Source organism: Camellia sinensis, unplaced genomic scaffold, assembly GCF_055761805.1.
Source record: "Camellia sinensis isolate YWXY unplaced genomic scaffold, ASM5576180v1 Unanchor3, whole genome shotgun sequence".
Lineage (NCBI taxonomy): Eukaryota > Viridiplantae > Streptophyta > Magnoliopsida > Ericales > Theaceae > Camellia > Camellia sinensis.
The window spans coordinates 19,923,897-19,995,985 of record NW_028129178.1 but is presented as its reverse complement, the minus strand read 5'-3'; the positions used below and the strand labels follow the sequence as shown (position 1 = coordinate 19,995,985).

The 72,089-nt window shown below is 38.7% G+C and overlaps 1 protein-coding gene across 2 annotated transcripts; it reads left to right on the top strand.

Annotated features, from left to right (window-relative positions):
* The first annotated feature begins 36,718 nt into the window (after positions 1–36,718).
* On the top strand, positions 36,719–64,958 carry LOC114293193 (putative protein phosphatase 2C 12). Of its 2 annotated transcripts, none has more exons than XM_082912262.1 (10): positions 36,719–37,010; positions 37,348–37,601; positions 40,713–40,884; positions 45,417–45,570; positions 45,651–45,714; positions 48,713–48,820; positions 62,772–62,897; positions 63,017–63,252; positions 64,010–64,212; positions 64,301–64,958. In XM_082912262.1, the coding sequence occupies exons 2-10, from the start codon at positions 37,401–37,403 to the stop codon at positions 64,327–64,329; spliced, it is 1,293 nt and encodes a 430-aa protein (XP_082768388.1). In that variant the 5' UTR covers positions 36,719–37,010; positions 37,348–37,400; the 3' UTR covers positions 64,330–64,958. The 2 variants fall into 2 exon arrangements, with proteins under 2 accessions (XP_082768388.1, XP_082768389.1); XM_082912263.1 differs by lacking the exon at positions 36,719–37,010 and adding an exon at positions 37,042–37,155.
* Positions 64,959–72,089: the final 7,131 nt, after the last annotated feature.

Here is a 72,089-nt window from a genome sequence, read left to right as displayed (position 1 = left end):
CGAGTGTACAAGACAGTACGATTGATTTGAAATGCACAAGACAGTGCGATGGACATGTGATGCACATGGGGCAACTTTTGAGTTTTGTAAAAGCCAAAAGGATACGGAAAGGATACACCTCGCACGAATTCGAGTGCCACGCACAGAAGACACGATCCGAGGTCAAAACGGAGGCCGATTGAGCATCGGAGATGCACGTTTCTTGCACCGTCTTGAGCAATGAAGGCCCTGAACCACACATATAACCCAAAAAAGGATGTAGGAGGCTCCAAAACCACTGTAAGAGACCACCGGATACCCACCGGCCAACAAAATGCATCACCGGCCGTCCATCGGCCATCACAAAATTCCATCGGCACAATATTTTACCGACCAGCCAACAGTGTGGCCGACCGGCAAAATGTTCCTGTATCGGGGCAGTTCAGTCATTTGGCCACGGGTCTTTTAAAATAGGGCTTCTAGCCCTATTTTCTTCACTTCCTCTTGCTCGAAATTTCTCCCCCTCTCTCTCTAGATCATTTTCCTCCTTTGATTTCCTCGTTTTCTTGCGTTCTAGCCTCCATTTCGTCGTCCGATTCGCGAATACCTTCGCGTTTCGAACGTTTTGAACCGAACGAAACTTCGTTTCGGTGTCTCGTTTTTGATTTCCGCCACTCGGGGCTTGTTTCCCTTGCGTTTTTCTCGATATCTGTGCCTTTTTCGCACTTCGGCTTTTCCGGCCCTCTCAGGGTTGACTTTTTGTTGACTCTTCACGTTCTCGCCCGGTTTTTCGTCTTCCGGCCATTTTCACATTCTCTTCGAGATGGCGGATGATCTTCCACAGGGCGGGACCCCTCCAGAGCACGAGATGGATCCCGAGGCCGAGCCCTTGCCACTTCACATCCGGCCGTTCGATCCGGAGACCTACAGGCCAGTGGTTCATGTGATGCTCCCCGATGGACTGCGCCAGTTCAGGGGCTTTGAGAGGGGCGTGGCACCCGAGCTATTACTACGTGTGCCTACCTCTCATCTGTCTTTCGGCACTTCCGAGGTAACATTCTTTCCTCTGCTTTACTTTCCGCAGTGTAGAATATAAAACTGCCGTAGCTGGTTATATTCTGTAACTGCTTAATTCTAATACACTGATGCACTATACACCGTAGTTGATCGCAAACAAACTTACAACCGGTATTTGTTTGAAACTTACACGTGCACACACACTGCACTGACCCCGAATCACCTAAACGCACGGCACACACTGTATTTCATTGCATACACACTGGTACCCGGTATCTGCTTGAATCTGAAAACATGCACACATGTTGTATATCTGTATGCTTCTAAAAACTGCATTTTGAATATTGCCTCGCAATTGTTGTTTTTTATTACAGGGGGATTCCCATACCATCCGCGGGTATGGGAACGTCATTGCTCGAGACTGGTACATAGAGCTGCCAGACGCGGTTCGCCATATCGTCGACGAGGTCGGTTTCGGCATCTTCTGCAGGGGGCTCTCCCGGCTTACGACCTGCAGGCCCTTGCTTGCTGCTTTAGTGGAGAGGTGGTGGGATACCACCAACTCCTTCCACTTCTCTGCTGCGGGGGACATGACGATGACTCCCTACGATTTCTCGATGCTCACCGGCATCGGGGTAGGGGGTGATCCGATCCCCTTTGATACCGATATGGATGAGTGGGACGCCGCCCAGCTGTACCTGCTCGGCACTCAGCCACCCTTTGCCCGGACAGGGTTTGTCAGGTACTCGTGGTTCGAGAGCCACTTCCGGATTCAGCCAGCCTTGGCGGAGGAGGCACAAATGACCCCGGAGGAGGTGGATCAGTACGCACGGGGTTTCATCATGTTTCTGCTCGGGACGACCTTTTTCGCCGACCGGGCGAACACCGTGCCTCTATGTCTGTTGAGCGCAGTGGTGGATGTCAGGCGGATCCGCCGTTATGACTGGGGTGGCGCAGGCTTGGCCACATTGTATGGTTACATGAGCTCTTCTTCCCGCCTCAGCGGACAGCTTCTTGGCAGCTACTGGCGAGCTTGGGAGGTACATCTTCTTCCCCTTTTACATTTCTGCTTCACGTTTTCTGTATTCTGTACACTGCACACACCACGGTCTGCCTCTCACTAACTATATATGGCACACGCGGCACACATATACTCTGCTTTACTTTGACTGTATACTGCACACACTATATACTCTGTACAATACACTGCACAACACACGGCTCTACCATTTCTACTTTATTCTGTATTTTGCTTTATCTAATAGTCATACTTATATCTGTTCTGCAGTTGTGGGTGTATGCCTACTTTCCCAGGCTTGCCCCAGTACCTGATGTGGAGACCCCACTCGGCGTCCCCTTTTCTCATCGCTTTGATGTGCGATGCGTGCGGAGACCACGGGAGTCTTTTATTTTCTTCCGCCGCTACTTCGACACCATCACCGCCGCGGAGGTATGTTCAACTTTAGAATTTGCTTAGGCTTTGCTTAGGACTGTATGTTTGATAACAGATAGATAACAAACTGCATATTTACCCGCAGATCACCTGGCAGCCCTGGACTCCGTTGCCGGCCGTGGTGAGGGATCACTACGAGGGCGCAGAGGAGACTGCCCGTTGCCGGATCCTGTTGGAGGGCCCGGTCTGTCGGGCTTGGTACCTGGGGGAGCGTTTCTTGCGTCAGACCCTGGGTTTACCGGAGCAGATAGTTCCGGGTCCACCTCCTACACATATGAGGTATACAGAGGGGTTCTCCTTTGAGCACATGAGGGACTACACCGTCGGCTGGGGTGCAGAGCGTCACAGAGGCGAGGGCAACTACGCAGAGTACGTCCGGACCTACATTATGCGACCCTTGAGCGGTGGTCGCCGAGCTGAGAAGGGGGGACCTGCGGCGCCAGTAGCTGGAGCAGGAACTGGGGCAGGGACGTCGAGGGCGGCTCGTGTCCGTGGCAGGAGCGGAGCTCGGAGGGGTCGGGGGGTTAGCTGGCCAGCGCTACCCACGACGATGACATGCCGAGGGCAGGGTGGGGCGACGTACCAGATTCCCTTTGCTCCTCCTCCGACTGACCATGAGTTGGTTGGGTTCTATGACTTACCTCCGGTATGTACTACTTCATCTTGCATCTTGCATTGTCATTTTATTTCAGTTTATTTGATATTCCGCAGAATACTGATGCCTTTGTTACTTTTGCAGGCGTCCTCCGAGTACACCCGGCAGTCCTTGGAGTTGAATGCCTCCATGATGGGGATGCTACAGCGGACCTTCGACCTCCTGGCCCTCTATAGTATTCCGGTATGTTCTTCTGATCACGGCCTCAAACCATATTCATAAGCTGCTTCACATAATCTGGTGCACAACACAACACTTGATAAGCTGCTCACGTCATTCATACACTGTACTCACATACTGCATTCTGCACTGATAAACTGCTCACGGCATTTGCACACTATACTCATACACTGCATTTTGCACTGATAAACTGTCACAGTATTTACACACTGTACTCATACACTGCATTCTGCATGATAAACTGCTCACAGTATTCACACACTGTACTCATACACTGCATTCTGCACTGATATACTACTCACGGCATACTGATGTGTTTGCCTCTTATACTTTTCAGCCTCCTTTCCAGATTCCCACTGTGGGAGGTGTTCCAGCTAGACCTTCTATTCCTACCAGAGGAGATGGCAGAGCATACCCCCGCACCAAGGCGGGGCGCACTCACGTTCGGAGTTGCTCACGGGCACCCGTCCCTGATGATGATGATGAGGAGTCGGAGGCGGAGGCAGAGTCGTCGGAGGAGGAGACCGGAGACAACTCGGACTCGGACTCGGATGACAGCGCTGATGATGTTCCTGGACCTTCGTCCAGGAAGAGGACGAGGACAGACCCCCAGGCCTGAGATCCTTTGTCATTGATCCAGATTTTTGTTGGTTTTTCTTTTCTTCTTTTTCTTTTGTACTTTTTGTCGGTAGTTAGAGTACCTTGTACTGTCGCAGGCAGATTTTTATTTCCAAAACTATGTACTTGAAAAAGATGATGAAATGAAACAAATCTTTTGTCTGAAAAAAGTGTTGTATTTGTACATTCCATATATTGTATCGCATTGCATCATGTTGCACCTCAATGTAAATGAAATTGATCTGTTGTCTGAAAATTGAACACTTGCATTGTAATAATCAGATAACGAACCAGTCAATAGCAAAAACAAACCATACCAACCACTGCACATTCTGAACATTCGGCTGATACTCTACTGGGGATTAATCTGCATACAGCTCATAACACAGCGCTTGGCTCATTTTGCACACAGCGGATCCTAAACAAACAGCCCACATCTGACAAGACGGACCATGAAGGTTGAATCCACTGAAGTTGAAGCACACTCAGATGCGATCTGAAACCCAGAAGCTTCAAGGAGGCCCAGGTTTTCCTGTTCACACTTATCGGGGGTGGACCCTGCAGTTTGTATGAAAGAACCAAATCATGTTTTTGCACAAATGTGGAGAATGGCACAGCATTCTGAGCACAAAATGATTAATCTTTGAAAATGAGAAAAGGGTCCTCAACCGAGTATTGAGCCTACAACTGAACACAACATACTATGGCTCAACAAAAGGTACACGACCTAAACACATTGAGTAACACTTGAAAAAGACTCAAAACAAAAGTTGAGGTAAACAAAACAAAAGACACGACACACAGAGGTGTTATAAAGGCAAGAGACCTCTCAGTTCGCAAGGAGCCAGTTTCTCCGGGTAGTATCTCCTACCCTTTCTCATTTGTGATTCTCACATCACTCGAGCACTCAAGCTCGGTTTTTTTTTTTTCTCACAAAATCCTTTTGGCTTGCTTTTTCTCTCAACTTACACCTCTCTATTCTTTATTCTCTCATTTTTTATCCCTCCCCGGGGTGTTGAATGAATGAATAGGAAGTTGTGGGTTCATGCCCAACGCCGTTAGCTCACAGGTATTTCTTCTGGCAGGTAGAGTGCCCTCCTGGCAAGTATGTTGATGACGGGGGAAAGACAGAATGCCTGACTCAACTGTGCCCCTAGTTCATCATTTTGACCATTTTTTTTGTTTTGGTTGTCTACTAAAACAATTTTGACCAAAATGAGAGTCGGATTAACACACTTGTTCAATTTTTGATTTGAAAACCATGCAAGTCAGACTATAAGCATTGAAAATTTTCCTTTTTGGGTCCAAGAAAATGGTCCAATTTTGGAAAATGAAATAATTTTCGAGAAAATGGTCAACCTCAGTAAAAATTCTCAAAAACTATTATTTTTTTGGCAAACGGCTGCCGCCCAACGAGCGCGGAACTCATTCTCGAGATGCACAACCTCGGATCGGAGGCAATGGAAAATTGCCCCTTGTTTGAAGGACGCTGCATGGCGACAGAAAGTTGCCCCTGGTTTGAACGGCGACTCATGACAACGGAAAGTTGCCCCTTGTCCGGATGATGCCGCAACATATTGTAAACAGTCCTTACCAGTGATGATCACGATCGAACTTTCTCGGATACAGAGAAGACGAAGATGGTCAAAACCAATATATGGACACAGTCACTTTGAAGGTATTGAGGGCTGGACTTTAGGACGAAGTTGCCTATGTATCCGGTTGTCACAACCGAACTATCGGATTCGGGGAGGGCAAGAATAATCAAAACCATTACATGGACTGAGGCGCTATGAAAGCGTTGAGGGCTGGACTTCAGGATGAAGTTGCCTACGTATCCCAAACATGGGAATCAAGCCTTACGTAGTTCCGGTTAAGGTACACTCAGGTATTTTAACCTTCACTTTTTAGGCTCTAACTTTTGCCAAGGCGCCCGTTGCGGGTTTTCGGCCTTGCGAGCTTTTTTGTATATATATATTTTTTCTTTTTTTTTTTTCTTTTTTTTTTCTTTTTTTTTTCTTTTTTTTATTTTCTTCATTTTTTGTCTTCTTTTTTTTGCATTCTCTCTTTTTTTTGTACTTTTCTCTTGCTCTACTTTTGCCTGGGTCGCCCTTCCAGGTTTTTGGCCCAGCGAGCCTCTCAAAGGGTAAAAGTGTAACAAGTCCATGCCAAATGGTATTGAGATCCCGAAATCATCTGAATCCAGGAGAATGGCTGTTGCGTTGATTTGCAGAAGGATCCATCACGGTTGCTCCACACGCTTTTTCCGGTGAGATCTGATCTTCTTGATCTGATTTTGGTGCCTCTTGTTCGAGGGCTGCTTCTAATCTGGCCACACAGACCTTACATGGCGGTTGACCGTTGAACGTTCTGAACGGGTTCAAGGTTTGAAAATGAACGGGTTGAATCTTGAGGCTGAGAGCGATCCTAGGCTGCACAATCTCAAGAGCGATTCCACACAGGTCTTCGCAAGGCTGCGCAAAACATTTGTTTTTGAAAGTTTTTAAGAAAGCGACAAATCACTCGCATCGAAGATAGTGTGGAACCAATCTGGATCAAGCCAGGGTCCTTCTCAGTACTCACGCTAACAAGCATGGTTTCATTCATTAAAGGCTTAGCATGCCTCTCCTTTTCTCAAATTGATCAAAGTTTTGCAAAACTCGAGGAATTCCTTCCTCTTTGTTTTCACCGCAGTGTTAAAGAGGTTTTGAAAAACATGGGTCAATGTAATGATTTTCAGGGCACAGAGAAGCAGGTGAAATGCACTGTCATTCCATTCGACTCCTTTGGCACAACTAGCTCAAAATTAGCAATAAGCATGGAAACATGGTAGCCGCAGCTACTCCATTCAAATTCCCTGATTGTAACTAGCTCCACAACAGAGACAGACTCAAAACAAAAGGGTATTTACAAAACCAAAACGGTGTTCAAGGCAACAACCCTAGAATCACCTGACACCCTATACAACGGGACTGACTCGGTACCACAAGACAGACCCAAAAACAAAAAGACTGACTCAAAGCAAAGAGGCAGACTCAAAAACAAAATAGAGAACTGACTCAAAACCCAAGCCAGAAGCTACAAAACTGCATTTACAAATGCTCAAAAGTGCGTGCCAGACGCCATATCTGAAATACACCGAGCGCCACCCGCAGGTGGTCCAACCCCTGATCACATACTCGCAGTATCCTCAAAGTCCAACAGCTCGGTGGTAACAGACTTCGCTGAGGTAGGTGGAAGAATGACCTCATTATCGATCAGATCATGTACTTCATGGCGAAGGCGGAAACAGTTGTCGGTGGCGTGACCGGTCTGTTGGTGGTACGCGCAGTACAAAGCAGCATCATGTGTGAGAGGGAGATTCTTCGGGAGAGGCCGAGGTTCAAGGGGTTTGAGGTGCCCCCTTTCGGCAAGAATCTGAAGTGCCTTAGACAGAGGCATGTAGAGAGCATGAAAGATCCTGCGCCCTCGGGGCAGGTACTTTGAAGTCTGAGTATTCTTACTAGACGCACTAGCAAAAGGGTCGGCAGGCACTGCCTTGGTTTTCTGATCTTTCCCAGGTGCAGGGTTGGGAATAGGAGGAACTGTTCTGGCGTGACGGGGCCTATCCCGATTTTCTGACTGACTTGAACTACCCTCAGGTGGAGTGGGGAAAGCATCCTCCATAGTTTTTGCCACAACTGCAGATATCTGTTGCTTGTTCATCCCCCCGGCTTTCAAAGCCTCGACTGCCCGCAGCAATTGTTCAATGGGATCGGCATCTGCCTTCATTTTGTTCTTGCCTCTGGCCTCAGCCTGATCGGGGGTTTGGGTTACTACATCAGAGCGAAGCCCGGCTGTTGCTGACACGTCGTTGCTGTAGCTGGGAGCAACCTCTGGTTGGCTGAGCTCTATCACAATCCGCCCCAGTAGCAGGGGCTCCTGTGGTATGAAATTCCCAATATACGGTGCCGCTGGCGGCAAAGCCGACATTCCATAGGCCAGATCAGCCACGGATCTTTGGAGGTTGCCTATCATTCCCATCAATTCAAATGTGGTGGGCTCACGAGCCTGATACAACTGGGGGGTCCAGACTGGGTGCGCGACAGGCGACCTGGGTGGATGCGGTTCATCGACATTGGTTTCATCCCCCAGGGTGATCCCTTGATCTAGCGTAGCTGTCATAACCACAATCTCTTCTGAATTCTGCGTCATCATAAGTCCTGCCTTAGCAAGGGGGAACACTAGCTATTCTGTATCAATTCTCTGGACACTCTGAACTGAAAGGAAAAACAAACAGCATTTCAGCCCAAATAGATCAATCACAGGTGTAGCCGAACAACTGCACTCTACTACTGATCACTGTTCCCAAAACTGAACTTGATACCCGCAGATAACTGATTTCTCAACAACACTGATACTGGTGCCCTCGGGCCTGATACTCAAACTTGCAAATTGATATGTACATTCCCCCTGCATAGATACACTCCAAAACACATAACAAGTAAAGAGAGCCAAAACACCCCTATAGAGGGGTAGGGTTTCCCTGTCCTATTTTGTCAGGAGCTAGGGTTTCACTATGCACGCAACAGTTTTCAAACAACCTAACATCGGGTAAGCAACCTGTCCTAATTTGGAATGGTCACTATGGATTTCAATATGCACTTGGTCGAATGGTCGAAAAGGGTGCCCTGGTAAAACCGGGGTTTGTGTTCCCATACTGTCAGAGCCCACAACCGGTCAGCCTTATGGCATGCTTTGACAAAGTCAAGCCTCCGACAAACCGTTCAGGAATGGCAGATGGCAAACACAGTGTCCTAGGCGCACCAATGCACATGCAATGCAAAGAGACACATAAGTGAAATCAAAACAGGATATCACGAGTTCGAGTCAAGCTCTCTAAAATCCCCAGCGGAGTTGCCAGAAACTCTAACATGTCCACGAGGGACCCGGCTACAGTTCGGACTCGATTTGTGTCACAGTTCTTAATCTGAACCAAAGAGTCCAAATCCGGCAAATCGTTTTGAGAAAATAGATTTTTAGAAAAGAAGTGCCAAACATGGACTGCTTTGCCAGATACAGAGTCGCCACATAAATATTTTTTAAGGGGAGATTTAGGAAACCCTGACTCGGTGCCAAAGGCCACGTGTCCGTCATCACCAAAGTTGTCTCGGCTCGGGAGCTAGGGTACGATTGGGGAAGGTCAGATATGAGCACCCCCTCTCGTCCGATCCGAAGATCGGCCTCTGCTAACCGTGATATCCGTTTTTGAAAACGTTATGTGTTCTTATCCCGATTATTAGCCTAGAATTACTATGTTATGCGCACAGCACAAAAGTATAGACTAGATCGCCTAATTTGGAAATAAGCATTGCATATCCGTTTGTTTTGAAAAATGTTTTGGAATTTGCTACTCGCAAGTAGGCTGAAACACGGATTTCAATGAGCTATTCCAACTCAGACAATCCAACCTTCATCCACAGGCATTCAAGCAGTTATATCACATAAGCAACTAGCCTCATGGTAATCATGCTATCATGGCAACACTCACACGCATGCAAGGATGCTAAAGCAAAATAACTTACAGAGTACTCCAAGTCAAAACAGAAACTAGTTAGTAATCATATACATGATCCTAGTTCATGTTAAGATGGCTAATGCAACACATGCAAAATGCAACTAAGATAGGCTCGGCTAATCTACAATGACACGTGAAATGCTACAACTTACACGTATTCAATTTGAAATTAAAATACAAATGCAGTTAGAGTGATGCGCCGAGCCCGATGCATGTAAGACAAATGTGTGGATGCACGCATGCATCGCATAAGGTATACTAATTTAAATATGTCCTAGTCTACCATCATAAGCGGGTAAATAAAAGGGAGAAAGAAGTGGGGGTTGGAAGACATGCTCACACGCACCCACACTTATTACACAATTGCCCTCACTCAGAGGGTCCAAATAAATATTACAGTCCGAATAAATAATACTAAATTAATTATTACAAAATTTCTAATCTAATTAACAAATTAAATGCAAAGAGAAGATGGTCGTAGCCCCCACCTCGGGATGCGTGAATGATGCATGCTCGGATTTATCTTGCCCCGAAAGTCCGTACCATACCACTGCTGCCTCTGTTTACACTGTCTTGCTTCTCTGAAAACTGCCAAAATCCAGGGACAGGTTCCTTGAACCCTGTAGGACACCATCGGTTGAAGGGAATACCCACCGGCCATGGAACTTATCCATCGACTAGGGTTTCATATTATCGGCCACCAATCCATGGCCGGTCGGCACTCTACAGTGCCGGTCGGCAAAAACTCCCTGCAGAAACTGGTTTTTGACAGCAACAAGGACAGACAGTGTATGGCATGGAATTTCAAGCAAATGTATGCGCGGGCACACTCCCTATCATGCAAGGGACTCAAGGGAGCATGACCCTCGACCCTCGGGCCATCAATCATGCATTTTGACGCATGATGGCCTAAGGAGCCAAGGTTGCAATTCAATGAAAATGCATGCAACATATAAATGAATACCAAAACCCTATCATGCCAAAGTCAAGGGCCTCAGTGACCGAGAGTTGAGACGCGTTACATTACTTGTAGTATGAACACTTCTCCCCCCTCACACTTGGTTTGACACCCCAAACCAAGCAATGCAATGCATGTTATGCAAACATGGCTCGAAAATGCAACATATCACTAAAAATGCGAAGCATGCCAAATGTAATGCAACATATCATGGCAAGCATGCAATGTTCCTAACATGCAATGCTACAATGCAACTCATCATGCAATGCTAATATGGTACAATGCAAGCATGCGATTAGAGGCAACAAGTCACGCATACAACCATGTCCGAGAAGGGACTTAGACTGAAATGGGAGGCCTCAAACACCCCCCAAAACAGTGGCCAAAAGTGTCTCAAGTGATGGACAAAATGCACTACAAGCATGCAAGTCAAAAGGGGCCCAAGGCTAAGGCATAACAACAGGGCACTCCACTACCACTAACCCAAACAAGCATGGCATGAACTATACAATCCAAAAACAGAATTTTAGCATGCAAAATAACTCCAAAACCCGCTGGTATGGCAGCCCTAAAATGACCCAAACACATAGGCATACACAATGCACATGTCAAGGCATGAAAACACAACACTTCAAGGCATTGAAAGAGACACAAAGGACAATGTAAGACCACATTATATGGACTGGAATATGATCTCAACTAATGCCAAATGATGATAATAGGCCAAGCTAGGCATGTTAATGATCCATACACTCAAGGCTCATGATCCAAAATGCAAAGCAACTATATCAAGCATGCTAAACAAGACCAAATCAGTGGCCAACAGACCTCATGCATGACAAAATATGGTCAAGAACTTCACAAAGTGAAGCCAAAGTATGAGAGCATGGTAGTCAAAAGTCATGATGCATTTCTAGGCACAAACAAGGGAATACAAAGCAAGTATGTTAAGCATGCATGGTGTACCAAAACCAACATACAACAATGCTATATTATGACATAATAGGCATAAAAAACAGCCAAGGCATGGTCAACATGAGCCTAAGCTAGGTGCTCCCTCAAGAGGCTAAAAATGGCCCTTTTCAAGGACAACAAGGAGAGGGGGTGGCCCTCTCCTTCTTGGGACCTCAAGGCACCATCCTCACCTCTGAAATCCCTCAAGATTTCAGCGGTGAGGAGGCCCAAACACCAAGGTCTCGGAGTTCACCCAAAATGGCACAAAATGGAGCCTTACAAGGCTTAAGAGGGGTCAAATAGCCCCAAAGCTTGAAGCAACCTTAAACAACTATTTATAGGGCCTAAAAATAGAACTTTTTTATGTTATACACTAAGCTCAAAAATAGATGCAAGATACGCTAAAAAACTATTCAAAAATGGGGTAAAAAAGGACAAAAGTCTTACCCTTGTAGACCCTCTTCACAAATGGTGGACCAGCAGTCTCCTTAGGTCCAAACCAGCTTTAAAACTTCAAAAACAACCCTCTAGAACCTTAGTTCCAAGAGAAAGGTGTAGTGGTAGGTGTTTGTGTACAAAACTAAGGCTTAAACACACACAATACAAGAGAAGGAGAGATATAGATATAGGATAGATACAAAACCCTAAACCTAGAACCAGAGCTTCTCTAACAATTTTTTCTAACCCTAATGCCAGGAGAGAAAGCCTCTTCTTATAGGCAACTCCCTCTTGTAAGGCTTCCAAAACAAGCCAGCCAAGAGGGAAATCCCTCCATACACGTGTATGGAGGGGAACAGAGTGGGTGCCAGCTATCACAGCTGGCACAAAATATCTACTAAAAGTAAATGAACAGTGATCGGCTATCCAAAATTGCCATTTTGACAAAATAAATGGCCGATCGACAACAAAGAATGCCGACCGGCAATATACATTGCTGATGGCATAAAATCACTGGCCGGTGGCCTCGAGCCATGGCCGATGATGTGTGGGGATGCCTCACAAGGCATTCCCTGCCCCTTCAAGGAAAAACACAAGTGTTTGGTTCAAAACCAGACACAAAACAGTCGAGTTGAGAGATCCTGAGGCAAGGCGCGCAACCGAGACCTCCGGGAACTCAAGACGAACACAAACATGGATGATCACCGAGTGTTCAAGCGGTGACGTCCAAGTCTTAAGGACGGTCAAAAATGGGGTGTCTACACGGAGGAGAGTGGTATTGTGTGAAAGATTAGGAATGCATGGTGACAAAGGCCCCTCTGTTCTAGTGTTCTTCATTGCAAGAACATAGAGAAATTTCGGATCGGTTAGTGATGGAATGAAATGGACATAACTAAATCGAGAAAGTGATCTAACAAATCTAGAGTTTCAATGAATTAGCTATAATCCGAAATCTTGGGTTAAAAAAAATTACTTATACAAGTCTAAACGTCTATTTATTGGTATGGGATATACCACACTAATAAAGCACAATTGTATAGTAGCTCTACTCCATCTGAACTACATCAGCACTTTCTCTCTTAAAAGAACTTGTCCTCAAGAATCACTCACAAATCAAGGTACAAGGTTTTGCACATTGAAAATATTAGAGATAGTCAATGCTATGAACTTGTCCTCAACTTGGTAAGCATTATCATTGATCTTGCAAAAAAAACTTTCACAAGTCTAAACATCTCTTTAATATTGGAATGAGTACTCGATGTTTGGTTGGTAATTTTATTACTCCTTCAATTTATTGAAATACAATGGCTTCATCTTGTTGAAATTGATGGAGCAGATACATTGTTTTTCTAGTAGCAACCGTTGCCTAGCTTGTGACTTCATTTTCATGAACTTAATGTTTGTGTTCGCTTAATGGCTACTTTTCATACACTTGCATTTGATTGCGGCTTTAGATTTAAAGCCAATTTTATTTACCTGTAATTCAAAATAGGGATATCTTTTTTCATTTCAGCATGGAGTTTTTAAATAATATATTGCTTGTGGACAAACTTGTTTTAAATTATTGTATGCTTGACTAAAATATGTATTGAATGTATCAATGTATTGTTGTGCTGATATTTGGTCTTCTGTCCACACATATGGCCCACTTTGATTGTTAAATGATCTTTGACAGGATCTATATATTCATGTTGGTTGGCCTTTGTACCAAAAATATGGTCATGGTTTTCAGGTAATATTGTCCATAGCTTTTTGAATGTATTATTTTCTCTTTAACTACCAATAAGGTCCCTATGCTTGTATATGCTTGTATATGTATTTTTTGGTTTAATAACTCCATATATGTATGTGTATTATAGCGTTTCTGGTTTAGACCCAACCCATTTTGTATTCTAGATTCGAGTTTCATAGCTTCGTATGGTTGTTCATGTCTTTTCCCTTTTATTCTTCCTTAAATTTGGTTATTGAATTGTAGTGGTTATGTTTGGAACAGGTTGGTTGCTTAGTTTTCAAACTTTTGTTGCTTAGGATTTTGGTCCTTCGCTTGAGCGACACTTCTTGCGCTTGAGCGGGCTTTGCAAACTCTTAGTACTTTTGTAGGTTTGCAAACTACTAGAAGAGTGTATTCTACGCTCGAGTGGTATTTTCTACGCTCGAGCGGGTGTACGCTGGAGAGGCCATTCTTGCGCTCGAGCGATGTTCTTCTGTCGACAAAACTACTGGATGTGTGTATTCTGCGCTCGAGCAGAACAACTTATTGTGTCTAATGCTCGAGCATCAACTCTTGCGCTCGAGCGGACTGTGTGTGTATTAGTTCACAGCAGCCTACTTTTTCATCACTTTTTCATCTATTTTCTCTCAAAAACCCTAGATCGGGACTCTCTCTCTCTCTAAAACTCCCCTTCTCTCTACATTTTTATCTAGATCTAGTGATCTCTCTACCCATGTACCTTTGTTAAAAAGGTAAAGTCTCAAGAGCTCCGTCTTGATCCGAGTAGAAGTTGGTTTTGGAGTCTTGGAAGTTCCTCCATTGTTGCTTTGGTTTTCTAAGCTTGAGGTAGGGACTTTCTACACTCTTTGAGTTTTAACGTGGGTTTTGAGTTGATTTTAACAAACCTAGGATTTGGGGTTTAAATTCAAAAGAGAGGTTTTCAAAAGGAGGTCTTGAGAATGGTCATAGGAATGAATATGAACTTGTGTTGCTTCAAAATAGATGAGTTGGTGGTTGGGATGAGATTTGGAAAGAAATAGGGTTTAGCCCTAAAATGTTCAAATAATTATTTGGCATAAATAATGAAATTGGAAATGGGAATATGAAATTAGATGAATGTTTATATAAATGGTGGAGTTGGATGTGTGTCATCTCCCACCTACGAAAATTTGGATAATTTATCTATTTTGAGATTGTATATCTATTTAGAAATATCTGCTTTGGGCCTTCGGTGGAGGATGGTGATGATTGTTATAGAAATTGCATGAGGATTAGGTAAATTAAAACTAATCTTTTATCGGTTGTCATTGAATATGACTATGTTTAATACATTGTATATGTATGATATTTGGGAGGAGAAAGGAGATGGACTCTATATTTAGGAGGAGAAAGGGGATGGACTCAATTAAATTAAGTTAGCCTGTGTGTCCTGGGTGTAAGTACTGAAAATTGTGCGTATACATGGGTGTCAATCTCGCGGACGAAATTTCTATAAAATGGAAAATTAAAGTGTTTGTATGTAATGCTTGTGTAGTAAGAAAATCACTGAGTTGTAATCGAAGTTGAGTTGTCTGAATAACAATGGAGTGACTCACGAATTGAGAAAATATAAAATGACATGAAACGAACTGATATAAAATGGATTGGGATATAATACTTGGCATAATGTAGTTATGGAAGGAGAGTTGTAAATTATTTGATTTTGAACATCGAGCATGCACACCATATTTATAACTTTGTTGAAGTTCATATATTGTGTTAGATTGTTTCTACTGGGCTTTGGCTAACCCTATTTGGAAAAAAAACATTTTCAGGTGCTGGTGATATGCCTCCACCTCGGACTTAGCTTGGGTGGAATGTGGAGCTGAAGGCTTAATCTTTTATTTTTGTACTTAACTTTTGTACAATCAAAGGGCTTTAAATGTATTGGACTAAAAGTCCACTTTTGTTGTAACCGAAAACTACCTTGGAAAGATGTAAGCCTGTAGGGCGTTTGTTTTATTGATCATTAAATTGATATCACATGCTATAGATTCAGGGTAGAGCATATGAATGTATATCGCATGTGCCTTTTTTTGTAAATTAACTTTGATTAATGAAAGGTAACTACTTCGTTTACGTCATTGTGTATATGTTGTTAGAGTTTGATTTATGGCATTTATTTTAGGGCGTTACATGTTTAGATAGGATTTATATTTAATTTTATTCCTTATGTAGATAGTACTCGGAAATACACTTTTGCTTGTCAAGAAAATTGCAAATGTGGCCAACGGTTAAAGGCAAAGTGAGAGTTGGGAACAGTGGCATATATTTTGGAACTGCTTGTTGTCAGCGTCACGCAGAATGAAAAGATAATCTTTTTCTATATTTTGTTTCTGTTTGTAAATTTGGGATAATTTTCGTCCATCCTTTTTGTAACTACTAGCGTATACATTAGCTCTCCCCTTGTTAATATACAAATTTTTAGCACAATTCAGTTCCTCAGGTTTAAGATAAATGTGTTATTTACTCTTTCTACTCATAGTGTGCTCTCATTTTCAAAGTACAAGAATTGTAAGGCATAACTATTAAAATTAATTTTGTATTATTTTCTTACAAAATAAACTATAAAAATAATAAATGAAAACAAAAATATACTTGTTAAAAGGTCATATTTATTTTACAATTGGATTCTGTTAATGTTCCAAACTAAAATAGTCTGCCAAAATATATGTAAAACATTTAATAGCCCTTGAAGACAAAATAAAAATAACAATTAATCTTTCATATCTATTGAGTTAAGTGGGCGAGCGTGGGATTTACAAATTTATTACGATTGATTTGAAGACAAAATAAAAATAACAATTAATCTTTCATATCTATTGGGTTAAGTGGGTGTGTGTGGGATTTACAAATTTATTACAATTGATCTTGGGATGGGTACGTTTGGACCAATGTTCAGTTGATCTTGTAAATGTTTCCCAAAACATTACAAATTGAAGATGCGAAAGTTAATTTTCAAGAAATTGCAAATGAAAAGAAAAATTCAAATAGTCCTGCCTTTAGAGTGAAATTGTCACGCCCCAAACTCGCCCCTAAAAGTTTGGGCATGACCACTTCAGAAACGGACAGATAATACGATATATACAACATATGGGGCCTGAACGGAAGCATTTAATAACATAAAATGATATAAATTAACATCCATCTAGCTCACACCTACATGCCAGGATCTCAATATGCAATTAAACAGTTCCTCATCTGATAGACAGATATACAAGAAGTAGATATTTGCATTCACACAATAACATATATGGGCATATATACATAACCAGCCCCACACGTGGGCATACAACAAAAATATTGGTAAAGAAAATTATACACGACTAATTACATTAGACAAAAGATTAACGACCAAACTAGGGGTTATTAAGGGAACCCCACAAAATGCATAAGCTTCTCTGCATGGCTTGACCAAGAAGGGGTGACCAAAGCTGAACTAAGACCGACCTCCAGGTTGGTTGCCTACAGAAATAGACATAACACAGGATGAGCAAGGCTTAGTGAATGATAGCACTCAAACAATTTAATGATTAAACTTGAATTGTAATATTTATAATGTATATAAGTGCAGAGGTCATATAATTAATCTTATCTTGTAAACATTTTCAGAATGGCCTTGGGCCCAATTTTCATACAGAGAAGCTTCAAGCCCAGTATCATGCAGAATGGCCTCAAGCCCAACAGATCTAACAGATTGGCCTCAGGCCCAGATATTAATAGATTGGCCTCTAGCCCACAAATGATATAGAATGGCCTCCGGCCTAGTATTAGCAAAACAAAATAATCCTTGATTCATAAGAATACCATTACACAGCAGTGCACATAAATTTCCTATGGTTTATTACAAGTTGACATAGTTGTCTTGCGTATAACAGAATAGTAATAATAACTATTAACAGAAGGCACATGTATCATCACAGTACAATTAATAGGGACAGAATAATTCACATCATAACGGCCTCTGGCCCATCATTGACAAAACAGAATGATTCCAGATATGCAAAGATATCATTGTTTCATAATGCACATACGTTCCATTTGTTCATCAGAATTAATATAGTTAACTTGCATATAACAGAACGTTAATATTAACCATTAACAGTAAGCAAAACGTACTACTACAGTACTATTACTCACAGTGATAATAAGTTTCTGACAGCAGTGAGACGATGTCCTCGTCTTAACCTACAAACACAATGCACACAACATCATAAGAATAAGAGAATAAACCAATCATTTTCTTATTCTTTAATCAATAGCCATGGTGGTTCTAAACTCATTAGTTCTCCATAGGTTATAATTTATGCCTCAGGAAATAAGAGGAATCGATAGAAAATGGTTCAGACGAAGAAATAGTACAAAACCGGTAACCAAAAAGTGAATAGCTCCCACTAATTTGGGCATATCTATTTCTGTGCTTAGAATTTGGGAGTGAGACCACCACCATTGGAAACTAGACTTCCAGGGCTTGATTTTAGGCTCAAGAATGAAGTTACCCAGTACATGCTGAAACAGGGATGGTCGCTCGTGCGCCCACTTTGGTTGCTCGTGCGGTGACTAGGCTACTCAAGCAGTGGACTTGGCCGCTCGAGCGGTGGGTTAAGCAGAATGCAATGCTCTGTTTTTTTCATGTTCTACCTGTGCGGTGCCCGTAGCTGCTCGTGTGCCCTGGGCAAAGTCAGACAGTTCGAATTAAGCACAAATTCATCAAATTCCCAACATCACAAGGGAAGAAATGGGATAAACAACACAATATAATGGCATAACAATACCATAAACATGAATCATAAGTTCAATGAAGTTCATTATCTGTAATTTCATATACATAACTCAATTTCTTCAAGTTCGCATATGGATATAGATATATACTATCCAAGTATATGGATGAACTCACATGCAAAATCAAGGAAATAAGATGTGATTTCCTTACACATGGTCTAACTAAACTTAGAATAGCCAAATGATAGAGATATCTTCTTTATTAGTCTATTACCATTCACTTGATCTCACTTACAAATCCTAGGTTACATGAGTGTAAGGAACTTCTTACCAAATTCAAGAGAAAGATTATACAAAGTGAATTGAACCTACCTTGAGTTCAAACCCCTACAATTCAACTTAATCTCCCAATCTTTTCCTTTGTTGAAGCTTCTCTTCTTCCTCTCAAACTCTCTTATTCTCTAACTCTCTCTCTCTCTCTCAGGAGATATTTTTGAGTTAAGAATTCCCAAATCAAATGTGTAAAGATAGCAATATATATATATATATATATATATATATCTAAATGTTGAATAAAACAAAATTTAATCAATTTAATCATTCCAAATCAAATTTTTACAAAAAATCATATTATGATCTAAAAATTATGCTGAACTCAATTATAAAGTCAATTTTGGATTACTAAGCTTCTAAGGCTTCCAATTTCTATTCCAAACATCATAATTGTAACAGATATTTCTCTTATTAGACAGGTATGAACCTATAATCATAAGATTCACTCAATTAAACTTAATTTCACATGGAATTTCACCGCAAGCATATAAATGCACAGAGTAAGGGACTGAAAGCATACCAGAAAACATATACGACGGTCGGGTTATTACAAAAATACAATTAGTTGGTCGTATTACCGAATGATGCATTAATGACTTAACCAAAATAGTGCCCTTTTGATACAAAAGCTTGCTTTTTTCATACAGTGAGTAGTCATTTCGAAGTGATGATATCGTGGTCAAAAAAAGATATTTCCAAGAAATTATAAATTCAATCATAAAATCAAACGGAGAAGGGTAGAAGATAAAATGCGATAATGGTTCCTAACTTGTCAACATGCAGTGACTTGTCAAGTTGTGTAGAGATCCGTCCAAAATAACTCAGGGATACTGTGACTTTTAACGGACTTAATAAATTTATCCCGCTACGAATTGGTCAAGTTCACATAGGCACAGTAAACTTCATACGCATGCGTGCTTTTTTCATACAGTGCCTTTCGAAGTGATGATATCACGGTCAGAAAATTGTGTTTTCAAGAAATTATTAATTCAATAATAAAATCAAACAGAGAAGGGTAGAAGATAAAATGCTATATTGGTTTGTGACTTGTCAACATGCAATGACTTGTCAAGTCGTGCAGTGATCTGTTCAAAATTATTTAGTGATGCAGTGACTTTTAATAGACTTAATAAATTCATCCTGCTACGAATTGGTCAAGTTCACTTGGGCACAATAAACTTCGTACGCATGTTGGCTTTTTTCATACAGTGAGTAGTCACTTCGAAGTGACAATATCACGGTCAGAAAATGGTGTTTCCAAGAAATTATAAATTGAATCATAAAATCAAATAGAGGGTAGAAGATAAAGTGCCATACTGGTTCGTGACTTGTCAACATGTAATGTCTTGTCAAGTCGTGCAATTATATGTCCGCATGACTCAGTAATGCAGTGACTTGAACAGACTTGATAAATAATCGAAATAGTTGTAGTGGCATTTCAGACACCCCTTATCGCACAATGACATGCTCAATTGACATGGCTATTGTAACTTCAGACGCAGTTATGTTTCTTTGTTACAGTGAGTAGTCAGTGAGTAGTCACATCGAACAGCCCTCTCTCTTTTCATTAAATTAAACTTACATTTCTAACACCCCTCTTCCTTTTTATTAAATTCACAAAGTCACATGGCAATAGTGACTTTAGGCAAAGGCGTTAATTTTCTTTGTTTTTTCCTTACAGTGACAACTCGTCTATTGTCGGTATATGCAGATGGATTGTCATGTCATGTGACTTTGCGCAGAGGCTTTTATTTTCTTTGCTTTTTTGTTGCAGTGACAACTTATGTTTTGTTGGTATATGTGGGATTGTCATGTCATGTGACTTTGTGTAGAGGCATTTATTTTCTTTATTTTTTCCTTACAGTGTCTTTCTCATCGTCGTGTTGGAATATGGCATATGTGTCATGTCATCCTTTCTAACTGACATGAATACGAGTACATGGCAATGACGTTCATAAACAACTCTATAAAGGAGTGAAGGTCAAGACACACCCTTACAACTCAGTTCACCCTACGAAACTATAGTTGATTTCTTTTAAAAAAATCACATGGCTACATGATTCACGGCAGGGAGTAGGAATCCCAGAGGTGGTAGAAACTTGCAAAGAGGTGAGAGCTCACGATGAGGAAGGGGACGGGAAAGGAGACGTGGCGATGTTGAAGACGAAACAATAGAACCTTTTTTAGATTATGCGTATGGTTATCGTGACAGGTTTAGGAAGCGACATTTTATGATGGCTGAGTATTATCGAGTTTAAGAAGGTTCATGTATGGATCCATCTGACAATAAAACAAGATATGGTTTAGCAAACACTACTCTTCTCAAGTGGCTCGCACTATTTATAGAGCGAATACAAATAGAAAGATTAAGTCGAGAAAATCGACTGAATGTGCCGAAAGCACGTTCTGTAGAGATCCAAAAGGAAAATCCTGATAATGTTGATCGACTATGTGAAAGACTACGACATGAGATTTCTCAAATGAGCTGCAGGTTAGCCTGTGATATGCAGTTAATATATAGTTAAGAACGATGCCCGGAAGAACGAAACAAAACCAACTGTTGAGGCTATCAAGGCTATCATGGAGGATCCTGCACTTGTCTCTGACCCTGAGCTTTCGAATTATTCGGACTCTAAGATTGCCGATTTAAGCACGAAGTAGGTGTTTATGTATGTACTAAATTATATTAGGTTCTGCATAATTATGTAGTATGTGTTAAACTAAATCTTTTGGTAATGAGTTTGTCACATTTTCTGTCTAATACTTATCTATGTAACTGTTAAAAGTTGTAATCATAGCTTTATGTTTATGTATTGTGTGTGTTAAGTTCAGGGTGTCCACAATTTATTTTTGTGGGAGACTTATGTGTCAACTACCTATATAACTCTAAAGCATTACATTTGCAACTTTAGTTATGTTGTTTTCATGCCTGTAGGAGTAATTAGTAAATTAGTTACTTTGTATATTCTGTATTAAGTTTTATCGGAAAAATGTTGACAACAAATATTTTAGGGAAAAAACACATTTTCTTAACTTGTTCATCTTTTCAACCTTGATAACCCAAAAATGTAACCATTATTCATTGAATATAACAAATAACTTGTTGGGAAATTTTCAAAATGGGTTTGTAAATTATAGTTTATTTTTGGGTGTTTTCAAAACCTTCCATGTTTTTATTTGGAAAGCATGAAATAAGCTTGGGGCTTTGTCCCACATTGGAAATAGAGGAAAACATGGAGAACTTCATAAAGTGCTATATGGAATATTCCTTTAAATATGGTATTATAGGATGAATGCTAGTATCCATGCACACATATCGCGCACGCACACTCGTGCGCGCGTGGCGTAGGTAGTGGACTGTGTGGCATTTGATGGCGCACTTTGCACTTAGCACGGACGCATCCGTGCAAGGCACCATGAGGGCGCTTTCCTATTTGCATCGGACAGGTTGAAGCGATAACGTAGATCCAACGTGGCATGGGTGACGTGGAATACAGTTAGCTCCACGTGGCAGTGACATGGTGTCTGTTGCGAGTTAACCAACCAATCGAATGGTTGTATGTCCAATCTGGAGTGATTTGATCATAGCCGTTGATTAGAGATGCGTGCAATCATACCGATGAGATGGCACCCGATCATGATCAGATGTGATTAGTCAAGGCATCTATTCAGTGTGAGAATGATCTGCACCGTAAATCATCGATCCAACGGTCAGATCTGATCGGATGCAATCAAGGGACATGACCATTCGATCAAGATCATCAAGGCCTATAAATAGGCTGTGAAATTAGCCATTTCATTCCATTTACAAAATTCAGAAGCATTCCTGCAATTATCTCTCTCTCTCTGCCTGTTGATTTTGAGTTTTCGATCAAAAGTTTCTTAAGCAAATTTCTGCTTTTCTTACTAGTAATCAAGTTTTGCAGATTTGATTATCAGTGTCTTGATTTTCTTGATTATATCAAGAGTATTCTGATCTACTGTCGTCAGTGCAAATGTTGGTAGACTTGATTTTTAGATTAGGCTTCATTGTATCCTGGAGGTGAATTTGTCGTAACCCCCTTCACCCCTTTTAGTGGATGCAAATATTGTCTTTAGGAAAGCGACTAAGTAGCGCAACTGGAAGCATCATATTTCTGTTCTACATAGACAAGTTCATCGCCATGTTTTGAAGACCCAAGGACCACCAATTGAACAATTCATGAGGAATTGTCCAACAATCTAAAGACAATATTTGGATATTGCGATGTCTATTCAGAAAATGACTCAAGATTTTATGAAGCTTGACCATTTTGATGGAGGAAATTTCAAATGCTGGCAAAAGAAGATGCATTTTTGCTCACCACTCTCAAAGTGGTCAATGTGTTGACTACCCCCCTAACCGATGAAGCAAGAAGGCGAGACTATGGAGCAAACCCGTACCAAAGCCAAATGGGAGAATGATGACTACATTTACCGACATATTCTGAATGCGCTGTCAGACTCTCTGTTCAATGTGTATCAACATCTGGAAACGAAAAAGCAACTCTGGGACATATTACAGTCAAAGTACCTCGCCGAGGATGCCACCAATAAGAAATTTCTTGTTTGTAATTTTATGCGTTTTACTATGATTGATACAAAGCCCATTATGGAACAATTACATTAGATCCAACATATTCTGAGTCAGTTTCGACAAAAGAGTATGAACATGGATGAATCTATTGTAGTTTCATTTATAATAGAGAAACTGCCATCTTCTTGGAAGGATTTTAAGAAAACTCTGAAACACAAAAAGGAAGATCTTACTTTAGAGGAATTGGCTCAACACCTTCGAGTAGAGGAAGAGTCAAGGCTTCTTGAACGTAAAGATAACTAATTGGCTCAGACTTCCAAGATACACATGGTAGATGATGGCAAGAGGTTTAACAAAAAGAAGTGTAAGCATGAACCCCAACCCGAGAAAGATGCAAAGAAGCCGAAAGGCGCTTGCTGGCATTATGGTAAGCCAGGGCACTTCAGAAATGAATGTCGGTTATACAAGAAGAAGCCAGAAGCATCAAATCCCAAGAACAAGTTCGTGACTGTTATATTCGAGGTGAACGTGCTCAAAGATGCCAATGACTGGTGGATTGACTCAAGAGCAACAAGGCATGTCTGCAACGACAAAAGCCATTTCACTACTTATGAATAAGTGAGTGATGTAATAGTTCTCTACATGGGCAACTCTTCAACTACTGCTATCAAAGGCAAAGGGACGGTGGATTTAGAGTTCACATTTGGAAAAGTCTTAAGTTTTAATGATGTTTATCATGTACCTGATGTCAGGAAAAATCTTATATCTGGAAGCCTGCTTAACAAGCATGGTTTCAAGTTAGTATTTGAGTCGGACAAATTTGTCCTATTTAAGGGTGGGATTTTTGTTAGAAAGGGCTACATGTATCAAGGAATGTTCAAACTCAACGTTTTCAATAATACATTTGTTTCTGCTTATATTGTTAATTCTCTTTCTTTATGGCATGCTCGTTTAGGTCATGTTAATACTAGGAAAATGCATGATATGGTTAATTTAGATTTAATTCCTAAGTATGATAATGATATGTTTGAAAAATGCAAATTTTGTGTGCAATAGAAAATTACTCGCATTCAATTTCCTAAAGTAGATAAAACCACATCTCTGCTTGAACTTGTGTATAGTGATGTATGTGACATGCATAGTACCCCCACTAGAGGTGGTAAGAGATATTTTGTAACATTCATTGACAATTTTTCTAAGTACTGTCATATCTATCTTTTGCATTCAAAAGATGAGGTGTTTGATAAATCAAGATTTTTAAGACAGAAGTGGAAAATCAGTGTAATGTCAAAATAAAGAGACTTAGGTCTGATAGAGGCGGTGAATATCATTTTCCAGAATATTGTGAAAATGTTGGCATTATTCATGAAAAGTCTACACCCTACACACCACAACAAAATGGAGTACCTGAAAGAAACAATAGGACATTAGCAAAAATGATTAATGCTATGCTTTCTTACTCTAGTTTAAGTTCTGGTTTTTGGGGTGAAGCCTTGCTCATTGCTTGTCATATACTCAATAGAATTCCTCTCAAGGGAAGAAATGTTACTCTTTATGAACTTTGGAAAAACAAAAAACCTAATTTTGGTTACTTGAAAACATGGGGCTGTAGAGCAATAGTCAGATTGCCTGAAACTAAAAGGAAGAAATTAGGTGAAAGAGGAATTGAATACATATTCCTTGGCTATGCTATACATAGCAAAGCATATAGGTTTCTCATAGTAAAGCCCAATGATTCAGTGGAAACAAATACCATCATTGAATCACGTGATGCGGTATTTTATGAGAATCGTTTCACAACCATTCCAATGTTAGATTCTAATTAAGAAAATGAATCAACTTCTTTAATGTCTACAAAGGAAAGTGAACGACATGAACCCATTAAGCCTAATGAACCTAATGAGCCTATTGAGCTAAGGAGGAGTAAGAGAGCTAGGGCTGAGAAGTCACTTGGCCCTGATTTCATTATTTACCTTGTAGAACGAACTAGGAAAGCTTTTTGTAAAAAAACAATGATTTCTTTGAATGTGGATTTAGATCCATTAACCTTTGAAGAGGCTATAAAGTCTCAAGATGTTGCTTTTTGGAAAGAAGCAATCAACGATGAGATGGATTCTATCATGGGTAACAATACTTGGATACTTGTTGATTTGCCACCTAGATCCAAACCAATTGGTTGTAAATGGATTTTCAAAAGAAAAATGAAAACACAATTGACAAGTTCAAAGCAAGAATAGTTGCTAAGGGTTTTACTCAAATAAAGGCTATCGATTATTTTGATACATATGCTCCAGTGGCCAGAATTGCCACCATTCAAGTGTTGATTGCCTTAGCCTCAATCTACAAGCTTGAAATCCATCAAATGGATGTTAAGAGCGCTTTCCTAAATGCAGAGTTAGATGAGAAAATCTACATGCAACAACCGGAAGGATTTGTTGTACAGGGTCAAGAACACAAAGTGTGTAAACTCGTGAAGTCACTATATGGACTAAAACAAGCTCCAAAACAGTGGCATGAGAAAGTTGACAAAGTAATAGTGTCAAATGGTTTTAGGATACATGAATCTGATAAGTGTGTGTACAGTAAGTTTACTGGCAATAGAGGTGTAATCATATGCCTATATGTAGACGACATGCTTATTTTTGGTACTGACAATGATGTCATTGAAAGTACTAAAAGTTTCTTATCGTCTAGCTTTAGTATGAAAGACATGGGCTTGGCTGACGTAATTCTCGGTATTAAGATCAAACGAGAGGACAATAATTTGATTCTTACCCAGTCACACTATATTAAGAAAATTCCCAAGAAATTTAATCAATATAATTGTACACATATGTCTACACCTTTTGATTCAAATTTAAAATTGTATCCTAATACTGGAAGAGTTGTTGATCAGCTAGAATATTCAAGAGTGATAGGTAGCCTGATGTATGCCATGACTTACACTAGACCTGATATTGCATTTACAGTGGGAAAACCTAGTAGATACACTAGTAATCCCAATAGTATGCATTGACATGCTCTTAACCAAGTACTTAGGCACTTGAGGAAAACCATAGACTATGGAATAGTGTATAATGGCTATCTAGCAGTGCTAAAAGGATTCACGGATGCTAGTTGGATAACTGACCGTGAAGATCACTCGTCCACGAGTGGTTGGATTTGTACTCTTGGATAAGGAGCTATCTCCTAGGGTTCCAAGAAGCAAACGTGCATAGCAGAATCAACCATGGCATTTGAGTTCGTAGCGTTAGCATCTTGTAGCAAAGAGGCAAAGTAGCTAAGGAATCTCTTGTTAGAAATTAAGATATGGCCAAAACATATGCCACCAATATCTTTGCTTTGTGATAGTAAAGCAACTCTATTACGGGCCTATAGCCATGTCTATAATGGAAAGTCCAAGCATATCAGACTGAGACATAACTATGTTAGGTAGTTAATCATAGAAGGTATGATTACCATTAGTTATGTAAAGTCAAGTGAAAACTTGGCTTACCCCTTAACAAAGGAACTTATAAGGGATTTGGTGTGGAAAACATCAAAGGGAATGGGTCTTAAGTCCACTTAACGTAATCTCTCCTGGTGGAAACTCGACTTAACGCTTGAAGAAACATCAAGTCTTAAGTTCAATGAGCTCAAGTACACCATATGTCGTGATTGCAAGCACTTAGTTTTATTTCATTTTCATCCCAAGGTTAAAGTGCTTGGTACTTGTAATGTGAAAAGAAGAGGATGAGTTAGCAAACTCTTAATAAGCTTACAACTGAGTTGTTAGGGTACTGTAAATTACAAGGGTACTCTTAGTATGCTTACTTATGTGAGTGTAGGAGGCGGTGCCGCTTCCTATGAGTCCAAGGGCTTGACTCTAGAGCGCTCATGAAACATGACATAGACACAACGCCAATCCACGTGTTGGTTTGTTTGAATACTTGAGGTGACCTGTACTGTGTGTGAGACATGTCCGGTTAGTGGTATAAGATCACTAGTTCAAAGGCAAGTCTACTATGCCATCTTGATTAACTTTGAGATGTCTTCACTAAGTGAATGATTCAAATCATAAGATATCTTCACCTATGCATAAGGCTACCAAGTGAACCAAGAGTCATCATTTGATATTTTGAAAATAGTGGGGGAATGTTAGGGAATTTTCAAAATGGGTTTTCAAATTTATAGTTTATTTTTGGGCAAATTACATATACCTCCCTCGAGGTTTAGCTAAATTACAGATACCCCCCTGAGGTTTCGGAAATTACATCCCGCCCCCTGAGGTTTGTATTTTCATAACAATTTGTCCCCTGAGGTTTATATTTCATAACAAATTACCCCCTAATTTCTTATGCAAATATAGCATTCAGGGGGGAATTCGTAATTTCTCAAACCTCAGGGGGGTATCTGTAATTTAGCCAAACCTCGAGGGGGGTATATGTAATTTGCCCTTTATTTTTGGGTGTTTTCAAAACCTTCCATGTTTTTCTTTGGAAAGCATGAAATGAGCTTGGGGCTTTATCCCACATCGGAAAGAGAGGAAAACATGGCGCACTAAATAAAGTGTTACATAGAATATTCCTTTGAATATGGTATTATGGGATGAATGCTAGTGTACATGCACTCACATCACAAGGATACCATCTACACACGAACACACGCGGACATGGCATGGGCAGTGGGCTGTGTGGCGTTTGATGGCGCACTTTGCACTTTGCACAGACGCATCCGCACAAGGCACCATGAGGGCACTTTCCTATTTGCATTAGACAGGTGGGAGCGATGATGTGGATCCAACATGGCATGGGTGATGTGGAATACAGTCAGTTTCACGTGGCAGTGACATGGTGTTCGTTGGCAATGAGTCAACCAACCGATCGAACGGTTGTATGTCCGATCTGGAGCAATTTGATCATAGCCGTTAATTGGAGATGCGAGCGATCGTACGGATAAGATGGCACCCGATCGTGATCAGGTGTGATTAGTCAAGGCATCTATGTGGTGTGAGAATGATCTGCAACGTAGATCGTTGATCCAACGGTCAAATCTGATCGGATGCACTCAATGGACATGACCATTCGATCAGGTGCATCAAGGCCTATAAATAGGCTACGAAATCATCCATTTCATTCCGTCCACAAAATTCAGAAGCATTCCTGCAATTATCTCCCTCTCTCTCTCCCTCTTGCTCTTGATTTTGAGTTTTCGATCAAGAGTTTCTTAAGCAAATTTCTGCTTTTCTTACTGGTAATCAAGTTCTGCAAATTTGATTATTAGTGTCTTGATTTTCTTGATTATATCAAAAGTATTCTGATCTACTGTCGTCAGTGTAGACGCTGGTAGACTTGATCTTTAGATTAGGCTTCATTGTATCCTAGAGGCAAATTTATTGTAACCCCTTTCACGCCTTTTGATGCGTGCAAATATTGTCTTTAGGAAAGCGACTAAGTAACATGACTTGTAACATCATATTTCTATTCTACATAGACAAGTTCATCGCCATGTTTTGAAGACCCGAAGACCACCAATTGAAGAATTCAAGATGAATTGTTCCAACATAACCTATTCATTCTTACAAAAATTAGATAGAAATAAATATAACAAATAAACTATATATTCATTCATTCATTGCACAACATCATTCTTATAAAATAGGCGAAATCAATTCAATCACAATAACATCAACTCCAACTCAATATTTTCATTACATAAGTTCATGTCTGTAATCATACACTTACTTAGATACAAGTTACATGATGAAGCAAAAAAAGGAAAAAACCACCATTGGTATGTACAAAATGCATCACAAAAATTTCATAATACCCGCTACAACAAAAGTAACAATAACGCTAAGTGAAAAGAAAAAACAGCACGCTACAATGGACCCATAGGATTTTTGTAGCCTAATACCATTGAAATTGGCTCATGTGTAGTTTACTAAATGTTCCTCTTCGTTAGCATCCACTTCATCAAGTTGACTTCCACATTGTGTTTCACCGGGCTGATCGTGTACACATCTGTTTCTATAATTAATCCATTCATTATGCGTCTCATTAAACGAGTTATACCTTTGGAATACAGCCCCAGCAAATCGATGAATTTGTTGGTTGCATTCTACTCAGCTTGTGTAAATGTCGGGTGCCCTCCCCACAAACACAGCGTAGTATGCTGTCATTTCCTAAGACAGTACATAACATTTATCATCATTGTAATCAATGTATAATAATTTTGGCAATAGACAAATTCCATATATTAAGCATTATCATTCTCAGTATACATCATATAAAGTATGCATAATAACAATGTAACCCCAACAATTACAACAAACTCATGCATCGGTTTGAAAATGAGTTATATTGTAAAAACTTGAAAAGTTAATGTATAACTATTTCCATGCCTTGCGTTCTTCTGAAAGACATGGAGTTCACATTTTGGACTTCCCCACACACAACATTTGATAAGTTTCCATCTTTCCTAACATTGTCCTTCACATTTTAATGTTAGAACCAAAATAAAAAACAATGGATCCAACAAATAAGTTTAACTCAATCATAGGTAAAACTTCCAATACTCAATTACAGATGAAGCTTTCAAATAAAGATGAACATTAAAAATAACCAAATTTGTTTGGTTATTAGTTTTCGAAACCATTTTCAATTGTATTTTGACTTTTCAATAGTCTTTTAAAATATTTTGGATTTTTTTTATATAGTATATACAAATTTTCTTAATTTTTTTTATTTCATTATTTATGTTAATGTGCACTATATTTTAGGACCATCTTTTTGCTGTATTTTTTAAAATATTAAAAAATTGCGAAAATAGAAATTTTCATTTCAACATCTTGTACTATTTCAAAAAAGTAGATCTAAAGACTTTAAACTACAATTCCAAATTGAATAACTCAAAACAAAAAATACAATTCAAAACTCTTTTCAAAACTGAAGCCTCTATTCAAAATTACAAATTGACAAACCCCTTTCAAAATTCATTTCAAGGCATTTTTCAAAACTCTTAAGCAACGAAATTTTCCCTTACTCAAAATTGAACTCATAATTTGACACTCAAATCATAATTCCACCACTAAAGCAAACACAAGCTATGTATTTCAATGTAATCATTTTCTTTATTCATGACTAACAAATTATTGATAAAAAAAAGGATAAGTGTTGTAATCAAAAGAACGCACTTTACTTACGATATAATTGATAATTGAGCGCGTATTATTTCTAAATCTAAAAGGATTTAGTGTCATTTACGCTTTTAACAGGAGTTAAGAATTGCATGCACCTCTTTCACTTGTGTACTTCCCTACCAACATGAACAACCTAAAAATCACATTAGTCCAAACCGACAATAATCAGCCTATCCTTGAAGAACCTAACTGCTATTCATTGGCAACAAAAAAAATAAAAAAAAAATTAAAGGTTTAAATAAGAAGAAATTATTATTATTCATGGTTTTTGTAACGCTCTCAAAATAATAACATTAAACCCATCAATAAAGACATGCATTGATACATAAAAACTCCACGTTCCTCTATTCATCAGAGTTCCATTACAAAAAAAATATTACATGTTAACGACAAAAGCAAATGCCCTACGGGCTTACAGCTTTCCAAGTTAACACTTGGTTACAACAAAAGGAGTGCTAACTCATTTACACATTAAGCCCTTGGCTTGAATTTACATGTAATACATCAAAAGAAATAAGACAACAAAAGTGTGTCCGCCTCTAGCCTCCCAAGCTATGTCCTTGGAGGTGGCATGCTACCTGTACCTGAAAATGATATTCCCATATAGGGTGAGCCACAGCCCAGTAGAAATATACTAAACCAAATATGAACAATGACTAAAAGATTAGCAGTTGATAGAGGGCCAACACTACTACTTTCCTTTATCACACTATACATTCTCATGACATACAAGTCCATATTACCATTCATTTTCCAATTCCTTTCAAATTCTCAATTTATAACCATGGTTCAGAACCTGGCCAAACAACTCATATGAGACAGTAACTCATATCAAGCACCTCCCGTTACATAACAGATAAGCATACAAGCTATATCACATACTAACAGATAAGCATACAAGCTATTTCATCACTTCCACAGATATGCATATGAACACTATCACACTTCCAATGACAAGCATATGAGCTCTGTCAACACATCACTAGATAAGCATATGAGCTCTATCTACGGAGTCCATCCCCTATCTCCTCCCAACAACATCCGGTTTAGAGGTCCATCCCCTATCTTCCCCTAAACCGCGGAGTACATCCCCTATCTCCTCCAACTCAACACAATGCATATAAACAATAATTATACACATCATCAACCAATACATAACATTTAATGTATTCATTCAACCGTCATACTCAATGACACATTCCGGTGATTAGTTTTCGTTTGCCTAATCATCATGCATTGTCTACAACAATCAAGACTATCCTCCACCGATAGCCCAAAGCAGTTATTTCTATACAGAAAAATAAATGCAACAAATGGATATATAAAATCAACATTTCCAACTAGGTGAACGATATAAAATCCAACTACACCCTTTAACCCCATACGTTCCCAATCTCAACATTTCCGATTCAATTCCTCATTTCTCACAATTAATTTCACAAATTAATTAACCAATGTAATTAGGGCATTTTCCATAATTAACATTACAACCCTTAGGTTCCATTTTCATTAATGTTTTAACATTAATTTCACTTTTCCATGCCAAACACGCATTTAGGTTTTATATGATTAAAAACCCAACTTTTGTAAAATTACACAAAGGCCCGAACTCCCTCAAAATTACCCAACAACTCCCAACATATCGAAATGCCAAAATTTAAAGACAAAACTCATAAAGAGGAGTAGGATATCCCTACCTCAAAGTTTGAGCTCCAATGGAGATGAAGACCAAAACCAAAATGTTCCAAATTCTGAAATTTTCAGATTAAAATGTAGCCCTCGACGATCAACACAACTTTCGTAAAGACCAAAAGTGAGCAAACAACTCCTACTAGATCAAATCTAAGAGAGAAGGGCCGGTTTTAGAGTGAGAAGCTCTGAAAATGGCTTTTTGAAAAAGTAAGAGAGAGAAAAGATCTTGAAAAAGTGATCCAAAAGTCGGATCTCGGATTTATATAAAAGTCTCCCCGCTCGAGCGTCAAACTCCCCGCTCGAGCGTCACTCACAGACTCCCGCTCGAGCGTCAACAATCCCGCTCGAGCGGCGGATACACACTCCCAGAACTTTTACAGAACCAGGTCTCCGCTCGAGCGGAGCGTCAAACCTCCCCGCTCGAGCGTCACACACAACATCCTGCTCGAGCGTCAAAACTCCCGCTCGAGCGCACAACACTGCAGAGGAGATACTGGAAGATGAAAAACTACGCTCGAGCTTCGGAAACCCCGCTCGAGCGGATAGACAACAACAAAGAGCTCACTCGGGCGTCAAAATCCCCGCTTGAGCGTGAAGGCCAAAATCTGGGCAACTACTCTTGGTTTTTAAGTTCAACCAACCTGTTACAAACCTGCCCAACACATCCTATAACTCAAATACAGAGTAAGAAAGGATGTAAACAAGATAATGATCAACTACCAACATCCGCGAACACATGTCCGGATCACTATACAACAAGGGTAAATCCGGGATCGCTATAGTTTTAGAGCAATACTAGAAACTATGGACAGACATTTGACTACTTGTTGGCCAAAATATAGCAAAAAATATTAAGTGATACAAGTTTCAACCAAAACGAACACAATTCAGCCAATAGCAACATCGTGAAGTTAATATATAATTTCCTCAATAGTAGGTGACAAGAATTAAATATAGAAATAGAAACACCTTATAATAATATAACATAGAGAATGAAAGTAAGCCCACCATAAGAAATTCCACAGTCCAATCTACTAGTCTACACCATTATAGTTGTCAAACATACACTATTACAATTGTTAAACATTGATCACTATTCAAAAAGCACCTTCATTGAGACTGGGACAATTGCTTAAACAAATCAAAAGATGTTGACAAATACATTAATACATAAACTTTGTAAAAAATCATGCAAATTCAATCAGATATTAGTCCTTCACAACCGTGACTTCAGTTCATAGTGATAGATGAACCTATTCTACAAGCTCGTAACCCAGTTCATATGTGGATAGCACAGATAATTGGGGTTAGGGCCTACAGTGTCCAAACCAAGTTGTTGGTCCAATTGGGGGGCGTAGATAGTCCAGTCTGAATATGTAGACTAGGTAACAGATAGAAGCTTATGTTGCTTGGGGTTCTTCTAATACTGAGGGTAGTCAAGTTGAAATACAATCTCAAACCGGGAATGTGAATCAGTCACCCGCTAATATGTAGAGTTCTAATAAAAAAAGTGAATCCAATGGTAGCAAGGAGTGGGCTGTTCCCAAAAAATAGAATTTGGGAGATGACACGACGTCAAAGGAAATGGTTGGGTTTCTAGTAGAGGGAGATAGGGTCCTTTGACTGAAAAGGGCCAGAGTAAAGTTGAATTACAATAACAGATAGGATGGCAGGAATATTCACCAGGCGATTCCTGGAAGAAGTCGAGTATGAATGATGACCACACTGATGGAAAGGAATGGGTGGTTGGCATAAAACATAATTTGGGAGCTGATGAGACAATCTCAAAGCCAAGTGGTTAGTCCAATTATAGGGGTAATGCAGTTCAGACAGATGACGTGCCCTCTTTAATGGCATAAAAAACAAAACAGGTAGCCCAATCAAGAGCTTTCCTTAACTAGGCTTCTTCAAATAGTGATGGTCTGGGTGAAGAATTTCAATATCTGAAACTCAAGAAGATAAAGTCACCATTCAATTCTGGGAAGTCCAATGAAGATGAGGACTCTGGTACGGAAGAGGGGGTTGATATAAACCTAAACTTGGGGGCTAGAGAAACAAGCTCAAAGGCAAGTGGTTGGTCCAGTTAGGGGGACTAATAAAGTTCAGATAGACGAAGTGCCTAGCATAAAGGCACAACAAACAGGATAGGCAGCTCCGTCAAAAACTTCCCTTCACTAAGCCTCTCCACCAGGATAGCAATAAGAGTCACCATTCAATTCCTAGAAGTCCAGTCAAAATGAGGACCACACTAATGGGAAGTCAAGCAATGGGGGGTTCACAAAAAACAACATTTGGGGGTTGAAAAAACAATCTCAAAGGCAAGTGGATGGTTCGTTGACACCGCAGTTCTGGGAAGGAATGGGTGCTTCACAAAAATCAAAATTTAGAGGCTAAAATAAAAAGGAAAGTCAGTCATTCAGTAGAGGGGCCAATACAACACATACACAGGATAAACTCTCTACTCGACCATAACAAGCATAACACCTAACTCAGTCCAAAACAACCGTCGCTTGGGGTTGAAGGGATGAGGGCTAGGGTACAGTACAACTACAATCTCAGACATGACAGCATAAAGAATTTGTTGTCAATGTCTGGAGTCCTAAACAAACCTAATTTTGAACTTCAAAATCCCCAATCAAAAATCAAAACCCTAATCTATCCAAAACAAACCTCGGTGTGGATGATGGAAGGGAGAGGTGAGAGGATGTTTTTAGGTTTTCGTCTTCTTCGTTCTTGCTACAGCTCTCGAAGTGGCCTTTGTCTTCTTCGCCTCCTCTACAATGCTCTTCGCATCTCTCTCTTTGTCGTTGTTTGTTGAACTGCAGAGTGTGTGTGTGTGTTTCGGACTGTTGAAGCAGATCACTTTTAACCTCCCCAAAAAAATAAAAAATAAAAAATAGTTAATGAAAACGGTTTTCGTAAAGCTGTATTATAAAATGGATTTTCTAAAACTGCTTTATGTATTAAAAATATTTTTGGCAAACAATATTTATGTTGAAAATACAAATTGGAAAAAAAAATACTAAAAAATGGTTTTACCAAAACCGTTTTTAATTAACTTAGAATTAATTACAAGTTAAGTAAAAATGGCTTTTGAAAAGCCGATTTTGTGTAGGGCAATTTTATTATTTTTTTATTCACAAAAAATAGCATTGGTAAAGCCGTTTTCTAGAAACCGGCATTGGTAAAACCGTTTTACCCTCTAATGGGAATAAAGAAAAAAACCCACCCTAGAGTGGAAATAAAGTTGTGAGAATGGCATAGTTTGGGAAATATGCTGGGGTGATCTGGAAATGAGGGTTGGAAATAAACAGAAGTCATGGTAGAATATATATATATGTGGGTATTTTGGTCATTTTGTATAAGCATGCCCTTGTGGCTACAGTATTTTAGCGGGAAATTCTATTTGCACACACCTAATTATCTCAGTGCACACACTTAATAAAATATTATTTTAGTTGCAATTATACCCTAAATTAAAATGACCATAATGGATATTCACTAGCACCCATAATATTATATAAAAATATTCTCTATACACATCTTTTAAAAATTAAAAAATCTTAATGTACACCTTTTGAGTAAAAACTAAATAAATTAAACCTTACTTTTTCCATTGTTGTCATTTTGCTTGCTACACACTTTATACTCCTCTATTGCTTGCAAAGCAATACTCCCATAACAACTCTTATATTGTTTTAATCTCAAAATTTATACTCTATTAGTGATGAAAATGTTAGATTTTCGTGCAGATTTTATTTTTTTTATTTTTTTTCCTTTTGCAGTTTTCAGTCGGATAACTAGTGCTGGAATATTTTATTATATTTAGATGTCAACTGCCGAATTATTTCATTATATTCGAACATCAATTGTTGAATTATTTCATTACGTTCGAATATCAATTGCTAAAAGTTTTTTTTTTTTTTGGAACAAATTTGTTGAACTAATCACTTTTATTAGGAAGTTAAGTTTCGAATTAAATATATAATTTCAAAAAATCAGTGCTGAAATCCCCAAACCGAAAAACATAAAATAAAATAAAAAACGAGGGCTTTATGGCAATGGAATGCGCAGAGATCTAGAAATAGTAAATGCAATAACAAAATAAAAAGATGTCTCATCTTCAACAATATTTTGGAGGGTTTTTAATGGAGGTTCAATAGAGTCTTCAATGAAATACTTTGTCTTTACTTCACTTCATTTCACACTGTGGTCTTAAATGGTTTTCACGCAAATTCATAATGGGTCTATAAATTTGGAAACAAGGTCACTAAACAAGTGTGTGGAAAAGAGGGTTGAGTAGTGTGTGTATAATGATTATGAGTGAAGGGTATAATTGTAACCTTTAGTGTGTGGATTGAGAAAATTAATTAATAATCAAATTAATACATATGTGTACTGAAAAAAGATGTGTACGGAGGTAATTAAATGTGTGAAAATAGAATTTTTCTATTTTAACTGGTAGATTTTTGACCAAAGAAAATTTTAAATTAAATTCATGAATCGAGTGCCGTTAAAAAGAATATTATATATTGGACATATATTAAAATAATATAATATATATACATAACATAATAAAAACTTAATAATACATTGTATAGATATTATATACAAAAAATTAATAATATACTATACATATTATATATGTAATATTATTATTTATTTATTATTACAATTGTGGGTCAGGTAGAGTTCGGATGAAAAATACTCTCCCTTACCCAGGACCCAACAGCTCCATTTGCGCCCCTCACTCGGTTTGTGTTTCTTTCTTCTTCTCTCTCTACAATGGAATTTTTGCAGCGGAGGGTGGGATCCGCGTATTTCGATTTCTGCAACTAATCATCAATCATACATACGTACGTACGTACATACATACATACGTACGTACATACATACATACATACATACATACATACATACCTACTCACTCTCTCCTCCTCCTCCTGCTGCGCCAACGAACGCTATTTCTGTAAGTTTTTGCTTTTCTCTTTTTTCTTTTCCTCCATCTTCCTCCTTTCTCAATCATTCTCGCCTCCTATTCATCGCATTTAAACGAAAGCATATTATCTACAAACAAACAATGTGACTTGCATTGCACTTTCGTAAATTAAGTTGTAAATTCTTGTATCCTGAGTTATTTATATATGCTTCTTGATCATGAAATTGCTTGTTTCCATTCTTCGTGCAGTTATTTCTTTTGACGATCTGGATAATTTTGTTCGAGTCTTTCTAATCAGATTTTTATTATTTTGTATGTATTTTGGTTAAAAAGCTTCGAATGATGTGTTCTTTGTTGTTTGGGTTAGGATTTTTGTGTGGATTTGATTGGAACAAGAGCGCATGGAGGATTAACTGAACAATGTCCTCTAAGGGTCAACATCTGACGGTCCCGCTTTCTGTGTTGCTCAATCGCGAATTGGCCAATGAGAAGATTGAGAGGCCAGAGATTTCTCATGGTCAGGCTTGTCAAAGTAAGAAAGGGGAGGATTTCACATTTCTCAAGACGGAATGCCAACGTGCCGTTGCAGGAGATGATGTTTCTACATATTCTGTTTTCGCGGTATGTTTTCATGTCATTTATATTTACGGAAATCTTTCGTGTTTCTAAACCGATGCGGTTATGCTGTATCTATGGTCATGAACCAGTACCAACTGAATTGTCCTTTGTTGCATTTAAGAGCTATGTTACCTGGAACGTGATTTGTTCCGATACCTAGAACAAGAATGGGAACGTGGTACACCACAGGCTCTAAATTGTGGTACTATTGTACACTTTTATTAGAATTTAAGATACTAAGTCTAGAGAATTTTTTAACAATTAGACATCCAATAAAATGTAGGTTTTTTCCAAATTAATCATACGACAACACATTTTTATGAACATTATGACAAAAAATTATGTTTTGTCATGTTAAAATTACACTCACCTTAGATTTTAGCTCATTAAATTTGATATTTTTTTACTCCTAATGAAACCTAAAGGAAATATATTGGAACAAACTTTGGGATTGCTTTAGATTGCCAAATTTATTATTTTGGAACAAAAGTGTACCATGTTTCGGAATGTGCCTTCCAAAATGTAATTTGCTAGGGTGTCAACATTTTTTGTAACACTGTTTAAGAGTGTGGTAGCAAACCTAGGAAGAAGGCTTATGGTATCAATATTAGAGGTTTAGCCATCATAGACCGAGGAGTCATTCAAGATATATTGCTTGGATTTTTGATGTTATGACAAAGTTCATCGGCAATTGTTTACATTAACTGTGGAGAGAGAGAGAGAGAGAGATTAATGTTATTAAAGCATTAGTTTGGGGATTGGTCGTTTTTAGGGGATGGATAGGAAGTTGGTTTTAATTTGTGGTATGCATATTTAAGTTGAGCTGATTGTTGAACTTTGAAAGAAAATTTAATTTTCAAAGAAGAGGGAGTAAGGAGGAATTTTGAACTCTTTAGTAATTTTGAAAAAAATTATTCACCTTGTTTTATGTAAATTAAATTAATATTGTCAAAAATTTTCATTAATTTAATAAAAAAGAGTTTTTTTTGAATATGAGAATGGTACATTTGTTTTATTTTTCTACCATTTTGACAAATGTCTATTATATGTTATTAGAGTATTTCATGTTTATTGATTTATGCCTACTTATTATGAACAAGCTATTTGAGTAAAGTATGTATTGATGCATGCATATATTTAATTAAGGAACTATACTTTTGGAATTTAAAAATTATACATTGTTTTATTCTCGTAAGATATTTTTTTTATAACTACATTTATTTTTCTACTTATTTTTAAAGGTGCTAAATTATCTTATGGTACACGATACAATGCTTGATTCAAAAAAAAAAAAAAAAAAAGGATACACGATTTGTATTCTGATTTGACAACTATGGGTGTGAATATATTTCTAGAGAGATGTTTTGAAAGCTTAAGTAGCTCAAAGTTTGTATAGTGTAATGGAGTTAGTTAAATATTGTATGCTTATTTATCAAGGCTATCTATACATCTTATGCATTTATCATAGGTTTATATTGAACCACTAAATTGCTATTAATATCATAAACATGGTTCATTTTATGCTTTTGTTGAGTGTGCCAATGTTATATATACTGCTCCTGAGGAACTTAGAATTGCATCTCAGTTAATGTGCCAAATTTATTCTTTTTCCAATCTGCAAATCTAGAATAATATATTCAGACATTTGGGGCAAAATGAATAGAATGATAACTAGAAAGTAGAAACACATGCAAACTCTGGACTTCTATGTTGAATAGGATTAAGTCGATTGCTTTCATTTGGGCTTCAATTTCTTATGATCTCCAAGCCATAAGAACTATTGCATATTGTAGAGAGTCATGCCTTCTAGCCTTCTTGGGTTCGTTTATCCCAATGGTTTTTCATTTGGTAATTCCTAAATTTGTAGTGTGATGGTTGCTCTCTTTAGTACTAGTCAATTGGGAACTGGTGGTATGTGAAATCTACTTAGCAATCCATTGTGTTTCTTTTGTTTCCTCTAGCAGTTTGGGATCATATTATGTTGCAAAGCTTGTGTTCCTTTGCAGTCTTAGAGAAGCTGAAAATCAAGGCTATTTTTAGGACCTTTTTGAGACATTCATCTAAAAGCATGAATTTTTGGTCTTTGACATTTGTAGTTCTTCACTCGAGACTTTTTTCTCTCTTGTGGTATGTTTGGTATGGCAGAAAGAAGGCAAGAAAAAAGTGGAAGGGGAACAGAAGTGGAGGGTTCCACCGTTTGGGAGGAAGGAGGGGAGGGAAGGGAGAGGAGGATGTCCTTTCCTCTCCAACCCACCAAAACTCATACAACCAAGGTGGGTACGTGAGGACGGGAAAGAGAGGGGAGAAAAGAGGAAAAAGGTTGAGTGGATTTTTGAAGGTATGGAATTGCTTTTTTGACCTCAATTTTACACAACAAACTTTCATTCATAAATGATAGTCAATCATTTTAGAAAAAAATATCTTCTTTTGTCCCTTTCTTCTCCTCAATTAAACACATAACAAAGAAGACTCCCAATCCCTTCCTTAAGGTATCTAGTTTCCTTCTTTCCATTCTCCTTACTAACATGGCATTAGTTTCTAGGTTTCGGTCTTGTATGTTTTCTTCTTTTCAAACTTTGTCCCAGAGAAGAAATAGGCTAGCCCTTGCCAGCAAGCAAACTCATTTGTTGAACTAGGAGCACACTTACTTAAGGTATCCTGCTTACTAACGAAGAGCACCGGAGGAGCAGCACTGTTTTATTTGTGTTTTTCTTTCCTTTCTATTCTTTGAGAACTATTCTTTGAGAACTGAGAGGAACTGATTCTAGTGAAGTACTTTTCACCAATAATTATTTGTTTTAATAGAATTAACTTCCTTACATGTATATTTATGTATATAAACTGTTATACTTCTGTATATTTTATTTGAAACTGTAAGATATAGTTCAGCTTTATAGTTCATTTACTATCTGCCATCAACCTGATCATTAGTCTTTATCTTTGCTTGCACATTTCATTTAATGGATGCCAATCATTGTAGATTACCCACTTCGCAATCTTTGGAGACTGGCGTGCCATCTTTCATCACTAATTCTAGTTACCTTATTTATTTCACTATTTTTTTGTAGTTTTGTTTGAAATTTCCATGGTTTGCTCTACTGTCTTATTTTGCAGATATTTGATGGACACAATGGGTCTGCTGCTGCTATATACTCCGAGGAGAATCTCTTGAATAATGTTTTGGCTGCTATTCCATCAGATCTCAACAGAGATGAGTGGGTTGCAGCATTGCCAAGGGCTTTGGTTGCAGGTTTTGTAAAAACTGATAAGGATTTTCAAGAGAAAGGTATGGGTTGTTTCTGTGTTAGTTCTTATCAACATGCATTCCTGATCTGGTCATATCATGGTCAAGAGAAACAGTCATGTGGGTTAAGTAACTGTTCAAAAAAAAAAAAAAAAAACGAAGAAATATTAGTGCTAGCATAAGTTTGACAAGGTAGTTACGACAGTGAAGTGGTCCAGAGTTGTCCACTGTAGAATATCATGATCATGCTCATTCACTGGCAGAAATTCACACTCCTGTCAAGAGTCAAGACTTTTAGGTTTAGGAATGCAGATTCATCTATGCATGTCCTCTGAAAAGCACAGTACACATGGCATGAGTAGTGCAGAGCAGAGACCCTCATGGTTGAGAAGGACTGGTGTGTAACTCAATTAGAAAGTAACTAAATTCAAACTGATGAAATAGAAATATAAATGCTCACGAAGCTTTGACATGAATGCTTTCTGCTTGATGCTTCAGTGAAATGGCAGAGTATACTCACTGAAGAATATCTTGAGCATGCACCATGCACACTGCTGGAACACCCCTTCAAGTCTAGACATGTATATATATTGGATCATAATATATATATCGTGCAAAGACATAATTTGCAGATGCATTTATAAATCTACTTTGTGAACCATAACTCATTGCTTAACTGAGCATTGTTGATTTAGGCATTGATATTCTCTGTTTACATTTTTTATACTTCATTTCACTGGTGAACTTTCAGATCAATAAAACTATATATTCTCCGTTGCGAACTTTTAACATCCTTACCCATATTATACCACTACTAGAAGACTGATAATGTTGAAGAGATAAAGGGTTTGAAAGAGAGAATAGAGGTGAAGGTTCTGCAAGAAAGATGCATCGGTTTTAACGTCTATGAAAATCAACTTATAACTATTTTATTGTAGGCCAAATGGTAGGTTAAAGTTTCATATAAAAAAAAAAAAGGTTGAAATATCTACAAGAAAGAGAGGTTAAAAGTTTGTGAAAAAATAAAAGAAAAGAAAATCAAATAGCTAAGAACTATACTGCATTCGTGTTCCGTTTATCTCTCTAGCACTTTAAAAAGAAGAAAAGAAAAAAGGCAGAAAGAAATAATGTAGAAAATCTTATATGACTGTGTGGAGACATATCTATTTCTGTAAACAATACTGCAGGAGAACTTTTTGAAGACGAGATTCATTAATTTTTTGGAAATAGAATTATGGAGTCATGTTCTCTGGAAAACAGTTTCGTCATTGGATTTTTAGATGGTTATCTACATAAATGAACTTTTATATTGGTCGTGCTGTATAGTCTTTTGTGTTTGTAATAATATTGCATACAACATATTTTTGACAAGTGGATTGGTTGGAGTACCTTCATTCTAATGCTTATTATTTGCTTTTTAAATGTAAAGCTTTATTATATAATTGGTAAAAATAACCTATATGGCTAGGAATGTTGATCAATCTGTTCTAAATTCTAATGTGTTTGATGGGGAAACAATAACCCTAGTCCTATGGAAATGTGTAAATTGTGCACTTTCACAACTTATAATTACATGGATTCGGGTACGAGTGTTGGGTGTGGTGCGTATTTAGAGGTCGGACTCATCAAATATGAAATTTACGGGTGCAGATTCATATTTTTATATTTTCAATTTATTATGTGAGATAAAATGGTATTATATGTAGCATATAGCGTCAAAAAGGTGTTTTATAGCCATACACAACAAATGATACATATAAGAAGTTTTAAATACAAGTATATGCGAAGTGTCCCATGGAAAGTATCCGACACATATCCCACACTCTTGTCCGAGGGTCAAGAGTCTGACACGGATATTTTATTTATTTTGGATAGTCCATGTAACATAATGTGTAGGTGCCATATAAATCTTTGATTTGGCCATACACTTGTGTCATACATTTGAGTGTTAGAACAGTAGAACTAGTATATCTAAGTTTTACTTGTGACACAAATATATGTTCTAGTTGCAAGCAGTGGCGTAGTCAGAAAGTTAATTTGGTGGTGTCATTTAGTTGTTGATATCATTATTTCATATTGATTGAGTAAAGATTGTGATTTTTAATCGATTGAACAAAGGGAGTGAGGAACAAAAAAAATGTAAACATTTAAGAATTCATTGCTCAAATGAAGGATAATTTTAACTTTTTTTTTTATTTTTTATCAATCAGTAGCAGATTACTTACAAATATGACTAACGGATGGCACACGCGATACATATGCAATTCAAATAAGTAAAAGAAAATAATATTATAATATGTACTTAGCTTAAGTGGTATGAGTCCTACATTAAACCTATGGTCATGGGTTCAAGCCTTACCCATCTCTTTGTGTATGTTTTTTTTCTTTTTCTTTTTTAAATAGAAAATAATGCCACGTGGCATGAGGATAGCAAAGGTTTCACTACACCAACTGAGGCCTTCACTTAATAATAGTATAGATATAGAAGATAGATAGATAGATGATAACTATTACATCAAACTAAAAAATTAAAGTCCAACAATATACCAAGCTCAATAACCATAACCCTGTCTAACAATAAAACAAAGCCCAAAGTTGATAAGAATTAATCTACATACAATTCCTAGGGGTATAACAAACGATATCAAATTTCTCTTCATAAGAGTTGGAATCCGTAACTTTACTCCATAAAGTGGTGCTACATAACCATTAAGCCAAAGGCTGTGATTAGGATAAACTCTTAGCTAAGTTTTACTTTTTATAAAAAGATAATGATATATAAACAAAGTGTTTTGCAACAAGTGACCTAAGACATGCATTAAATACTATTAATCACCTCCACTATCATAGAAAAGAGGAAAGATTATAAATATATTTTGATAGAGACTAAACTACCCTTCTTACCAACTCCTATTTTAACATTATATACTTTTCATAATGGAGCTTCTTTTTTTTCTTTTCTTTTTTTAAACATTTTTTTTTTATCATAAAATTAAATGCCTTTATTTTTAAATAGCATTTTGTGGTTTTTTTTTTTTTAAAAAAAAAAAATTAAATGCCCTCTATTTTCAATCATAATTAAATTATATGGTGCAAGAAAAATGAGTCTAAAAATTGAAAAAAAATAAAGGGCATATAATTTTTTGTATTTGTTATAAAATAAAGGACATATGAAAATTAAAAAAAAAATCATGAAAGTTATGTCCTTTACTTTCCTTACAGCATTCACTTTTTTTAAATTTTTTTGAAGGCATTTACTCCTCTATTTTCAATCATAATTAAATTATATGGTGTAAGAAAAATGAATCTAAAAATTGAAAAAAATAAAATAAAGGGTATATAATTTTTTGATATTTGTTATAAAAATAAAGGACATATAAAAACTAAAAAAAAAAATCATGAAAATTATGTCCTTTATTTTCCTTGCACCTTATAATTTTTATTTTTTAAATTTTAGAAGGCGTTTACTTTTATGATAAAAAAAAAATGTTAAAAAAACAAACATACTCCATTAGGAAAAATATATAATGTTAAAATAGAAGGAATTGGAGAAAAGGATAGTTTAGTCTCTAACAAATATATTTAGTCTTTCATATTTTCTGTGATAGTGGAGATAGTTAAGAGTATTTAATGTATCCTTGACAAAATTAATAAACAAAATATTTATGGGTTTGGCTTCTCTCAAGTTGACAACTTGAGAGAGTGTGTGGGCTTGGTAGGCCCATTTTGGGACCGATTTCTGTGATCTGAACTGTTTACTTTTTAGCACTCATTGAGTAAAATATTCATGCAAAAAATCAAAATGATTGGACATCGGAAGCTATATATTTGAATTATATTTGTTTTAAAAAATGGACGATAAATATAATTTTAAGAATAGCCATCCATTTTTTTTGTAATACCTATGTAATTCAAACGTGTAGTTACTGGTGTCTAATCATCTTGATATTTTGCATGAATATTCTACTCATTAAAGGTGCCCCAAAATTGGCCTAACAAATCCAAACAGTCTCTCAAGTTGAGATGGCTAACTTGAGAGAAGCCAAATCCAATATTTATATAGAATGATATAACTGTGTTTCTTTTTTTTTCTTTTTTTTTTTGTCCTTTTATAAAACAGTCACCATTACCTCATAATTTTAAAATATCATTGGCATATCATTTTGAATGGATTTTTGTATAACCTTTATGTTCGTAAATTATTTTGACACCATCATATTTATTTTTTAACAATTTTAGTGGTATTAATTTACAAAAACCTCTAAAAAATTTTAATTAAAATTTTATATAATTCTAAAAAAAATTCAAAGTTGAGTGGGTTCAATGTAGCTCCACCCCTGGTTGCAAGTTGGTAATAACAATTGATGAGAATTCTCATTTCATTTGTCAAACAATAGGCATTTATTTAACTTGTTCCCCACAAAGAAATAAATAAATAGTTCTTTAAAGTGCTGCATGTTTTTTGCTTTAGTTTTCTTTGTAATTATAACCGCATATTGAAAATCGATAGGAGCTCTCTCTCTCTCTCTCAAATGTAGACATGGTACTTACACACTGTCTTGATTACATATCAGCACAAACTTCAGGGACAACTGTCACCTTTATGATTATTGAAGGATGGGTATTAACTGTAGCTTCTGTTGGTGATTCCCGTTGCATACTTGAATCAGCTGAAGGTGAAATATATTATCTGTCAGCAGATCATAGGCTTGAATGCAGTGTGGAAGAGTAAGTTTTATATTTTTTATTTTTGTGCCTCATGTTAGAGACTCCTTCTACGAAGGCTTTACTTTTTAATGTTTCATCAGGAGAGAGCGTATTACTGCAAGTGGAGGAGAGGTTGGTCGGCTTAATACTGGTGGTGGTACAGAGGTATAACTTTTGGTTCATTTTAGCTATGCATTTTGTATTTTATCACTCCAAAAATTAAACACCCATATTGATGTACTTCTAAATATTGAATATCGATCAGTACAACCACAGAATATTAAAATGAATTATTTGTGCATATCTACAGAGTGGACCAAAGTTTTGTGATCTAAACAAGTGGAAGTGTTGTTCCTTGAGTGAAGACATCTTAATGTTACAAAGTTAAAAATGGATTATGCTCTTCAATTATTTATACTAATAATTCTTTTTACTGATCCAGAAAAAAAGAAGGGTACATTACAGACACCCCCCCTCTGTTTAGTTGAAATAATGCCGTGTCATGCCCTTAATAGTCAAAATACCACTGCCACCCCTTGCTTTAAAAAATTGTGTAACAAAATAGCTCTTCCGTCATTCAACCATTAGTTGACTGAATAAAAAAGCCTGACATCAACTAAAAGATGGCTTCAAATGGCAACATTGCCGTTATATAGTTGGTATTTGGTACAAAATGTCCTTTTATAATCTTAAATGAAAATGAAATCCAAATGAGTTTGCATTAAATTTCATTTGAAACGTTTCAATTATATATATAACCAGTGGTGGGATATGTTATAGATGCGTATACTTGCAACCAGACGAGGAAGAGGGGAATTCAAAATCTGCAGTCCAAATCTACGACAAAACACAAACGATAACTTGTGAACTCGTCTCATAAGGTCAAAATATAACATACCTTCCTTCACCAAACCAGCATTGCCACAAGCATTTAAGTCTCCAATCAATGTGATATCATTTGGTTCGTCATCATTATAAACAATTTAAAACCCAGTTCAACCCACCCATGAATAGCAAACCCACAAATCATAGCATTGCAATGGTCAATACGTTTTTCTTACGCTTCTTCAATATCCACATGCTCTATGTTGCTGCAATTTGAATACATTTCTCTGAGGGGCAACACCCAGTTTTCTACCCAAAATAAACTCATTTTCCTTAATGTGGCAATGCATTGATACCCCTTCATCAATGCATTCTAATTTCCCAATTGCATAAAAAGCAATTGATGAAGTGGTGTTGTCTGGAGACAAATTATCCCCACTTTGCAAATCACAAAAAAAGTTTCAATGCTTCCTTCCTTGCAATATCTATTTTGAATATTCCCACCCATCAAAGCAATGCCGGATATTACTTCCTTTTCAACCATTTTATCAAACCAAGCCCTAGCAATGTCAATCCTGCCTAATTCAGCATAACCATGGATCATATTGGCCCAACTAAAGAAATCTCTTTCAGGCATCTCATTAAATGAAGCATGAGTAATTACCACCCTCCCTTGTTTTTATACAACCAAGGATTATCAAATTCCAAGAAATTAAGTCTTTTTCACATATTTGCAAACAAACTTCCAAGCAATCTTAAATCCATATTCTGATTGTGCATGCCCCATACTCAGAATTATAAGAGTTCAAATTCTTCATATCCATGGGCATCAAATTAAAACAACTTGCATGCCAAATAAATCACCCCACACTTTAAATACCCTTCAATCTATGAAGCACCGATACTACAAAATAGGTGTCGTAACTGTGTCGGACAAGTAAGGGACATGCCACGTGGCGTGTCCATTTAATTATTGGCGTGGCCATTTAATTTATTTATTTATTTATTTTTCTTCAGAGGACACAACAGGGACATGTAGGGATACACTTTGAGGGTCATATTATAATATTTGGTAACATAAGGGTTGAATTCTAAAAAAATATAGAACTCGTCAAACTATCGACAGCACCACGCTACACAAATTTAGACAAAGTTTTGAAGTTAAAAGACCGATTTCTAACTATCCTTAGATCCTAATGCAACATGGACCTCTAGACTCTGGCTGATTTAAATTTGGTTTTAGTTTTAGTTTTTTTTTTTTTATTAAGTTGGTTGTTTATGATTAAAATATTTAGATACATGGAAAATAAAAATATATAAAAATATTTCTTTTACCATATCCTCACTATGTCCCGTGTCCATTACTGTGCTTCCTAACCATCATTCATTGTGTTAAGCATAATAGAGTGTCAATTTGGCATTCTATAAAACACTTGATGAGCAGATTCAAGGCTCCTACATCGCAAATACAAACAAATAAACCATTTTACAAAAACACATCAAACCCAATTTTGAATTTTTTCGTTAACCCATGAATGTAAGTTCTTTTTGTGAGCAAACCCATTTGTTAACACGCTTTCAAAACCAAAAGAAAATGAAAATTTCTCTGCAGAAACCCCACTGCCAATTTCAACGGTCTTGGATCCTAACCTTCTTGTTTATCACAATGATGAATAGACACAGAATTTTGCAATAGTATAAGAAGAGAGATAGCGAAGTTAGAGGGAGAAGAAAAGTGGAGAACGATGAATAGTGAGAGAGAAACATCTTTGTGAGACGCCTCTAATGGAGGGAGATGAGAAGTGTGGTGGAGAGCTTTGGTTGATTTATATAGGTAGATACAAATAAGGGTGTAATGGTCATTTTCCATTCTAGTTACTTCATTCTTTTAATATCGTTAAAATAACATGGGTATTTTATTAAATTAACCATTCCGATATAGAGTGTGGGGTAGGTAATAGTATTTTAGATAATATGTGGTGTGAAAGTGCTATTTCAACTAAATAGAGGGGGTATCAGTGTAATTTATCCAAAAATCATCTGTGCTAATTTTGTGCGAAATTCGTTGTTCGATGACAAATGGTGGTATCTTCTCATGTAGTAATGATCCTCAGTGTAGAGACAAAACATGTTCCTTTAATTGTCTGTTTGACTTCAATTAATGAGGAACACTGTTTTTCCATGCGCATAGTCATAAATTATTTTTGATCTGTACTAATTACTATTTTTCCAATGGACTTCTCTTTCTTCATTCTTTGTCCTTGTTTAAAGAAAATTTTATATGAAATATCTGTGGACTTAATTAGGTTATCTTACTAGTATACTAATTACATTGTAGATTGGTCCTTTAAGATGTTGGCCTGGTGGCTTGTGTCTTTCACGTTCTATTGGAGATTTGGATGTTGGCGAGTTCATTGTCCCTATTCCTTATGTAAAGCAAGTGAAGGTTTGTTTCTCATCTTGTTCTACACTTTATTTATTTATTTATTTATTGGTGATTTAGCAATGCAATCTCTTGCTCACTTCTGTTTCAAATCATCACAAATTGGAGTCCTAGATTATATTTGAAATCAAAAGCTAACACAAGGAATTGGTTATATTTCACTTTTTCCTCAAATGATGATGTGTAACATATGTGCACCGTGGATATTTAAGATTTGTCTTTAAGATTTGTTGTCTAATTTATCTTAATATTTTTATTTTAATTATAGCATAACTAGGAGTTTTAGTATGGTTATGATTTTAATAATATTTGTTTTCCTAACCTATTAGGATTTAGTTTCCTAGTTTGTTTAGGTTTCTTGACTTATATAAATGTTAGGGTGCTGGAAATTTGTGTTAATGCATATAATATGATAGTGGTGTTGGTGGTAGATAGTGGCATGTATAGAATATGATAGTGGTGTTTGTGGTAGATGGTGGTAGATAGTGGCATATATAGAATATGATAGTGGTGTTGGTGGTAGATAGTGGCATGTATATAATATGATAGTGGTAGATAGTGGTAATATATAATATGTAAGTGGCATATAATGGGTTATAATGATGTTTGTAATATCTCCTATATAAGGAGTGTCATTTGGTCTTGTAAAATAAGAAGTTTTGAATATAACAGAAATATATTCCTTCTTCCTCATATTTTCTAAGTTGGTATCAGAGCTACAAAAAACGCAGCAGCCCTAAAACCGTCATAGCCATGTCGGAAGTCACGTCCGAAACCACTTCAACCCCTGCCGCTGCCATTCCGGTGAAAACGTCCAACTCTCACTCTGTCCAAATCACCACCATCCGCCTAAATGGTGATAATTTTCTCCGCTGGTCACAATCTGTCCGGATGTATATCCGTGGGCAAGGAAAGATCGGTTACATCACTGGTGACAAGAAGGCTCCTGCTGTTAATGATCCGCTGTTCGACAGTTGGGACGCTGAAAACTCCATGGTTATGACATGGTTGGTCAATTCTATGGAGGAGGATATAAGCTCTAATTACATGTGCTATCCTACTGCACAAGAATTGTGGGATAATGTTAGTCAGATGTATTCTGACCTAGGAAATCAATCTCAAGTTTTCGAATTAACTTTGAAGTTGGGAGAGATTCGTCAAGGAGATGATTCCGTCACCAAATATTTCAATTCGTTGAAAAGGTTGTGGCAGGATCTTGACATCTTCAACACATACGAATGGAAATCGGTTGATGACTGCAACCACCACAAGAAAACTGTGGAAGACAGCCGTATTTACAAGTTTCTTGCCGGCCTCAACATTGAGTTCGATGAAGTGCGAGGAAGAATTATTGGCAGACCTCCTCTCCCATCCATTGGCGAAGTATTTGCCGAAGTCAGAAGGGAAGAGAGCCGAAGGAGCGTCATGCTTAAGAAAAAAGGTACTGGTGAATCAATTGAAATTTCGGCTTTAATTAGCGATGCTGCGGCCAACAAGGCTGCAAATTACCAGCGCAGGTTTGATGATAAGCCACGGGTCTGGTGTGATTTTTGCAACAAGCCTCGCCATACACGCGAAACGTGTTGGAAGATCCATGGCAAACCTGTCAACTGGAAAAGCAGCAAACAATGAGAGAAGAATCGTGGCTTTCCTACCGCTAATGAAGCCGATTCAGGTCCCTTCAACAAAGAGCAGATTGATCAACTCTTAAAGCTGATAAAATCCAACTCCTCATCCGGTACTCCTAGTGTTTTGTTGGCACAAACAGGTAGAAATCCTAAAGCCTTCTCTTGCCTAAACTTCTCTCCGTGGATCATAGATTCCGGTGCCTCCGATCACATGACTAGTTTTTCCCATTTATTTAGTACCTATTTCCCTTGTTCTGGTCATGACAAAATCAGAATAGCCGATGGTAGTTTTTCACCTATTGCAGGAAAATGATTTATTAAACTAACTGAGAAAATTAATCTCAATGCTGTTCTTCACGTCCCCAACTTAGCCTGTAACCTTTTGTCTGTCAGTAAACTATCTAAGGATTCTAATTGTCGTGTTACATTTTTTGAATCCCATTGTGAATTTCAGGACCAGAACTCGGGGATGATGATTGGGCGTGCTAGGATGCTTGAAGGTCTTTACTACTTTGATGAAGTACCTGTTAGTAATAAAAAAGCTCAGAGCTTTAATAGTACTAGTTCAATCTCTGTTCGAGAAAAAATAATGCTATGGCACTATAGGCTAGGACATCCTAGTTTTCTTTATCTGAAACATTTATTTCCAGAATTATTTAAAGAGATTGATTGTTCTTCTTTTCATTGTGAAAGTTGCATTTTTGCAAAATTTCATCGCTCTACTTATTTGCCAAAACCTTACCAGACTTCCAAACCTTTTTATTTGATTCATAGTGATGTTTGGGGCCCTTCTAAAATCACTACTCTTTCTGGTAAAAGATGGTTTGTTACATTTATTGATGACCATACCCGCTTATGTTGGATTTATTTGATGAATAAAAAATCTGACGTGAAAAATTTATTCACAAATTTTTACAATATGATTAAAAACCAATTTCAAACCAAAATTGGTATTTTACATTCTGATAATGGAACAGAATATTTCAATGAGCAGTTGGGTGAGTTTTTGGAAAAAAAGGGGATTTTTCATCAATCTACATGTCGGGATACCCCTCAACAAAATGGCATTGCAGAACGAAAAAATAAACATCTACTTGAAGTTGCACGTGCTATAATGTTTTACATGCATGTTCCTAAATATTTATGGGGTGAAGCAATTTTAACAGCCTCTTATTTGATAAACAGGATGCCTACAAAGGTGTTAACATACAAAACACCTTTCGATTGTCTCAAAGCTTTTTTTCCTGACACGAGGTTGTTTTCTGATTTACCCGCCAAAGTTTTTGGATGTACTGCCTATGTTCATGTTCCTAGTCAATTTCGTTCAAAACTTAACCCCTGTGCTATAAAATGTGTTTTTTTTGGGTTATTCCTCAAACAAAAAGGGGTATAAGTGTTTCGATCCTCAAACCAAGAAATTTCATGTGAGTATGGATGTGTCATTTGTGGAAACAAAATCCTATTTCCCCAACACTTCTCTTCAGGGGGAGAGAAGTGGAGTAGAAGACCGTTTTTGGGATATTTCTATCCCGCTCCCCAATGTCATTTATCCTACACAAAAACCACATCTGTCTGATAATGATCACTTAGGAGAACCAAGTTCTATGGTGCCTAGTCAAGAAGATTCTTGTTTAGGGGGAGAAGTACTACAAAATGATCTAAATCCTGAGCTTCAGGTTTATACTAGGAAGCGATTTCATCTGAAGAATAATGACCTGAATGTCCATCCTAATGACCCGAATGTCCACCCGAGTTCTGGCATCGAAATTTTAGGTAATCCTATTCCTTCTATTTCCGACCTTGATGTTCCTATAGCAATTAGGAAAGGTGTCCGAAATTGCATTAAACATCCTATTGCAAATTACCTCTCCTATCAAAGACTGTCTAAAAACCATAGAGCTTTCACATCTAGGATTTCCACACACCAAATTACCTCAGTCCACACGCTTAATGAATTTTTTTATATTACATTTTAGTCGTAAAATAAAAAATACCAAAATACCCTCATCTTTCCAATGAAAATCCCAAGTCATCGCCGTCGCCGTCTCTGCCCCTCCCTAGCCCTTCGCCCCTAGTGGCTGCCCCTCCATAGCTTCCTGTCCTTGTCGCCTCCATCAACCACTACATCCACCGCCAACAGCAACCTAGACGTCGTCGTCCTCTCTCCTCTTTTCTTCTTCTTCTCTTCAAACCCTAGATCTGGATTTTCTATATCTCCCTCTCTGTTAGTAACGGCGGTAAGGATTGTTATCAATTGTTGGCGGTAGAGATCGGGCTGCGATGCTAGAGGGGGATGACAGTCGGAGGTGGGGATTGTGGACGGCCGGAGGTGGCAGAGATTGGGGGGGGGTAATGGTGGTGTGAACAGTGTTGTGAAAGCCGCGCCTTAGTGCAAGGCACAGCGAGGCACAAGTGCAGTGCCTTAGGTCACTCAAGACGGGGCGAGTTGAAGAAGGCGTAGCAAGGCTCAACGACTTGGCCAGGCGAAGAGAGGTGCAAGTGGCATGACTTTCGGGCCCTTTTTCTTCTTTCTCTCTCTTTTTTTTTTTTTTTTTGATCGAAATCTAACGGTTCATATTAATGTTTTTAAAGGCTCCAACTACATAGGATTACAATTCTAAGGTATATAGCTCAATACCCAGCCCCAAATATGACTGAAAATCCCTAATCGATTCAAAGAAGACATCTTGCGAAGAAATCTTACGGTGTCTGAGTGTCTCTTCCCTTTGGCTCAGCTTGGCTCATCTTGTCTCGTCTAGACCAGGTGAGTTCTTCTTCTCCTTCTTTTCCTTCTTCTCCTTCAGTGCCTCTGTTTTTTTTCCCTTCTGTCTCTGTCTTTTTTTTTTTTTTTTTCCTTCTTCGCTACTAAATGTTTTTTTTTTTTTTTGCTTATTCGATGTGCTGGACTGGGTTCTTCTACTTCTTATAATCAAATAGAGATGACTGATTTTTTTTTTTTAGTTGAGAATGTCATCAGGTGTGACATCATCTTGCGCTTGGAATTTTTAATTTGACGATATGACGCCACTTTGTTTGCCACTTAACTTTCAATTTGGAAACACTGATCAGCTACAAGCTTCAAATGAACATCAACTTACAAAAAAAAAAAAAAAAAAAAAAACTATTTCCTTTAAGTATTATTTGTTTTAATATTAATTCATTTCCAATTTATTTTTTTTAGTTATGGTTTCTCTTGCAAAAAGCTTCATAATTTTTATTTTTATTTTTTTTTTGTTGAATGTGGATTATTTTATCTTTGAAAATTGGTATGCTATGTAATATGCACTTTTATGGCTTTGACAATTATTCTATAATTTGCTTTAGTTACTTTTTTTTTCAGAAAAAAAAAAAAAAAAAAAAAAGAAAGAAAGAAAGAAAGTCTTGGTACTTACATGCTATGAATCATTAGTCCATGTTAATTTATTTATTTTAAACTGAAACTAAGCACCTTCAATTAAGCCCGCGCCTAAGCCCAAAGAGACCTTTGGTGCCTTGCTACTCCTTGAGCCTTTAAAAACACTGGGTGTGAAGAAGGAATGAGATGAGGGAATATTTGGTAAAATAAGTTGTGTATTGAGTAAAAAATAAGATTTCAAATTCATTAAGTGTGTGCTTTGAGAAATGATGTACACAGAAGATTTGATGTGTGGAAATAGAATTTCCTGAAAATGAGGAATAAACACAAATAACTACTCTAGTTCACAGTTTCTATTGTCCCTTAGGGTGCATTTGGTGGTCAAGAAGAATGGAAGTTCATATATCAGCATCATGTACCTGAGTATGAGATATCTGGGAATGCTAGGTATTAAAATCCACCTACTCTCCACCTACTTCACCCACTTAAACCTACTCCACTAAACCTAACCCACTACTTCACCCACTCTCCACCTACTTCACCCACTTAAACCTACTCCACTAAGCCTAACCCACTACACCACTACCACCTCACCTACTCCACTAAACCTAACCCACTATACCACTACCACCTCCACTTCACCTACTCCTTACCTACTACACACTCACCCTCTTCTATATATAGGAATCATGAATCATTGTAATAGATATCAATATAAATCAATCAATAATACATACAATTTATTCTCTCTCTATTTCTCTTTATACATTAAATTTTACATGGTATCAGAGCAAGGTTAAGACCTTAGTATTTCTCGCTTCACCGGCGGGCGGCAACCTCGCCTTGGCCGCCCGCCGGACCTCAACCTATTCCGCTTATTTTCTACACATACCTTGACTTCTTCAACATTTTCTTACACCCCTCCTCCGCTATGTCGGCGGCGGCACCCGCATCATCGTCTAGCCTCTATCGCCGTTCACCTCGCCTCTCACATATCCGTGGTTGTACTCTTACTCGTCGTCGTCGTTGGCGTTTCTGGCGCTGCTTTTCTGCTCGTCACTGCTGTTTTTTTCCCGATTTGCTCTCTCTCTCTTAGCCATGGATTTGGGTGTGGGGTGTAGAGCTGTGGCTCTGTTGTTGGTAGCCATGTTTGCTGGCTTGAAGGTTTCAATGGCAGCAGTGTACAAGGTTGGGGACTCCGCTGGTTGAACCATCATTGGGAATATTGATTACAAGGCCTGGGCTGCTTCCAAGACGTTTCATGTTGGAGATGTCATCATTTTCGAATACAATTTTCAATGTCACGTGTTGCAAGTGCCCCACAAAGAATACCAAGCCTGCAGAAGTGTAAGACAGTAACATGCATCTTCACATACAGCTTGGGTAATGTGTAACTATCAAAAGCACAAGCTTCTTGGACATCCCTCTCTCTCATCTTTTCCCACTTTCAAACCCACTTTAATCATATCTCTCCTTTCTCTTAATTTATTTCATCCACGTTCTTTCACCCTTTTCTTTTATTTTAATATATATATATATATATTTTATTATAATATATTTTCCCTATCCCTTGTTAGTAAGCATCACCCGTTTTCCATTCTCTTATTATTATTTATTTTATATTCCACCAAAAAAAAATAAAAAAATAAAAAAATCTGTTGTTTTTCTTATCACCCATCCACAAATATTTTTCTCTATTTTCTTTATCCATTATTTTCTTTTATTTTATTTTTCTTATTAAACAAAACAACACCACAAAATAACACCAACAACATTCCACAACCTTGTCATTTTATTCATATCAGGGGATCAACCCCGATCACACTTTTACATAAAAATAAATAAATAAATAAAAAAAAAAAAAAACCCACACAAACAAAAACAAAACTACCACACCCATAGTGGGATTTTTCTTCTCTACTCAGCCGCCGGTCTTTTCTTCTTGCCTCCGTCCTGGGTGGTCCTTGCCGGTGTTGCCTCCGTGCTTCCTAGACCACCAAGCAAGTTGCCTCCTCCCTGCTCCTCCACTACAGCATACGGTGGACCTCCAAATCGGAACATCACGGTGGCCTTCCGCTTCAGCTCCTTATTTTCCGCCTTTAGCACACTTAACTCTGCTCGCGCATCCTTATACATGCGTTGGAGCAGAGCCAGTTGGGCGTTTAACTGCTGCACCTCATTTGTCCTACTCTGCAGCCGGTTCGACAAATTTGTAACCGCAGTCATGGTTTCCACACATGACTTCAATGTATACTGATTGGCCTCCACATCCGACTGCACTGCCATTCTTTGCTCCACCGACCGCATCGGAAAGTTCAACGGAGCAAAACCAGAGGTGTTTGGTTGAGGTTCACGGGCCTCCGCACCAGTTATCTCTCTTGTTGACTCGTTGAGGTCGGGAAAGAGAGTGAGTAGACCACGGGATGAAGAGGCCATATTCTGGGTAGCTGAACGGGAAGAAGAGGCCATGTTTTTTGGGTTGCTGAGTGTTTCAGCGAAATAGCAATTTCAGACTGATAATGTTCGGAAGGGGAGTGTTTCAAGATTTGCAGCTCTTAGAGGCAATCTCTCAGAAAAACGAATATCTCTCTCAGAAAATGAAGAGTTTTTCAGAAGTTTTTTCCCAGGTTTTTTTGTCTTCGCTTCTGCCTCAAGCACAACCTCCGCATTGGTTTATATTGACACTGACGACGCGGTCGACACGCCACTCTGTCGCTCACGTGCCTCGCCGCGTCTCCGGCTCACCTTTTGATGGCTCGACGCTTTCTGTCGGGCACGACTTTTGATGAAGTGGGCGCGCCTTTTGAGGACGCAACTTTTGATGGCACGTCTTTTTATGGATTGGGCACGCCTTTTGATGGCACGCCTTTTGAAAGATTGGGCACACCTTTTGAGGGTGCGACTTTTTAGGGGTCCGACAAGACTCTGTAAACTGTCCCGACATTGATTCCGGTTAGCTCCTTCATGGGTCCGACAAGACTCTGTAAACTGTCTCGACATTGATTCCGGTTAGCTCCTTTATGGGTCCGACAAGACTCTGTAAACTGTCCCGACATTAATTCCGGTTAGCTCCTTTATGGGTCCGACAAGACTCTGTAAACTGTCCCGACATTGATTCCGGTTAGCTCCTTTATGGGTCCGACAAGACTCTGTAAACTGTCCCGACATTGATTCCGGTTAGTTTCTACAAGGGTCCAGCAAGACTCTGTAAACTGTCACAACAACTGTCACAACATTGTCTGCTACAACGGTCCGACATGACCCCATAAACTGTCTTCTACATTGGTCTGACACAATCATCCAGTGTCCTCTACAACGTTATGACACCACCATCCAGTGTCTTCACCAATGGTCTGACACGACCATACAGTGTCTCTTCTCCTCTTTTATTTTTATGTATTTTCTTGTTTTGTTACTCTCTCCAAACTCAAGTTGGTTAGTTCCTATCCCCCTTGAGTTTGCGGGGGGCTATTAAAATCCACCTACTCTCCACCTACTTCACCCACTTAAACCTACTCCACTAAACCTAACCCACTACTTCACCCACTCTCCACCTACTTCACCCACTTAAACCTACTCCACTAAGCCTAACCCACTACACCACTACCACCTCACCTACTCCACTAAACCTAACCCACTACACCACTACCACCTCCACTTCACCTACTCCTTACCTACTACACACTCACCCTCTTCTATATATAGGAATCATGAATCATTGTAATAGATATCAATATAAATCAATCAATAATACATACAATTTATTCTCTCTCTATTTCTCTTTATACATTAAATTTTACACTAGGGAATCAAAATATTCCCATTTTATTGTTTGGCTTTGCATGGGAATGTGTATTGGAAAGGAGACGTTATCATTTTTATATTTTGTGTAATCATATATGAAATTACAGATATTAGTTTAATTCACTTGATTAGAATTTTGAAGACTTTCTGGAGGTGCAAATTTTGATTATGATAAATAAGTTGAAAACTTAATGGCCATTACTCTTTCAGTTGGAAATCGGTGCATGTTGCTGATCTCTACTTCCAGAGAGAACTATCTACTGTATTTGTAAAACTTCTCCTGTTTCTATTTGATGGATATTCAATGCAAAATATGGTGTGGAGGTGGATGGAAAGTTCATCTTTATTTATTATGCTTTTGTTTAATAATTCGTCCTTGATAGCGTGCAAAACTCTCCTAAATGGAATTAGGAGACTTGGCCATGTTTGGTTTGTATTTGTGAATAATTTTGAAAAATAATTTTCTGGAAAGAGTTTACAAAATTTGAAAATTTGTTTGATTGTATGTTTTGAAAATAGTTTTGGAGTTTGGAATGATTTATTTATTGTAGTTGAATATAGATGGGTGTAAGAGAAAAAGTGATTGATTGATGTGTAGGATGTGAGAGGAGAGAGGAGAGAGAAAAAGTAATTGATTGATGTGTAGTAGAGAAAAAGTGATTTTGATTTTTTTTTTTTTTTTTCAAAAATTTTCAACCAAACAAATTTGTGAAATTTTTTTTCTCAAGAGACAAACGAAACAAGGCTAATACTTCTTTTGTTTCTTAGATTCAATAATTTTGAAGTGTTGGGTTTTAAGGCCAACCCACCTGAACTATTAGAAATCAAATACACAATAATGAACACAAGATTTACGTAGTTCGGTCTCAATGCCTACATCCACAGAGAGAACCAGAGATTCCACTAAAACAAATAGAGATTACAACAGGGGAGACTTTCTCACTCAACTCACACACTCTCTACTAGCTTACACTCTCTGGTTTTCCTCTCTCACTCTCACACAGATATAAGCTCACTTGTATATCACTTACGTTCTTTTCCTCTCTTGTTATTTGCCTCTTGCAAGTTAACTCAATATATAGAGAGAGTTGGAGACAACAACCCATGCCTCTCCCCATGTGAAGGTATGACTTGCCACCTCCCTACGACGGCTTGTCTTCCTAGCTCCTCTCTCACCATTGTCAACAATCGATGGCTTCTATACATTCGTGCCAACCTATAAAGCATGGACACCTCTCTGAGGCCTCCGTACCAGTGTCGGACACGTGTCGGACACGGACACGCGGTGGACACGTGTCCGACACGCAGCTAAGAGTGTTTAAATTTTTTTTAATTTTTTTTGCAGCCGGACACGTTCCAAACACGTTCGGACACCTTTGGGGACACGTTCAAGGTCAATTTCACAATTTATGGAACTTCTGTGGGTCAATTTGTAAAAAAATAAATACAAAACAATATGTGCCCTAAATGGAGGTAGAACAGAGCAGAAAGAGAGAGAAGAGAGCAGAAGAACAAAAGAGAAAGAGATGGCAGACCCGATCGTTCGTCGTCGTCACTCGTCGGCTACATTCGCTTCTTCTTCTTCGTCGTTCTTCGATCTTCGAGCTTCAACTTTGATCTTCTATCTTCGACTTTGATCTTCTTCTTCTCCGATGCTGTCTCTCTCTCTCGCAGTCACTCACTCTCTCTCCCTCTCTCACAATGGCTGTCTCTCTCTCTCTCTCTCGTTGTCTCTGATCTTCTTCAATCTATTTTTTTTTTCTTTTTTTTCTTTTTCTTTTTTTTCTTTTATATGGTCAGTGAGTGGGAGTCTCTCTCTCTCTTCTATTTTTTTTTCTAATTTCATTTTATATTTTCTTTTCTCATGTGCCTCCGTTATAAATTTCTTTTTTTGTGATAAGTAAAAAAAAATGCCTTTGTTATAATCTTAATAGTATTATTTTGTATTTTTTATTATCTCTGAATAATTTTTTTTTATAATTTTATGACATATAATAAATAAAATTAATTATGTATATTAAACGTGTCCCCAACATGCCGTGTCCCTTATTTTTTGAAAATTTGCGTGTCCACGTGTCCGTGTCGTGTCACGTGTCCATGTCCGTGCTTCATAGGTGCCAACCAATATCAACAATGGTAGCTTACCTCTATCCACATGGGTGAACTCAACAAATCACCCCCTTCATCCATGTAGGGTGATTCATAGAGCACCCCCTAATTGGATGCCCTCACCCCCTACCTAGAGTGCCCTGCACCCCCTCATTGGGGTGCCATGCAAAGCTTACTTTGCAACCCGTTGTGATTGCATCTCTCCTTTCCATGCACTCTTGGAGAGATCGCAATATGCCTCTAATTCAGGAGCAAAAGAAACTCTTTTCTTCATTGGGACGTGCTCTACCGTCTTGGTCTCTTTGCTCTGAGCTTTCTTCAGAATTGGCTGCAATGGCTCTGTTTTGTGTACCTTTGAATTGCCTCCATGCGTTCCTGTACACTTTGATTGCCATGTTTGTTGAGCCCCATGTCTTTTTGGTGTGTGTCTTGTACTTCTTGCTGGTGAGTAACAGCAACTCCTCTTGTTACGACCTTCTTTACAAGTCTATACAAATTCTCCTCTAGTCATCCATGGAGCATCACCATATCTTCATGGATAACTTTGAGATTTCCATTACTAGATGAGAAGCCGTAACCCTTCAAATCTAGCATACTTAGGGAAATTAGATTCTTTCTAAATCTTGGCATATGTCGAACTCCATCCAACGTAAAAATTGTTGCATCTCCCATTTGGAGCTGTACTGTTCCCATGCCAACAATCTTACTCACAGTGTTGTTAGCCACTCAAACAATGCCTCTGTCCTTCGCTTGATAGGTGGAAAAAAGTCTCCTGTCCATAGATCTATGGTATGTACTTCCAGAATCTAAAATCCAACTAGGTTTCCTCATACTCAACAAAACTGTAAATGCATACTCATCATTAGCATTCACTGCAGCTACGACATTTGATGAGCTTGCCTGTTCTTTACTTGCCTTATCCTCTTTGAGCTTTGTACAATTTTTAATGAGGTGATCCTCTTGATCACAATAGTAGCACTTTCTTCTGTAGCCTGGCCTTGATTGTGAATGCCCCCTTGATTTGGATCTACTCCGCCTATCATTGGACCTGCCTCTGCCCCAATCATCTTCTGATGCAACTAGGGCATGTCCCTCTGGGTGCTTGCCGCTTTCCTTTTTCTTCATCACCTCGTGAGAACTAAGCGTAGCAACCACCTCATTTAGTCCAAGAGTATCCTTCCCGTACATAAGAGTAGTCCTGAGATACTCATATGATGAAGGTAAGGAGACCAGTAAGATAATAGCCTTATCTTCCTCCTCGATCTTCACCCCGATAGACTCCAACTCCATTGTGAGCCTGTTGAACTCGTTCAGATGTTTTGTAAGGTTTGTTCATTCTATCATTTGAAGTGCATACAACTGCTTGTTCAAAGACAATTGATTTCTCAAGCACTTTGACTTGTACCTCATTTCCAACTTTGTCCATAGCTCTGCCAGATCTTCTTCATTGATGACTTATCGGAGTGTGTTGTTCTCGAGATATAACTGGATCATGTTGTTTGCTAGTTCTTTCAACTCCTCCCACTTGTCATCCTTTATGTTTGTCGGTTTGTTGGACCTCTTGTTGAGAGCTTTTACCAAGCCCTCTCGTGTTCGAATATTTTTCACCCTTTGTTGCCACAAGTAAAATCATTATTTCCATTAAAAGGTTCTATCGTGAAACTTGAGCCTTTCCCTGCCATTTTGATCTCAAAAACCGTCTAGAATTTGACTATTCTGACCTCGTGATTGGTCCCGGAACGGCGTGTTTGGCTAGGAACACACTTCCTTCCTCTTTAGGGGCCAAATTGAAAATAACCCCAAAAACTAGGGGCTAAATTGCAAATTCCCCAAACCCTTGGGGCCCAATTGTAATTTCACAGACTACAGAGCCAAAATGAAAATTTCTAGAAATTTCGGGACCAAGTTGTAATTTCTAAAAACTTCGGGGACCAAATTGCAATTTCTAGAACTTCAAGAAATATTCCATTAATACGTGATGATGTCAGCCTTGTGTTAGAAATTGTCAAAAAGTAAACTCTCAGACGCTGATTGGAGGATTTGAACTCTTGACCAAGCCCTCACCACCATAAGTCTTAACCACCCAACCAAACTCACTCTTGTGATTTAATTTTCTCCAATGAATATTTAAATAACAAGTTTTGGCAATAAATGATTGTCTTCAACCTCTGGCCGCGCGTGTGGGTCGTGTCTGCGCGTAGGCCTAACTTGCTTTTTTCAGGCAATGCGTGAGAGCATGTCCAAGCTCCTCTCGGGCTCTTCTTTTTGGGTTTGAACTCCTCACGTCTAGAACTTGATCAAAACTTGATTTTGAGCAACTTGATTTTTGGTAGTTTTGAAAAAATAGAGTAACCAAGCCTCTATTTTGCCTGCTTGCTCAACCTGAGTTTTGATATCAGTTGTTGGGTTTTAAGGCCAACCCACCTAAACTACCAGAAATCAAATACACAATATGAACACAAGATTTACATGGTTCGGCCGCAATGCCTATGTCAACGGAGAGAACTGGAGATTCCACTAAAACAAATAGAGATTACAACAGAAGAGGAGACTCTCTCACTCAACTCACACACTCTCTACTGCCTTACACTCTTCGGTTTTCCTCTCTCACTCTCACAAAGATATACACTCACTTGTATATCACTTGTGTTCTTTTCTTTCTTGTTATTTGCCTCTTGCAAATTAACTCAATATATAGAGGGAGTTAGAGACAACAGCCCATACCTCCCCCCATGTGAAGGTACGACTTGCCACCTCCCTACGACAGCTTGTCTCCCTAGCTCCTCTCTCATCATTGTCAACAATCAGTGGCTTCTCTACATTCGTGCCAACCAATGTCAACAATGGTGTCTTACCTCTATCTACATGGGTGAACTCAACATGAGGCACTTGATGGAACCACTGATTGCATTCTGATCAACTTTGCACTTTGGTTGGCATTTGTCAGTTTTCTTTTTGACAACTATGACTTGTGGTTATTAATGTTTGGGCTTGAATTTTCATTCACATCTGTAGCAAATCATGTAAAATTTCATTCTAGAAATGCTTATTTATGCAGCTATCCACTGCTGGCGGCAGGCTTATAATCTCAAGTGATGGTGTTTGGGATGCTTTATCTGCGGAGAAGGCATTTGATTGTTGTCGTGGGTTGGCAGCAGATGCTGCAGCTTCACAAATTGTTAAAGTATGCTAACAACTTGAGTTTTATTTACTTTTTTACTTCTAAATCAAAGTCTTTTAATGGCATTTAATGATTTATTGCTTATTCGAATATGTAGTTATACCCATGTGCTCCTTTTGCAGGAAGCAGTACAGGTGAAAGGACTTCGAGATGATACAACTTGCATTGTGATTGATGTACAACCTCCAGAGAAGCCAACCCCCCCTTTGCCACCTCCAAAGAAGCAGGTTAAAAGAGTTCTTAAGTCAATGTTTCGCAAGAAGCCTTCTGAATCGTCTTCTCAAATTGATAAAGAATATTGTGAGCCAGATGTGGTGGAGGAAATATTTGAGGAAGGATCTGCTATGCTTTCAGAAAGGTTTGTAAAGAGGAAGTTATTGTTTGCTGACTTTGAAACTTGAAAACCCGTTATGAAGCTGGTCATCCTACTGTTGCTCTTCTTGGACGACCTTTAGGAAAATTTGACTTCTGTCACCTATGGACAAAATCAACCAAAGTCTAAAGTTTTTTCCACCAGTTCATGCAAGCCTTCACCTCAACCCTCCAATGCATCTGTTTCTCCACCTCTTCTTGAATGTTTTGTGTTCTCCTTTCTCATCCCGGAGGAATTAAAGAGTGCCATGGCCAGAACCATGCTAGGAGAAGGTTCATCCTAAAGAGAGAATACGGACTGAACATCCTCATTAGAAAAATTGTCTATTTGGGACAAGGTTTTCGTCATTTTGTCTAATCTGTTTATGGGGACACTGGCATTGTCTCTTGTGTTTTCCTCTGAATGGTTGCGTTTTTACATACTGCCATTTCTGTTTGCGAGAGGAGAAATGTTTCTTGGAAAAGGTTTTAGGGCCATAATTTCTTTGATACCTGCTCTTGTGAAGACTGTTTAGCTGACAAATATGATGATGAACATTACTAGAAAACGGAAAATGTGGCCAATGCATATCACACCCTTATTCTGGTTGCTCTCTTGTATTTTTATATAACACCATTTTTTTTTTTTTGGATTCTAATGTTTCCTCACTGCTGATATATATATATATATATATATATATAAAATTAAACGAAAAGATCATGTAGAGTTTGATGTTGACATACAATGTGCTTGTCTGATGCAGGTTGGATACAAAATACCCAATCTGCAACATGTTTAAGTTGTTCATGTGTGCAGTTTGTCTAGTGGAGATGAAACCTGGAGATGGCATTTCAATACATGCTGGTGGTTCAAATTCAGGAAAATTGCGGCCTTGGGATGGCCCTTTCCTTTGCTCAAATTGCCAAGAGAAGAAAGAAGCTATGGAAGGGAAAAGACCTTCCGGAGGTTTGTCAGTTCATTCATGTATTCTGTAAAATGAAAGCATTATTTATTAGTAGTTATTTATTTATTTTCTATGTTTTGTTATTTTCAGATGGTACGTGTAGTAGTGGAAGTGAATAGTCAAGCTTTAACAACTATATCTGCTTCTTGCAAGCACTAACTAGTGTTCCTGAGCTAAGGCAGAACTTCCTTTCTGTATAAATCTCCTTGTGTCTCTTTCAAGGGGTTTGGGAGTTTCAATCCATTTTTGACATTCTTGTTGGGACCCCATCAGGATCTTTTTTGTATATTTCCATGCTTTCCAGTCAGAAGATCAGGAGTTTGACATCTGTTTCCAACTTAAAGGAGATTCTCCTTGTCTGATGCCACCTTTGTAAGCGACATAAAGATGTCGGTAAATTCAATGACCCCATTATTACACAAGAATCTTCTCCTTGTGAATATGTTCAAATTCTATAAAATCATACCCTTTCGTAGAGCTAACAGCAAGTGAAAGCAGTCTTCACTCTTCGGTATAATATAGGAAGTTGGATGATTAGTCTTAGGCTTCATGCATAGAAGAAAATTTTGTGATTTTTCAAGCATTCAATTTGTTCATGTAACATTAATTTGTTTCTTCTTTCTAGATGAAAGGTGAAATTTCAAAATAGAAAATTAGTAGTATTTTTCTTTCTTTGAAGTCTGAGGTTTCTGTATTCCCCACTATTGTAATTCAAAATTATTAAATGAAAAAACAGCAGTTTCGACTATTGGACCTATTTTCTAAGCAATCAATCGTAAAGACCGCGAAAGAGTTATGGTGCACTAGACATCCTTTTTACATTCTTAGAAACTGCCTTTTGTGTGGACAGCAACTGAGCAACTGCAACTCTATTCACTCAGGGCTGGTAGAATTTTTAGTTATTCAGGAGTCAGTTTGGTTGTCTTTTTAAGTTTTGAGTAACTTAAACCACTAGTCCTTATAGTTCAAGTGTCATTTTAATCCCTGTAGTTTTAATTTAAACAATTTGTTCTCTACACTTTTTAATTTTATTGCAATGTGATTTTTGCATCACTTACCCGCTAGAATTTAGAACGGAAAAGGACCATGTGTAAAATTAGAATGACCAAAGTGAAATTTCAAAAAAATTACAAGGACCACTAGTGTAATAAATTCATTACACCGGTAGTCCCTTCCTATAGTTTATTTTGAATTCTACTTTAGTTTCTCTAATTTTGCATGTGATTTTTTTTCAATTCAAAATGTAAACAACGCATGACGAAGGGATTATATTGTAACAAAATTAAAATTGTAAGAACTAAATTATTTAAATTGAAACGATTAGGACCAAAGTAAAATTTGGCTCAAACTACAAGGACCAAACGTATAATTTACCCTTAAGTTTTTGAATGTAGCTGAAACGGGTTTTTGATCCATCAACTTTTGAGGTGGCCCGAGATGATGCTGTATGGTCACACACAATCAATAAGATCTTTTCCTCCACGAAATTTGAGAATGAAGTTGATCTTTTTGATGAATTCGTCTAGATCCTCACTTACAAAACCAAGGTTAGCATTGACCCGAGAGGGCACTTTGATGGTAAAATCAATAATGATCTCAACAACCCTAAAGCATTGTAAACTCAGTACACAAAATCTCTCGTAGCCCTACACATGGGGCTTGATCTCTTTGTATAGAGTGCCCTGCCTATGCCTAAAAATTCCTTCATCATGGACCCTAGGACTTCTTCTTATTCAGGATTACCTCTCCTAAATCAATCGGAATAAACCTCTCTGAAGAATTTAATCCTTAATTGATCTAGGAGTCATAGTTCACTAGGACTCAGTTGCCTAGTCCAAATATCTCGGCTAAGGTGTGGACCATAACTACAATTCGGCCAATCACTTCCTGCCACGTAGCTTATTAGCCCGAGGCCATGTTATGTGGCCTAACTCAAAAAATATGTTCCCACTGCCTATTCTTAAATCTCTTTGTTCTCCTACCTTAAATATCACCACTTTGTTAGGGAAAATAGATTATTTTCCACACAAGTGTAAATAAATTAAAGGAAATAAAGATTTCAGCGTGAGATCTTGCAAACCCAGTGGGTGCAATTTGTCCACGGTTGATAAAGCTATCAATTCCCATACGAAATGTTGGAATAAAGATGTGCTGCAAAATGTGCTCTCCCCCATGGAGGTTGAAGAAATTTGTGTAACTCCCATTGTGATTGAAGAATGAGAAGATCGTTTGATTTGGCACCATGATCCGAAAGGAATTTATTCGGTCAAATTCGGGTACCGATCTGTATTTGAACACCAACACCATCATGCAGGAGATCAGCCGTCTTCTTCGTTTCAGGTTCCTGATTTTGTTTGGAAGTTTGTTTGGGCACTCCCACTCCCCCATAAACTTCGTCATTTCTGGTGGCGTGCATGCAACAATCTCTTGGCCTCTAAAGTCAATCTTGCCCGTCATCAATGTTCTAAAGATGAGGTCTGTCCCATTTGTCAACAAGCTTTTGAAACGGATGAGCATTTGTTATGTGGTTGTGAATGGACGCGGGCGGTATGGTTTGGGAGTAGTTTAAATATCAATCTCAGCTTTGGGACCACTGGATCGATCCAACGATGGACTTGCGAGATGTTTCAAGCTATTGTCAACAAGAGTGATTGTGTGGATTATTTCTGTAGAGTGGTATGATTGGCTTGGCATATTTGGAAAAATAGGAGTGATTGTCTTTAATCATCACCCCATTGACCCCTGCTCTATTATTTTCCGAGCTGGCCAAGATTACAGTGAATCTGCAAATGGGTTGCCAATTAGTCCTCAGAGCTCTGGCCTTTCAAGCTCTCGTACAGAAGTGTCAAGGACGTGGATTCCTCCTCGGCATGGGACTCTCAAAGCCAATTGCGATGTAGTGTTACAGCCTGGCACTTCAAAAGCATCAATTGCAATGCTTATTCGAGACTAGGAATGGCAACGGGTCGGGACGGGGCCGGGGATGACACTCCCCGTCCCTGATCCCCGAAGGTTAAAAAATCCCCGTCCCCGGTCCCGATTCCCGACGGGGAAGGCATCTCCTCCCCCGCCCCCGTCTCCTAACGAGGGTCGAGTTTCCCCGACCCCGAAAAATCCCCGACAGACCTATTCACAACACACACATTGATCTGTTCAACACACACATACACACACACACACACACACACACACACACACACACACACACACACACAGATCTGTTCAACAAAAAAAAAATCTATATATGGACAACAATCTACAACAGATCTAGAACACACACACCCATACAACAATAGATCTAAAAAAAAATTAATCTGTATATATATGGACAACAGATCTAGAACACACACAGATCTATATATAGATTATTATTTCCAGAACCAAATACGGGGAACAATGGCAAGGAAGACCACTATCACACACACACACACACACACGCACACATATATATACAGAGAGAGAGAGGAAAAGAGATGTTCAGATCAGTGGCTTGGCTTGACGGTTCACGGACCACGATCTGTTAGATAGGTGGCTTCACGGTTCAGATCAGTGGCTTCACATCGGTGGCTTCACGGTGGTGGATCTGGATGATGATGATGATGATAACGAGGAGTGAGAGAATGAGAGAGAAATCACCGTGGATCTGGATGATGATGATGATAACGAGAAATAAGAGAATGAGAGAGAAATCAAAGTAAGTGAGTGAGGGAGAGGGAAAGTAAGAGGGAGAGGGACACGGAGAGTAAGAGGGAGGGAGATGAGAGACGCTGTGGTGAGTGAGAGGGAAAAGGACACAGAGAATGAGAGGGAGGGAGATGAGAGACGTGGTGGTGAGTGTGAGTGTGAGTGTGAGAGGGTTTGGTTTATATATATATATATATAGGGGTAAAATGGTAAATTCATTTCGGGGACCAGCAGGGACGGGGACGGGGACGGGGACGGGGACGGGGACGGGGACGGGCCGGGTACTGGGCTGGGACATATATCCCCGTCCCCGGCCCGAAACTGATCGGGGATTGAATTTTAAATACCATCCCCGTCCCGTTGAGGATATTTTTCGGGGAAAAACCGTTCAAATCGGGATCGGGGGGTCGGGTCCCCGTCGGGCCGGGTTCAAATTGCCATCCCTATTCGAGACTGTTATGGCTCTGTTGTGAATGGAGCTGTGCAAATGAAGGCAGTGGGGGTCAGTCATGCAAGGAGAAGCCATGGCGATTCGATGGGCATGTCTTTTAGCTCGTTCCCTTAATCTCTCTTAGGTGGAAATTGTTGGTGATAACAAACCAGTGATCTGCTTATGTGTATCGGAGGATAATCCGCCTTGGAGTTGTGCTACTATCATTGAGGACATTAGATGCTTGGCCAACCACTGTAATTTTTCCTTTTTGTGGACTCCTCGTGAGGCCGACAAAGTTGCTCATTGGACAGCCAAAGCCTTTCTTAATGGGTCTCTACCTGCTAACTGTCTTTGTAATCCTCCTGAAAGACTGTGTAAAGCTTTAGCTTTGGTTTCGTAATCTAATGTCAGACATTCATTCAAAAAAAAAAAAAAAAAAAAAAGAATCGAAGAAAATAAAAATAATGCGAAAAAATTAAATTAATAACGGCGTGAGAATTTTACATTGTTATCTCAATGTTATGCACGTCCATGGGACCATAGTCCAATTTCACTATCAACCAAGAGTTTACAAACAAGACACTAAGGTCATGTTTGATTCACAAGACTAAGAGTGAAGTATTAATAATCCTATTAAATTAGTGTAGTATTCATTATCTAATTAGATTAATATCCATTGGATTAATAATCCTACCCCTACCCCCATTACTAATAAGAGAGCTTTTTTGATAAATCCACTTTCTAAGAGTTTTATTCCATCCAACCCATATTCTTTTTGACTATTCCATTAGGTCTTATTTGAGATAAGAAGACCAAAATACCCTTTTCATCTACTTATGTTCACATTATTTTCTTATGTTTCAATAAGTCCTATGGGTGACATAATTATCAAAATACCCCTCACACTGTCAATGTGAATGTTCACACTGTCAATGTGAATGTTCATATCGGCAATGTGTAGGGGCCCGGCCCATGTCGATCCTCGTGGGTGCCCGGAAAAATTCGAGTCGGGCCGGGACGGGCCCGGCCCATTGACAATGTGAATATTCACATTGACATGTTAACATTTACATTAATAGAAGTGTAAAATTGGCCCGCGTCCCGTGGCGGCACGAAACTCGCCCGCGGCCCATGGGCGGCCCGGGGCAGGCCCGGTCCGGTCCGGGCCGTTGACAATGTGAATATTCACATTAACATGTTAACATTCACATTGATAAGAGTATAAAATTGGCCCGCGGCCCATGGCGGCCAAAAGCCCGCCCCCGGCCCGGCCCGTTGACAATGTGAATATTCACATTGACATGTTAACATTCACATTGATAGAAGTGTATAATTAGCCCGCGTCTGTGGTTGCCCGAAACCCGCCTACGGCCCGTGAGCAGCCCGGGGCGGGCCCAGCCCGGCCTGTTGACAATGTGAATATTCACATTGACATGTTAACATTCATATTGATAAGAGTATAAAATTGACCAGCGGCCCAAGGCAGGCCCGACCCGGCCCGTTGACAATGTAAATATTCACATTGACATGTTAACATTCACATTGATAGGAGTATAAAATTAGCTCGTGCCTCGTGGCTGCCCGAAACCCGCCCACGGCCTGTGGGCGGCCCGGGACGGGCCTGGCCATTTTTTTTTATTTCTTTTTAATTTTTTCTACCAAAATTTTATTATTTTCCACAAAAAAAGACACTAGGCCTCGGCGCGGGCCGGGCCTCGGACCGAGCCTTGAATGAGCCTTAACCAGGCCGATGGACCGGGCCGGGCTTCAAAGTGATGGCCCAGGCCTTAGCCTAGGGTCTCAGACTAGGCTCAAGCCTAGGCCCAAACGAGCCTTTCCCGGGCCGGGTCGGGCCGGCCCACGAGCCAAAAAATTAGGCCCTGGCACAAGGGTATTCGGGCTTTGGACGGGCCGATGGATCGAGCCTTGGGTCGGGCCGGTGGGCCTGGGCCTAGCCTCGAGCTTAAGTCGGGCTTGGGCGGGCTTGGCCATTTTTTTTTAATTCTTTTTAATTTTTTCTACCAAAATTTTATTATTTTTCACAAAAAAATACATTGCGCCTCGGGTAGGCTAGGCCTCGAATCGAGCCTTGAATGGGCCTTAAGCGGGCCGATGGGCCGGACCGGGCTTCAAAGTGATGACCTAGGCCTTAACCTAGGGTCTCGGACATGCTCGGGCCCGGACCGAAACAAGCCTTTCCCGGGCCGTGGGCGGGCTTCGGGCTGCCCACGAGCCGCGGGCCAATTCTACATTCCTATCAATGTGTATTTTAACATGTCAATGTGAATATTCACATTGTCAACGGGCGGGGCCGGGCCTACCCCGGGCCGCGGGCAAGCTTCAGGCAGCGGGCAAATTTTACACTCCTATCAATGTTAATGTTAACATGTCAATGTGAATATTCACATTGTCACGGGTCGGGCCAAGCCCGCCTCGGGCTGCGGTCGGGCTTCGGGCCGCCCACGGGCTACGAACCAATTTTACACTCTTATCAATGTGAATGTTAACATGTTAATGTGAATATTCACATTGTCAACAGGCCGGGTCAGGCCCGCCCTAGGTCGCTGGCCAATTTTATACACGTATCAATGTGAATGTTAACATGTCAATGTGAATATTCACATTGTCAACAGGCCAGGCCGGGCGCGCCCCGGGCCGTGGGCGGGTTTCGGGCAGCCACAAGCGCGGGCTAATTTTACACTCCTATCAATGTGAATGTTAACATGTCAATGTGAATATTCACATTGTCGCCGGGCCGGGCTCACCGCCGGCCGCGGGCCAATTTTATATTCTTATCAATGTGAATGTTAACATGTCAATGTGAATATTCACATTGTCAACGGGCCGGACCGAGCCTGCCCTGGGCCGCCCACCGGCGGTGGGCGGGTTTCGCGCCGCCACGGGACGCGAGCCAATTTTATACTCCTATTAATGTGAATGTTAACATGTCAATGTGAATATTCACATTGTCAACGGGCCGGTCCGACCCAGCTCGCGGGCAGGTTTTGGGCCGCCCACGTGCCAATTTTACATTCGTACCAATGTGAATTTTAAAATATGAATGTTCACATCATAAAATTGTTAACCGTTCAAAAAATATTTATAAGGGTATCAAAATTAAATATATGGGCATAAGTATCCAAGAAAATAGTGTAAATCAAGAAAAAGGATTATATGGAATAAAACTATACATACATGGGACTAAATGGGATAAAAAATTCCTTCATGGACTTCTTGGGTTAAAACACTTCTAAATGGGATTTATCAATAAAAATCCCTACTAATAATCCTACAAATTTGTTGGATTAATTATCCATTGGATTAATAATTCTAAACCAAAATGTTAAAACAAACATAGGATAACTGGGCCCACGGATTAATAATCTCAATCCCATGCTCTAATCCACCCAATCCAACATGCCATAAGGGTATGTTTGATTGATAGGATTAGAGCATGGGATTAGGATTATTAATCTGTGAGTCCAATAATCCTATGTTTGTTTTGAAATTTTGTTTCAGGATTATTAATCTAATGGATAATAAATCCAACAAATTTGTAGGATAATTAGTAATAGGGTAGGGGTGGGATTATATATCCTGAGTTGGGAAATAAAATAAAAAGACTTTTTTACCTACTAATCCAATGCAAATCAAACAATGGACAAGGGGATAATTTATCCTACTAATCCAATTGGATAGTGAATACCACACTAATTTGATAGGATTATTAATACTTTCACTATTAGTCTTGTGAATCAAACA

Excerpts from the sequence above, each read along its gene's own strand:
- LOC114293193 (XM_082912262.1), top strand. The coding sequence starts at position 37,401 with ATGTCCTCTAAGGGTCAACATCTGACGGTCCCGCTTTCTGTGTTGCTC. Across the intron at positions 45,715-48,712 it reads ATACTGGTGGTGGTACAGAG|ATTGGTCCTTTAAGATGTTG; the intron begins GTATAACTTTTG and ends ATTACATTGTAG. Across the intron at positions 64,213-64,300 it reads AGGGAAAAGACCTTCCGGAG|ATGGTACGTGTAGTAGTGGA; the intron begins GTTTGTCAGTTC and ends TGTTATTTTCAG.